The following is a 72,089-nucleotide window of genomic DNA, read 5'->3' as shown; positions in this document are numbered from 1 at the left end:
CTCAGCCCCCCCCCCCCCCCCCCCCCCCCCCCTGCATGGGCACCTCTGAAAGCCTGCCACCACCCCCCACACCTCCTTACTCAATCAGCAGGCCTGGAACCACAGAGCATCACAGGCTGTCTCCATGCCAACAGTTGGATACAAAAACAAGGTGCACTTGCTGGTGTGAGTGACTGGCTGTGTGTTTGTGTGTGTGTGTGTGTGGGTGTGTGTGTGTGTGTGTGTGTGTGTGTGTGTGTGTGTGTGTGCGTGCGTGCGTGCGTGCGTGCGTGTGCGTGTGTGTGTGTGACCCTGGCTGCGTGGGAGCGGACTGAAGAAGACCTAATTACTTAAGAGGACAGAGACGCTACTGAAGCAGCTGGGGAGAGAGAGAGAGAGAGAGAGAGAGAGATCATAGTGTGAGAGAGAGAGAGAGAGAGAGAGAGAGAGAGAGAATACACCAAGAGAGCATGTGAGAGATAGAGAGAGAGAATAGAACGAGACAGGATGGGAGAGTAACTGAACAAAGACAGAGGAGTGGGAGCGAGTGAGAGAAAAGAGTGTATTAGGAGGCAAGTGACAAAGTGATGAGAGCAAGAGAGAGACTAAGAGAATGAGAGAATGAGGAGAGAGGGAGCGAGAGAGAAAAAGGTCATAGAAAGAGCAGAGAGATAGAGTGAGAGAATGAGAGAGATAGGAACACAAAGGAAACGTGCACACAGCCTTCTTTCTCTTCCTGTGCTTTGACAGTGTGGTTAAGGCATAAGGCAAGTAGCATTAGGTGTGTCTTACAGGTACCTGAACATGCATTTAAGATACAACACTGATTAAAATAGTGGTTTAGGCATAAGGCAAGTAACATTAGGTGTGTCTTACAGGTACCTGAACATGCATTTAAGATACAACACTGATTAAAATAGTGGTTTAGGCATAAGGCAAGTAACATTAGGTGTGTCTTACAGGTACCTGAACATGCATTTAAGATACAACACTGGTTAAAATAATACCAGTATGATTATGCTGGTGCCATGGTTGCATAGGAACTGGCTGATGTACAAACATTATGGGATGGATGATTGTTATCGGTCTTTATCTTAAAGAGATGTGCTCTAGGGGTATGATGCATGTACTTGTACGCATAAGCCCACTCAGCATTGTACATGTGGTTGAGCAGGCCAGACTGCCTTTGCTGCCGTTAGCAAACACACAACTTTATACGATTCCTCCTTTAAAGTTACGGGTCATCCTATATAAATAAAGTTTTATTATTATTATTATTATTATTACTATTTTTATCCTCAAGCACTGGTACCCGATGATATTGCATCACAATATCAAATTAAATAATATGTTAATACAAAAGTTGACATGTGTAGAATGAACTGTATTGTACTGTTTTTATTGTATTGTACTGTTGTGTTGTATCTGAACTATGAAAAAAGATTATTCAATCATTATTATGAATGCTGCTATTGCAAAAAATACGCTGAAAGGTCATGCTATTATTTGACGGCCACTGCTAATGTGCACTGTATGACCAAATCCTCCCAGGGCTGGCAAAAATCTCTGGTAGTCCTTCAGGCAGGCATTCTTCAGGTTTTTGTTTCCCAAAAAGAATTAGACAAGCCAAAATAAAAAAGACAATTTCTTACGTCTTCCCCGGTGCTTTACCTCACCAGACTATTAGACATTCCTGAGAAGTAAAAAAAGAGGACTCGAGACATTTGTTGTTGTTTTGAGGCGCTTCAAATAGTTAGGTGTTTATTAAAGGTGGTTTGAGGACTATGCATTACGTGGCACCAAACATTTCACTTTTGAAATTTGAACTAGCAGTTTTTTGTGTGCAAAAGCTGAATACTGTTTCTAAAATAGTTTATCTCATGAAGTCACCTAGGACTTGTCTTTCCTTTTCACACATTACTTTTGTGACTGTAGTAACACATTTGTGTCCAGTGCTTCCTCATACTGTGTGCAGTGACAACAGTGACAATCTGTGAAAATCTCACTTCCTATCCTGTAAAATATAAGTAGGAAACCCTGCCTTGAGCTCTAGGTGTAGTTTTAGGGGTTTTACACAAGGCCAGGCAAAGCAACCTGTAAGGTTCCTATTCTCTTAGAATCTATTATTTATGGAATATAAAGCAGACATGCAGGTGGTGTAAAACACCACTTACCTTTAAGAAGCAAAACAGTCATTTATTTAGCTTTTGTTTCCTCTGCAGCTCTGGTTCTTTCCTCATCCAGTGCTCTATACTCAAGATCCAATTATCCAAAGATCCAAAGATCCAAAGACTCAAATATTCAATGATCCAAAGAGCCAAAGATTCAAAGATTCAATGACCAAAAGCACAGTTCAACAAGATTTTTACACTTTACAGTTCTCCCAATACAAAAACCAAATAAATAATAAATAAATAACCTCACAAACTCAAACCTGTCACAGGAGGTAGACGCAGCGAAGGGTTAAACCCTGCACTCCCTGGAGGGTAGAGTATACAGGGGGGGTGAGTTAGATATGGGTGAATGATTGCGTGAGCTCTCTGGGGGAAGAGGCACAGGAAGGGAGGGGGCACAGCGAATGAAAGAGGGGTCTGACGGAGTTTGATGTTTAACTGAAGGGGGCTGGTGGGGTGGTGGGGAGTTCTGTTTAAGTGTCTAGTGCCTCAGTTGCTAACCTCCTCCTATACGTTCCTAATAATTAACTCCCAAACCCTCTTAAGGGGATCCTACTCACTAATCTCCCCAACAAAAAGGAATTCCACACAGGGGTCAGAGCTAGGGCCCTCTGCAGAGACTGGCCTAAACTTCCACTGAGTCTACTGTCATTAAGACATTAAAGTTATATCATGGTCTCACACACACACACACACACACACACACACACACACACACACGCACGCACGCACACACGCACGCACGCACACAGACACAGACACACACACACACACACACACACACACACAAACACACAGACACACACACACACACGCAGCCAGAGTCACACACACACACACACACACACACACAAACACACAAACACACACACAGACATTCCCTCACCCTCTCTTTCTCTCCTCACAGATACACAAACACACACAATCTCTCTCTTTATGTCTCTCTCTCACACACACAGACACAGACACAGACACACACACACACACACACACACACACACACACACACACACACACACACACACACACACACACGGGAGTGCTAATACATCCGCAGCCAGGCAGGGCTTAAGGTTCACCTTTGCACAAGAAAGATGGCCAAGGCAGTTAGGTTTCAGTCCAACGCCTCCATTGTGAGCATGTTAAAGGGATGAGACTCAACGGAGGTGCCTGCTGCATTGAAAAGTAACCCAACACTGTTCAAAGCAAGTGTCCACATACCACCACTGTGATGACAACTGGGCCTTGAGCAGTGGCAGTGCTGACTTAAGGCCCACTTTGAAGATTAAATACGTCCTTCATATAGCTGGTATGGATTTGTAATGGATTGCCGTGTATTCACTCAGGGAAGTGTAATTTAGTGTATTCAAAGAATCGGTGAAAAAGGGGCATTTGTGCTATGCTAGGGCACTGAGTGAGTGTCATATCCCAGGATTCTGTCATTTAATTTCCACCTGAACCCCTTAAAAATTGGCAGATATGTGTGTTATTATTATGCAAGGGGTGACTGTATGTTGAATGTTGTTGGGTTGTGTGTGGATGTGCTGTGACACACAGTGAGTGGACTAAAACTCAACACATATAGGGCCAGACAGCACAGGAGTGTGGAGAGGAGGCAGATAACACCAGAGAGGAGAGGAGAAGAGAGAACAGGAGAGGAGAGGAGAAATAAGGTGAGGTGAAGAGAAGAGAGAGAACAGGAGAGGTGAGGAGAGGAGAGGATAAGTGAGGAGAGGTAAAGGGAGGAGAGGAGAGTACAGGACAGGAGAGGAGAGGATAAGTGAGGAGAGGTAAAGGGAGGAGAGGAAAGAGCAGGAGAGGTGAGGGAAAAGGAATAGTGTGGAGAGGAGAGGTGAAGAGAGGATGGAACAGGAGATTCGAGGAGAGAAGAGGAGAGGGGAGGTAAAGAGAAGAGAACATTTGGAGAGAGCAGGGGAGAAAAGAGAACAGGAGGAGAGAGGTGGTGAGAGGAGAGGATGAGAGGAGAAGATGAAAGACAAGAGGAGGGCAGAAGAGGAGAGAGGTGGAGAGAGGAGCGGATGAGAGGAGAAGATGAAAGACAAGAGGAGGAGAGCAGAAGAGGAGGAGAGAGGTGGAGAGAGGAGAGGATGAGAGGAGAAGATGAAAGACAAGAGGAGGAGAGCAGAAGAGGAGGAGAGAGGTGGAGAGAGGAGAGGATGAGAGGAGAAGATGAAAGACAAGAGGAGGAGAGCAGAAGAGGAGGAGAGAGGTGGAGAGAGGAGAGGATGAGAGGAGAAGATGAAAGACAAGAGGAGGAGAGCAGAAGAGGAGGAGAGAGGTGGAGAGAGGAGAGAATATGAAGACTAGCTAAGAAGATCCCTTCCTGCTGAGAGCGAAAGGGCCAAACGGCTCTTCCCTTTACTCTCGCTCACACACACATAAAAACCTATAAATACCCACGCACACACTTAAACACACACACACATACACACCCACCCATAACATGGCTAAGACTGTATCTGTCAATCAAGCTGCATTTCAGTGTTTTAAAATAAGAGGAAATTACCCCAGACCTTTTTAATGTCACTCCAACTAATAAACATAACAACCACAGCGCACCTGTGAAACCACTGAGAGAGTGTGCTTTGTCATCCAAGTAAAATGTACTTTTCAAAATACGCTCTTTATATAAATAACTATCAGCTGAATGAATGGTGAGTGTTTGTGATTTTAGGAGACATTTTAACTGTGGTATAGTTGGGTGCAATTTTCCAATCAATTAACTAATCAATCAATCGCTCAGTCAACCTATCAATCACACTTTGCCCATGGCTGACCGTAATAGGGCTGTAATGAGGGGTTGGACATGTCAGTAACTTTTCACTCTTGAAACTGACTTTGGTGTTGCAATGTTGGGTATTGCAATATACATACTGAGAATTTTTATTTCACAACCAGAATTAAAATAGGTACTTGGTACATCTAAATGTTGTAACACACTATTGCAACTCAATTTACACAGGAAGAACACAGCCTCATACAGATCAGTGTACTCTAGGCTAGACCCTAGACAACATATAGCCTCTTATAGATCAGTTTACCCTAAACTACACCCTTGACAACATATAGCCTCTTATAGATCAGTTTACCCTAAACTACACCCTTGACAACATATAGCCTCTTATAGATCAGTTTACCCTAAACTAGACCATAGACAACATATAGCCTCTTATAGATCGGTGTACTCTAAACTAGGTCCAAGAAGCACAGAGCCAAATTGCTCTGTGAGGGAGAGGACAATGCAAATAATCCTCAGGTCATGGGTCCAACCCCCTAGGAACTAACTGATAAACCCATGCTCTTAACACAATCAGCTGTTTCTGATAAAGGGAAATTGGCTTGAGTAAAAAATGCAAATGTTATGCTAGGCTAGGCTAGCCTTTGCGAAAGCACACACGTACACACACACACACACACGTGCATCATAACACAATCACAGATGCAGCGATACAGAGGACACATGCAAACACATTCACTGAAACACACACACAGACACACACACACACCAGAACTAGAGGAACAAACTTGGGCCAAAAGAAGCCTACATCTGCCTAAGAAAGAGAGAGAGAGAAGGAGAGAGAGAGAGAGAGAGAGAGAGAGGGTGGGAGGGTGACTCAGAAAGTCTCCACTACGAGCAGCGGCACAATGCTGAATCAATCATGGCTGACAGAGCTCTGTGTTCACACCAGCAATCCTATTTCACTCTGTAAACATGACCTGTCCCTCTTTCAGGGACACCAGAAGCACTTGTTTTCAGGGGGTGAGCTACCCACTCCCCCCCCAGGATAAATGGAAGCATCACAACTTTCAGTCCTGCCTCGCAACACGAGACACTAACACTACCTCTACACCGCGGAAGACAGCCTCTACCCAGTGTGTTTATCTGGACAGCTGAAGAGCCATTTAACAGATAAAGCCTGATCACTTTCAACCGAGGCAGTAAACTCAAGCTGCCTGATCTTTTCCAATTCTACAGGCCTTTTTGCAGGACTTCTTCCTTTACCCTTCGCTGAGCAAAACCTTCTTAATCTCTCTCCCCCGGCCTGGCAATAGCATTTTTAAAGTTGTGTCGATCAATAACAAATCCGCATGTGGATATGATTCTTACCCGAAGCTCCGCGTTGAACCTGTGAGTCCCCTAGCAAAGCCCCTGAAGCGTCCTCACACAAGGGTCCATAGAGAACGCAGGCAGGTAGGCTAGCTTCCCACACTTGGGACTGATGGCATGCTAGTTTAGAGCACACTGATTACTGAGGACTAAATATGGCTCTGACCAGGCAGAGACCAGGGAGAGAGATAAGAGATGATGTCATAGGAGAGAGGGAGGAGCTGGCTCTAGGGGTCAGGTGTCCAAGCGGAACACAACACAACAGTCTGGACACTGCCGCCTTCAGAACACAACGGAGCAGTCCAGTCACAAGTCCTTATAGAACACAGCACAACAATCCAAACCCTTGAGAATAGAGTACTCCAACCCCTAGACCTTCCAGAACACAACAAAACACAACACAACCCAGTCCACCAGTCCCTTCAGAACATAACACAACACAACCCAGCCCACCAGTCCCTGCACAACAGAGCAGTCAAGTTACACTAGTCCACTCTGGACAAACACAACACAGCCCATAGAACACAGCTAAACACAACAATCCACTCCAGGCACTAGATAATTCACAACACAAGGCAACACTCCAGCGAATAGTCCCAATATAACACTCCAAATGCTGTTGCTTCAGAACACCACCTACTATTTTCTTCAGTAGTTTTTCAGCGAATTAAAAAGGATGCATATCTACAGTCTCATTGCCATGGCGATTCCATATCCCCTATGTGCAAGGAAGTGTAATAAATCACAGACAAAACCCTCCTGACACCCTCATACATACATAAAGTACATAAAGTAAATAAAGTCAGGTACATAAAATATGTGTGCTTTGACAAACGGCCTTGACCTAATGTCCTAATATACATCATAGGAACAAAGCAAACCTTTAGATAACGGTGAGCAAGGAACTGAAACTTGCAGCTGTTGACGTGATGCCATCAAGAGCTTCTTTTGACTGATATAACCTATTTTCTGACTATCCTAAGCACTTATAGTTCCTTCAAAAGTTCATCAATTAGCGCTTCTCCATACAGATATCAAATGTACTTCTGTTGCTGGCCACTTGAGTTATTGTGTGTGGAAATATCAGCTCATAGTTAGCCTTTAGGACAATAGAGTACACTTCAGTTAATAAATCACAAAAATATGTCTCTGTCATTTTGGTTTGTAATGAACAAACAACCTATTCATGTAGCTAGCCGGCTACCAAACCAAAGACAACAACAAACCAAAATATAGTTTATCACATTTTGCACATTTATGTGACGTGTGAGTGTGCACTGCGTCCCTGCAGAGGAGATGATTGACTATGCATGTACTAATGGCAATAGAGATGTCTTTATCCATCGATATGTGTGTGTGTTCTTGCATAGTTTGTTCAACAGTTCACAATTTCCCGTCCACTGCTTCTAATCCCACACCTGATCCGAGCTGTTACTGTCAGTGATCATCTACTACTGCTGAGCAATCTCACTTCACATTTTCTTTGCGGAAAAGCACCAAAGCACCTCTACTTCATTTTATAGCTTTTAAAATGAATATCATAGATACTTTGTACACTACATGTGATACTATATTGTTATACTTCTATTGTTATACTACTACTTATGCTGTCATTCCAGTTCCCTTTTGTTACATTGATTGTTGTTTACATAAGCGAGGTTTGTAAATCCAAAGAGAGTGGACTCTGTCCCAAAGCAAGCAGGTTATTACAGGCCTTGCACTGCAGCAGTGTTTCCAAAACACCTTTAATTACAGCGAGGAGCCAGCAGTATGAAGGGACCCGTAGTGCAGAAGCTGGCCTAATAATTGGGTGATACAGGAGCCTCTCTGTCTGTCACTCGACATGCTTATCCTGAGGTGCCTCCATCCATTACACTTCATACTCCATGCACTCTGGTGGTGTCAGTGGTGTTCTTGTTAAGGTTTCATAATTGGTGTTACACTGCTATTCTATACGTTTTGGGCTATGCTATGTGATGTAATGTGCATGATGTTGTTCTGTGCAGTGTGATGTATGTCACATAATGTTATGCTGTGTTGTGCTGGGCAGTGTGATGAAATGCTCATAATGTAGTTGTGTACCCCACAGTAAATAGTGGGATTATGTCGGCTTTAATGTCGCACATTTAAACAGGCTAAAAGATTCTTAAAGAAACCAATTAGTGCTAAACCTCTTTACCCCAGTCCGTGGCCATGGAGATTTTACAAAATGTTGGTCAGCAAATTAAGTAAGAAAGCCGAAAAATCTCTGTAAATTTATATTAATATCAACACTTTGTTATTATTGGTGATGTCATTGTTGTTGTTTTGATTTTCAGTGTATCCTTTTTTTGTGTGCAATACAATACAACAGACCTCTGCCGGAGGTAAATTATTTAACTGTGTGAATTGTTTGTGAAACAGTGAAAGAAACCGGTAATCTGCCCGTGTCTTTCTTCGCCTGTGCGTTTGCTTGTTTGTTCTTTTGTGTGTTTGTTTGAGGAAAGCAAATTGGCAGGCACTGCCCCCATTACAGTGCCGGGAGCAGGGCAACAGGATTGCTGACACACTGAAGTTATTTGGACACAATAATGTGGGCTATTTAGCTGCTCAAAAATTCACACGCAACAACAGCCAGTAATTCGCTATACTGCATCCAAGTCCCTAGAGATGCCAAAGGCAGTCGAGAAGTACACATGTAGCAGAAAACATTAACCTACCGAGACAGTTTGGTCAAATGTGTCACACGTTGTCTGAAGTATTTCTTTTTGTAACCACTGCCTCAGGTACCACAGTAACAGTGACAGCATGTCACATAACATCCTCTCAGATATCGTTACTTTCTTGCTATTCTGTGACTAGCATATGTCGTCTCACGGCTCTTGTTCGTTGGCTCCCCTTACCTTGAACTTTGGAGCCCTCAAAGTGAGTGATTCCTTTGAAACATATCCGGCATCAATTCGTAACTTAACAGTGACCGTCTTCAATACAGACACAATTAGAGAAAAAAAAGTCGCATTCAGGTGCCGAACTAGGTGGTTGAGTCGAAGCTAGAATAACTTTGAATGGCCACCAGGAGAATGTTCTCAATAACCTGCCGAGAAAGAGCGTCAGCTTGCCTCTGGTTTCTACAGGCAACGTCGCGGTGGGCGGGAGCAATGGCTGCGGCTTCCCACAGAAAGTTGATGGCAGTTTAGAAAAAGGGAGGGGGACAGAACATTTCTCAGCGGGCCTACCCCGAAAGCAGCCAAAACTGTTGGCCACAAGTTTTTTTTGTATCAAGGCTATGGTGAACGCTGTCGCCTGTGTGTCGCCTTTAGCCTACAGCCTTTAAAATTATTTGAGAGAAAGATGATAATCTTTTCTCGCTCCACATTGATTCATCAATTCAACTAAATTGTGTGTGCAGCAAATGTCAAAGTAGAACGAAAATGGATGGCCGAATCTGTCAGTCATAGGCATATTCTGTTACTAAGATTTACAATCTCGCACATTTGTAGGACTAAGTCTACAAATACTAAAATAAATTGTTAGTCTTTTAATGAATTTACGACCAGATAAAACACGTCATTGATATGAGTGGACTACCTCACTTTGGTGGTATCTGTGGAACCCTAGTGGTAAAGGAGAGGAGTGCATATGATGGGCTTAGCAACAGGTGGAGAGCCGGTTATTAGTCACTTCTGAACTGGAGACGCGATGGGACACAATGACTGGATGAGTGGTTGAATGGATTACTTTACTGCCACGACTACTTCATTTTACGAAATAACAATTTTTATATTATAAGACACATTTTTTTTAATTACAAATGATCCGTTATGTGTTTTCATCCCCTGACAAAGCATATTGATGGAAATCCTGTTGTTAAGTCAAGTTCTTGTTTGTTTGTTGTTTTGATGTTGCTTTATAATTTCCTCTGTGCAGAGACAAAAATTCTGGCAAACGCCTGAAGGTCTGATTTTTTTTCTTCTGTCTCCAGTGCTGGAGTTAGATAGATAGGAAGAGAGGGAGAAAAGAGGCTGTGCTCTCTGTCACGCTGAACGGCACTTGAACACGTTTGTCACCGCCGGAGGAGGGGAGACGTGCGGGGAATCCTAACGTTATGCCCAGGGCTCGGCCATGGCACTCCACTGCCAAGAAAAGGAGAGAGGAAACAAGCATGACACAAAGAAGGACATTGCCGTCTTTGTCCCGTTACAACAGCCGTTTTGTAAGTTGAAGCACTTGCGTGGAGAAGAAGCCCTCTCCCGCGGGGAGTTGGCTACTGGCAAACAGAGCTGGCAAAGATCACAGAGAGAGACAAAAGCTAACAGTTATGCGCAAAAATAACTTCGGGGTGACTTATACCTGTTTTTTTTTTCCCCCACTGATATACTTGAAATGTATTTAAGCAATAGTTTATGTCGTTGTCAAAATGGGCTAGCCTCATTTTTTTAAAAAAAACAGAGGAAATATTCATGAAGACGTAGGCTATAGAGATTGTTTCACTGATGACCACCATGGTACACCAAAAAAGACATACCAGTATTCTAACATGGAACTGTGTCTCCGTAGGCTATATTAAACCACCACTAGATGGCACCGTTTTTCTATTTACAGAGCCAGTTGGTATTAAATCGTTGCATAGTATCCAGAATCCGTTAAAAACCTAAGAATTGATTAAGATCCCATAAATAGTTACTTACCAAAGTGCTGGTCCATATCAAATCACGCAATTGACACTTACACTGACTCGATGATATTCAACATGAAAAACATGTAGGAAAACATTCCCAAAATACATAACCATAGATATAACATGGTAATACAACATGGTCAAATTAAATTACGTAATAATAGAGCAATAATCACCTCTGTACTGTTTCCATCAAAACATCTCAGGGTTTTATTCCCTTCATTAAAATGTTTTAAATGGGTCTCTCAGATATCTAAGACATCTTTTGTCAACATAGCAGGCATGTGTGACACTTCAACCATGTTGTTTCAGTCTTTTCTGAACCCACTTTGTCCATTAAAACTGAAAATAACTTTTATTCTAAATCATTGATTTTCTGACAATGCATAAGGGCGTTGTGGAGCTGTATGGGTTGATGAGAAAGCTGTACAGGCAGGAAGTGAATAGGAGATGATAGAGCTAGAGGCAGTTTAATACAGATAGAGCTGGTCTCGTATTAATAGGATTATCTGTATTTCAATTCAGAATTGTGAAGGAAATGAATGAGAGAGAAGCGAGGCATTCACATACATTAGGTCTGCCGTCGGTCTTAAAACATCCTTTTAGCAAGAAGATCTTTGTTAATATTCAGTCCTTCTAGGCAGGGAGAATCCAGTGTGTCTTAATCAGTTCAGAGAATATGTTAGTCAGAGGATGAGTTAAAGGAAAGAGATCCCCACCCCAAGCTGGGAGACATTCAACAGGACAAGGATCAGTCTTTAAAGGTCCCTTAAATAGCTCTGTATGGGCAGGAGAGTGGGGATAAAGAGGCTCCTAATCAGGTAGGAAGGAAATGTAGTCAGAGGGCGAGCGAGTGGGAGAAAGGAGATAACCTCTATCAATTAGCTGCACAGTCGCTACGCTTGGATCATTCTTTTAGTGTCCTGTCACTGGTCTGCTGTAGCAGAGAGCGTGGCACATAATGACTGTCACTCAGATGAATCAAGTAAGGGCATATTTATTTATATAGCACGTTAAAAAATAATAACAGGTGTAGAAGGTTTCTGCTTCAGGTTTCTTCCTCATTTACAGAAAGTCTTCCTTGCCCCTTTCGCCGTTGTGCTCTAAGGGTGTTTCAGGCCTTGGCCTCAAATTTACTGTTTATTTGTTTATTGCACTATATAAATACAATCAATTTGATTTGAATTGAATTGAATTCCAATTCCAATGGTGTGAGCTGCCTGCATGTTTACTGTCAGTTGCGGTTAGCCAGGCCCCCCTCACACACACACACACACACACACACACACACACACACACACACACACACACAACCCCACCCAGGAGAAAATCTGTTATGGGGGATTTGATGAGGTCAGAGCAGCCCTGCCCCCCACCCCCTCTCTGTATACCATCCACCATCATTCATGCTGTCCCACAGGATTACACCTGCAGGCCTCCTGCTTTTCACTACTGCCACAGACAAGCTGACAAGAGGCCTGAGTGAGAACACTACAAGCCAGGGAACATCCGTTTTCCCATGGACTCATTCAGCTGTGAAATATCCAACTTACAATTAAACCAACAATAGATCTCAAACATGTCACTTACTCCACAACCAACCACAACATTAATAATAACTATCACATGCTTGTCTCAATCACACAGACACCATACAAATACCAAAGTGAACATCATAGCTGAGCAGTGGACACAGAGATTATCAAGAGATCAAAAATACAGTTCATAGAGCAAAGAACACAGACTGATACATAGTAGATAATACTGTATATGCATTAAGAGAGGGATGTTATTCTTTCCTCACTCAATTTTTGAAGCATCCATGTCTGTGTGTGCATTCTCACTCTTCGTCTCAGTTGGACCTGTCAATCACTCTCCTCAATGGCCCTTATCCATCTCTCTCCTGCCCACTCATGCGAGCCCTCAGCGGAGAGTGTAATCCCCTGGGGATGCAGGACGGGGCTACAGGAAGTGAAGGACAGAGGAATGAGGAACCGCAGACTCACGGAACACATAAACAAGGTACCGTGTTTCAGCAAGAGGTGTCTCAAATCAGTAGCCCCACTCGTTTCATGATGACATTCTCATCCAGCTGAGGTGTCATCACTGCATCAATAGGATACCCCCCCGACTTCCATTCAATATCAAATTACCATTTTGACAAAAGATTGACACTATGTACGATCGTGGTAGAAATTGAAAAATGTAAGGCTCAATGTACTCATAGTCACTAGTGATATGGTAGTTTGGGAATATGAAATAACAGCTGATGTTTTGGCATATTTTTTTGTTTATTCATATTAGCATATTCAACTACAGAAAACTACAGGTAGGAAGAGGATGAATGACATACAGTGCACACATCATGCTCTCCACACTGTCCAGATCAGCTTCCTTCTGTTCCTGTGAACCCAAACATTCAGTTTAATAATTCAAACATGACCAGTGATTGGTCAACTGGTGTGATGGACACTGGAGATGACCATTGATATGTTAATAGATTTGATGAACACAAGAGGTGGTCACTGGTTGGTTAATAGGCTTGATGCACAAGTGGGCAGAGAGAAAAGGGGAGGGTTTAAAAAATAGAGGAGGGGCATAGCAAATAGACAGAGAACATTTGATCTAAATTTAGCCAATGGCTCCTCTCGGGGCGGAGCTAATCCGCTTTGCGCCAGAATTATCTGGCCTGGGATTAAGCAGATTTACAATCTCTGCAAGACATCTACTCTACACAATGATGTTCCGCCGCAGAACAAACCAACTCAGTCTGATAGGGGGGACTGTGGAGGGTAGGACTACCCAGGATTTTATCACTCAGATCTCATAAGAGATGAGCTTTTAGAGCAATGCCCTATACACTGACAGGCAACCCGTTCCAGTTTATCTGTGGTTAAGAGGGACGTTTTATGATATGCATGGGATGTCAGTGATAACATATAAGGACTAGTCGTCATTAGAGAGAGAGTGCTCAGTGGATTAAGGAAACTGACAGTTTAGACTGATTTGTAGAGCTAGCATAATTGGCCTACTGTGCTAAAGGGGACACAGACATGGTCATTTGCAAGGTCTTACTTGGATAATATGGAAGGAATCAAAATTACGTATGCAAACACAGATCTGCACATATGTAGGCCTACGTACAGAACAGAAGTACAAGCCACACTCGCAATACTCATCTCAATAGACCCACCTAAACCTACACACAACACCCACAATGATGCCCCCCCCCCCCCCCCCACCCCACCCACCTTAGGTGTTTCCTGTTGCCAGAGCTGGCGTGTGTGCTGTAATCTGGCCTGGACTCTACCACTAGGCCAGTGAGTGGCAGGCGTGGGGGGGTCTAGTGGGGATGAGGGGAGGGATCGTGAGGTCGCCCTGTAATCCTGTGGTGTGCAGAGCCGACTGCTGCTAAGGTGACATGTAGGGCTTTCCTTCTGAAACAACCTTTACGTGGATCCTTACCTCTCCTCAACCACTTTTTCACTCATTCTAGCAAACTCACACACCAGCCTGTGCTAGGGGGAATGCCAGATCTGGTAAGCACTTTATCTACTAATTCATGTGTTGGTTTTAAAGAGTCAATCTATTACTCTTCGGCCATTTCTGTGTTACCTAGTTATCTAAAGTCTCCTATGACCAAAAACTATGGTAGCCAAGTCTCCATTTGCTCATCTTGATATTATATTGTAGCCCCATCCTGTTGATAGTTTGCACTGACTTGATGAAAAGCATAGCTTAGGACTTACCTTGCTCCAATTAGTTTTACTCTGTTGACATTCTCTTTTAAATTGAGAACGTTCTCAGAATGTGTTTGTGTGATATTTCACATGAGGTAATTCTTTAGATTTTTGATTTCCAGTTGAGACTCCTTGTGCCCTTCCTGTCACAACAGGTAGCAACCTACAGCTCAGTTCCCTGTCTTTGACTATGGAGTTAGGTTGGCAAAAACAATTTCATCTTTTATTGACTGAGCCAAAAACATCACTTTGTTGTTTGACAAGCCTGCCAGCTGCTGACAGATTCTTTTCAAAAAAGTCAAATCTCACTCTCTGCGGGGAGAGTTTTTCTCCATCCCACTGACGCTCCTCTCCTACCCCGCTGGACCTCTCCAAGGTCACTCAGACAGAGGGGAGAAGGGCTTAAGAGACTACAGTGTGTCAAAACCCATCAAAGGGCACTTTGGCAAACACTGCTAAGGGTGGCATCAAAGGATGGCATCGTAGGTAGGTACCCCATTCTGGGGTTGGTTCAGTGGCACGCTGAAACCAACATGCCCTTCAAGGGTGCCCTCTAGCAATTGGTCTTCTCCCTATGACATCACACCATTCTGTCCAATGGCGTGTGCACTTTCTCCCATCAACAGGGAAGTGATGGGACATCATATTTTGCCATCCTTATACATTTTATTGTCCCTTTCCTTGACAATTCATGGCTGTCGAGCAAGACATTTCTCTTCAGTGACTTAAACCTCGTCAGTCAGTCCGTTTTTCAACAGGCATCTCTGCCATGCTCAGTCTGGATAATGTGCAATGCAAGATTTCATTTTGTAAGACCTATTTTGTCAGCAAAAATGTTGTATATTAGGATAAAGAAAATGTAACTGGTGATCAGCAAGAACCCTTTTGTACATTGTGAGCGGGCCATGCATTTAAATTTAGCTCACCTTATGCTTCCTAAATGTAAATAAACATTATTTATTTATTTGAAGCCAAAGCTTTATTCATTATTACATAATTTGTTCTGTCAGGTCCTATTTTTATTTCAGGCAGTTTTGAAGAACGAAATAATCAGACAAGCCAAGGACAGAGTCGAGGTTATATAATCCCCAGCTGGTGCGGTGAGCAGGAAAATGGGAATAGAAAACAGAACAGAGAGAAAGAGAGAGAGAGAAAGAGAGAGAGAGAAACAGACAGACGGGCTTATTTATGTATGAGTGACGGAATGGTTTGAAAAAAAAGAAGATTAAAAATAAAGCCATTAGTCTGCATCAAGAGAATCCACATTTTAACAGAAACCTTTAAAACTGCAAGAAATGTGGGAATTGTGGGAATGTTGTGCTGGGTCAAGGGGCCTTCTAATACACCCAGAAAAGCACAAGAGACAAGAACTTCAAACACATCCCCCAATGTCTTATTTGTTACCACTTTGGGAGTGTGCAAACCTGACTTGCCTTCAATCACATCTGCTGCGCTTTCAACTCAACCTCTGTCTTGATATCTTTTGCCTATTGCTGCTCGAATTGAGACATCATATCTGTGATCTAGCAGTCACTTTACTCTCCCCAAATCTCCATTAAACGGTCAGACGAGTCATCATCGCCCGTGGCAACGCCTCGCTGCGTTCTGTCTGCGCTGAGAAGTGAGAGTAAGATCTTAAGCTGATTAGTGTGTTTCGACCACACATTTTCTGGGCAAAACCACCCAATTAACCTCTCCAGATAAACCAAGCGCTTGATTGATAAGGCGTAGATTCTGTGCGTGGATAAACCCAATGGTGGTATTATGATTGTGTCAATTTGATCCCTAATGTTGTGTTCTTAACATGGTTACACGTGTTGTGCTTGCGGTCAGAATTGAACTGGCCTGACATAAATGTTAATAATGCTTTTTATAAACATTTTATTTTGATATAGTTTAAATTTAAACCTTTCTAAAAATGCAAATAATTGTCTTTATGACTTTATGTTGTAACAGTTACATATCATTTCTATTTAATAAGCCTCTTTTTAATGGTTTTATTCAAAATTCACAAAATATACCTCTAACATCTCAGGATTATTAGTGTGGTGTGTATTGAACAATGTATTTAAGAATTAACAACACACATTTAAACTATTCATTAAAAATATGTAATAAAATGAACAACATAATAACAGGTGTCTTCGGTCAAAAATGACAGGTGTGATTTATAACGAAAATACACACCCATTCATATTAACAACCAGCTGACATTAAAAGTAACATCTTATAACTAAACCGTTCATTTCCACTCAAATTGGATGTATAAATATATCAATGAAAAAACTTTTAAAAATGTATTCTATCCATTCAAGTAGGTATGGTGAAGGATATTATGCATCCTTGTGAGTTTAAGACTGAAGTTTCTAAACAGTAACTTCTGTACGTTTTTGACCGGAACCCAGCATGAGGGTTAGCACGCAATGGTTGCGTGTCGCTCTACTTCAGCACAGATTATGTGACCCTCAGACCTCAGACAACCTCATCCCTCGCTGTAGTTCACGCCCCTTTAACATGTGTCTGTCGTGTGTTAATGTGCTTTCTTCACATTCAAGCTGTGTTATGATACTGAAAGTAATTTAATTGAAAATGAATTACACTGCAGCTCTTATCTGCATTGATAGCTGGCTCTGCTAGCCCTTCTCAGGCGCCTTTTTATGAGCATTGATAGCTGGCTCTAATAACCCTTCTCAGATGCCTTTTCATTAGCCTTGATAGCTGTCTCTGCTAACCCTTTTCAGCAGCCTTTTTATAAGCATTGATAGCTGGCTCTGCTTACCCTTCTCAGATGCATTTGTATTAGCATTTGCCGGTAATTATGTCTGTCTGTTTGACCAGTCTGACCAGCCTTAATGGCATACCTATCCTCAAATGCCCTTCTGACAGTCTGCCACCACACACAACGTAGCCACCCCTTGCTGTGTGTGCCTAATGGAGAATGCCAGGACTCCGGTTAACCCCATCAGCGTCGCCATGACAACGGGGTTAAGAGGGGAGAGTCGTCTTGGTGGCATAAGTGATAGAGAGAGATGTGCTGAACGCAGAGCATGCCTTAATGCTTTTCACCTATAGCACAGTGTTGCCATCACGCCTGACAGCTATTTCCATTAACATTTCTTTCTCGCTGCCTTCAGCCTTGGTACCAGCTGAGCTGTCAAAGAAAATTGTGTCTGTAAAGACTTACTTTGGCCAGTCATACACAAACGCACACACACACACACACACACACACACACACACAAGGGGGACCCTGATGATGGAAGATTGGTGTTGTTGTACTGAAAAGCATCATGATTTCCCAAATCTAATATAATAAGAAGAGTAAGAGAATGCATAGACATGGAGAGATTTTTCCTTCAGTTCTGAATACCATAATTGGTGTTATTTTAAAAGCTCTTTCAGCAATGTTTACAGTCCTCATAAGTCATTTCAGCTTCTCTTTCTCAGGCTTGTTCTCTCGTTTGCTCCCTGCTCCCCCTTTCTCTCCTCCTTCCTGGATGTGGAAAACGTGCAGGCCTAATAATCTGAGCTATGTGCTGCAGACTAAATTTGCCAGGCCTGGGAATGAAGGCTGTGTGTGCTTCCCACTCCCCTTTTCCATGTTTGCGCCTCAAACACACACACGTTCCCCTCGGTGGCACCGCTGATTGGCGGGGGTGTGGGGGGGGGGGGGTTTCCCAGGGAAACGACTCCACTGTTCACCAAACTTTGCCACAGAGGATCAAAATGGCATCCTCTGACGGGCAGCAGCGGCACGAGAGAGAGAGGGAGGGAGAGAGAGAGGAAGAGTGAGAGAGAGGGAGAGAGAGAGAGAAGGACAGAGAGAGAGATAGCGAGAGAAAGAAAGAGAGAAAGGCAGGACTTTGATTATCCTCTCAGGGCTGCCTATTCCTGGGGAGGGTAGCTCGCTCTACGTTAGCACACTTCAGGTAAACACTGAACTGTTCAATATAATGAACAAAACTCCACAAAAACAACACACTTGAACTTTTAAAACAACAACAATACTAATATCAATGATAGATAATATATGCTGATTGACCGACTGGTGAACACTGTTTCATGAGTTGCTTCAGCCTGGAAAGCCAGAGAAAACCTAAGGTACATTCTTATTGCCTATGGCATGGTTAAGGGGGATGATCATAATAATCAGTGGAAACAAAACTGAAAAAAAAAAAACCCTGTGTTCGGTTTGCTTTGGAGCGACAAATGCAATGACTCATGAGCTAATGAGAGATGGTAGTGTGTGTGTGTGTGTGAGAGAGAGAGAGAGAGAGAGAGAGAGAGAGAGAGGGAGTAGTATAGGTCCATTCCAGTAGTATAAATCACACATTATCCTAGAGCCCAGACTTCCTGGAAAGCAGCCATCATGGCGTTTGAATCCATGCTGTTATATAATCATCTGTATGAAGAACTAACAACATTATTATTATCATTATGTGTTTTCAACAGACTAGTTTGATTTGTGCTTGATGACTGTTCTTTTCATATGAGCCTCAGGGCCTGAATGAAAAATAGGGGTATACTGTAATGCACCCAAGATGAAGCATCACATGTAAACAACGAGGCTGATGTTTACACGACCGGCCTGCGAGACCGGGCAAAATGAATCACTGGGCAAAGTAGTTGGATCCTCTCTCAAATGATGTGGAAGCTAATGATTCATCAAGTTTTATTATTTTATTATATTTTGATTCCTTTTTTCACCACTTATTTTTTTCTATTCCTCTTTCATAGGTCCATGATGTGGCCTTGCCCAAAAGTGTACAAAGGACAGTGATAATCTGTGAAAAGCCAGAGACATTTCTCAGACTCTGAAAACCAGTCAATACTCTGTGGAGACGACACCTTGTGGAACCTAGCACTCGCGGCAGAGAGAGGAAGCAGGGCCTGAGAGACTGTAGAGGATTATGCTGATATAGCCCACGGTGTCCTGTGCTTAGTGCTGTCCCACGCTTCTAAACCTGCTCTTCCTGTGCTGAGCAAAGCATGGACGACCCGTACCAAAATAACGTGCCCCAACAGCAGGAGGGCGGCGCTGAGACCTACCCCAATTATGGCGAGGGCCAGGGCGAGGCCGACGGCTATGGCTACCAGGGGGACTACCCGCAGCAGGACGAGGACGCCCGCAGCGATGCCACCGAGGGCGGAGAAGGTGAGGAACAGATGTACGAGGGCGAGTACCAGAACGTGCCCCACCCGGACGAGATCAAGGCGGCGCGGCGGGCGGCACGGGCGGAGGCGAGGAGGAAGGCCAAGGAGGCAGACCTGGAGGGGGACGAGGAGGACCTGCCGGAGCAGTACGAGTGTATCATGGAGGACTGCGGCCACGGACGCTTCCAGTGGCAGCTCTTCACCGTGCTCGGCCTCGCACTCATGGGTGACGGCGTCGAGTGCTTTGTGGTCGGCTTCGTGCTGCCCAGCGCCGAGAAGGACATGTGCCTATCCAACGCGGAAAAGGGAATGCTGGGTAAGCATGGCACAGGTAGTTAGCTGCAAGTTAGCAGAGACAGAGGGCATGATGGGTAAGTGTGAAACAGGAAGTTAGCATTGGAGAGGGCATGCTGGGTAAGCGCGAAACAGGAAGTTAGCATTGAAGAGGGCATGCTGGGTAAGCGTGAAACAGGAAGTTAGAATTGGAGAGGGCATGCTGGGTAAGCGTGAAACAGGAAGTTAGCATTGAAGAGGGCAGGCTGGGTAAGCGTGAAACAGGAAGTTAGCATTGGAGAGGGCATGCTGGGTAAGCGTGAAACAGGAAGTTAGCATATTGCAAACTGGAGGGTCTACATTTTTCAACAGACAAAAATCTAATTTAGCCTCAGCCTGAAAGGTAACAACCAACCTGGTGGTACAGGTTCTGCATTATTACCAAAGTTACCCTTATCACCACTACATTAAATGAAATATAAATAAACTTTAAAAGCAAGCATATGCAAAACCTTTAACTGAATCTACTGCAAAACGAAAAACAAACAGAAGTTTTTTTTACAAAGCTTGGTCTAGTTTCATGAACCATAATAACATTTACTTTTAAAAAGTAATTCTAATCCAATTTGTTCAATGCATTCAATAGATTCGTACTAAAATGACCCTCTCAGGACACGTCAGTAAGCGTGCTGGTCTAATCTGTCGTGCTGAATTCCGTGTGGTCAGTTGCAAGGACACAAACATACATACATACACACACTCACACATATAGACACACGCACATTTACATATGAACGCATACACACTGACATACATACACAAACAGACACATGTATGGTATGTGAAAGGTTGTCACAGTAGAGCTTTTCCCATCATTAAAGCAGTACACTTCCTCTACCTCCACACACACACACACACACACACACACACACACACACAAACACACACACACACACACACACACACACACACACACACACACACACACACACACACACACACACACACAGAAACAGGAGATGGTAAATGCAGACATGGCCTCACACACTCACGTGTAATCAGCTTACTGGCCGGTGATTAGCTGTGCGTAGTAAAAGTAGTGGGAGGGGCCAGGGATGCTCCTTTACATGACAGACGGGCAGGATGGGCTTTACTGGAGCCAACTCTTCACACACTCACTCTCAAAACACCAGCAAGGTACTGTCTGAGTCTTTATGAACTTTGACCTCTCCATGCCTCCACTGTCTAAAGTGACTCTATGGGTTACTGAACATTGAACCTTTTGGTAATTCGTAGAATATTCCTGAGAAATACCTGGGAAGAAAAAGCTTAATTATGCATTGATTATCCAGTCACTTTTTAAGTCTGAACAAGTTTGTTATTTTTATAATTTGTATATTTAATTTTTTTGTGTTTGCTGGTGCTACAACATTAAATCAAGTGCTTAAATTGCACAGGTTTTGCCGTACGTCTTTGCTGTAAAAAGTTATGGCATAAACAAACCTGTAAAATATAATTCTATGAAGTTCAACAACTACTGAATGTCCTTGCTTTTCCCGCATACTTTCATCATCGGTTGCATCCTGTCAAGACAGTCTTTGTGTTTACATAATAGTTCTTTTTTTAACAAACCCCCCTTTGTCAGATTGAGGGGAGCGTGTTAAGCTTGACCAGGGTGCCCTCTAGTGGTCAGTATCAACAGTGCAATAGGGGGTTGACTGTCATGTAACAGGGATGAATGTAGTGCAGTGGCTTACTAAATGCAGTCACTGTAACCTAACCTAAATAACTTACTGTTATGCTGAAATAAGTTATTATTGGTTCAATTTGTTATTGGTAATATAAAAAGAAACGTTAGAGATCTTTGCCTACATTTTGAGCTACATTGGCAAGAATTGGATTGGTGTAGTGTGTAGGTGTGTCCAGACTTCACCTGTACTCTCAATGTTTCCTTATATCTGCATTATGTAAATGTCCATCTTGCTATCTGTCCCTGTTCGCCCCCACAGGTTTGTTAGTGTACTTCTCCATGATGGTGGGCGCGGTGGTATGGGGAGGCCTGGCGGATAAACTGGGCCGACGGCAGTGCCTAATTTATGCGCTGACAATCAACTGCATCTTCTCCTTCCTCTCCTCCTTCGCACAAGGATATGGCTTCTTCCTCTTCTTCAGGATCTGTGCCGGCATAGGGTGAGTCACCCTGTTAGTGAGAGAGAGAGAGAGAGTGAGAGAGAGAGAGAGAGAGAGAGAGAGAGAGAGAGAGAGAGATCCAAGCCCAGGCACGGAAGTGTATTTAAGTGTATACGTATCGTATACTCCTGTGTGCAAAGATAGAGCTCATTGTTATATCGTCAATAACTTCCATGCAGTTTAAAGTTTTATTGTATCACTTCTTAGTCATAAACACTGTTCTGTTGAATGCGTTTTCTTTTCTGTGCACAACTGACTCCTCTGTGTGAAGGAGGGGAGAGTTTCCAGGTGTTGAAACACAACTCCTCAGTTGTTGAATAATGATGGCTCCCATGCCGGTACTCAGTGAACATCTGCAGAAACCCTCCTCCAAAATAACCACGTCCACAGAAAAAGAAAACCTCCTGAGAGATCACTAGACACAGATTCTTTGTGTCGTAATGAGCCTCTCTCAGGTACGGTCTACTTCGTGTTCCGGAACTGTCAGATTAACTCCCCCACTTTCTCTCCCGCTCCGAACAGCATCGGGGGTTCGATTCCCATCGTGTACGCATACTTCTCGGAGTTCCTGCAGATGGACAAGCGCGGGGAGCACCTGAGCTGGCTCTGCATGTTCTGGATGTGCGGGGGCCTCTACGCCTCCTTCACCGCCTGGGGGATCATCCCTCACTACGGTACGCAGCGTACCATTCTCCTCCCTCAAACCTCCTAGTGTTGGCTTTCCTTTCATCCTTTGATTAGACTCTCCCATTGTGTTACCATCAGTGAACATGATGCTTCTAAAACACTGTGAAGTATCCATTTTGATTTCCTCTGAGCACTGCACCACCAACCACAGTTATATTGAAAAAATAATTGCAATACATTGTTAATGAAAATGCAGGAATTCATATGTGTTACAATGAGAGGCCCCTTCATTTAGAAACATAACCCCTTACCTATCCCTAATGATTTGGGACATGGTAGCAAACTCTTCCATTATCTCCAAATCAATAAACAAATATACTTAATATTTATTTTAAAACATTTTATAGTGCACTTGCTGTAATTACCAGCTCTGTAACTGGATGATGCACTGACAGGTGTGTACTTAAGGTGTGTTTATGTACTGTAAGTGTTTGTGTGAGTGTGAGTGTGAGTGTTAGTGTGAGTGTGTGTGTGTGAGTGTTTTTGTGTGTGCATGCGTACATGAAGTGTGTTTGTATGTGTGAGTAAGAGCGAGAGGCCTACCGCACTGAGCGCTGTGTATCTCCCCGCTGTGCTGCAGGCTGGGGCTTCAGCATTGGCACTGAGATCCAGTTCCACAGCTGGCGTGTCTATGTGCTCGTCACCCTGCTGCCCTCGCTCATTGCCCTGGTCGGAGTGTTCTTCATGCCCGAGAGCCCACGCTACCTCCTGGAGGTAAGGGTTAGTGTGTGTGTGTGTCTGTGTGTCTGTGTGTGTGTGTGTGTGTGTGTGTGTGTGTGTGTGTGTGTGTGTGTGTGTGTGTGTGTGTGTGTGTGTTTGTGTGTGCTGGTCACCGTCCTGCCCTGGCTTTCACTGCCCTGGCTGAATTTGTCATGTATATACATAGAACAAAAAGAATTGTTACAACAAAGAAATAATCTACCAAACACAAATTTCCGTACTTTTTGTTTTATGTTTATATATACACCTCTGCTGTACTGTAGCAAAAATTACGTTCAGTATGCCCACTCTATTCCACGTAATCAAATATACTCCCAAATACTGTATATCATGCTCTATAGTTGGGTCCACAGCTAGCCAGAGGACCAGATGGATTATTAAGACTTCCAATGATGCTCATATGTGTGTCATGTTCATATCTGATGTGTCATGACATCTGTTTCAGAACGGGCGTCACGACGAGGCCTGGATGATCCTGAGAAACATGCACGACACCAACTGGAGAGCCAAGGGCGAACCAGAGAGAGTCTTCACCGTGAGTTCACACGAAATAGAAATAACAAACTTCTCTCACATTCGGACAAACCACAGCAGTTTCTCTTAAACTAATCTCACAACACAAAAAAATGAACATACGTGCTGACATTAGAAGAACGCAGAGCATCCAGGATACCTCAGCTGACGAATTAACCACACGTATCTCATGCACATGAATTAATTTAGCTTGTATCCAAGGTGACAGACATCACAGAGACAGTGCGGTACCTGTGTTCTGTTCCCCCAGATTTCCCAGATCAAGACACCTGAGACGCAGGACGATGAGTTCATCGAGATCCAGAGTGCGACAGGCACGGCCTTCCAGAGGTTCACCGTCAGACATGTGACTCTCATCAAGCAGGTGAGGCTTGCTGGACGTTAATATGACCCTGACAAACCAATTGTTTGATTTGCTTGTTTTTTTCAGTTTTTTTGTATTGCATTTAGATTTCAATAAACCCTTTTAAAAGTATGTGTATGCTGGTGTAGTATTTGTCTTTGTGTCACTTTGATTTTTGATGATTGAAATATTTTGAATGGTGTTTGTGTGTGTGTATGTGTGTGTGTGTGTGTGTGTGTGTGTGTGTGTGTGTGTGTGTGTGTTTGTCTCCAGCAATACAATTCCAATAAGTGTGTATATTGCTGTATATGTTATAATTGTGATGTGTCTTGTCGAACAGGTGATGAAAAATGTTATGTCACTGACCTCTCCTGAGATGCGTCTGACCGCGCTGTTCTTGGCTATCATCTGGTTCACGATGTCCTTCAGGTGCACACAGTTCACAACCAATTTATCAGGTTTCAATCATTAGTATGCACTTATTACTACTGTTTCCTATTAGTAAATATACTCCGAGCCAGTATCCAAGCTATTTTGTGAAGTCAATTTAAAATTAGTTAAAATGATGACTATTTAGTTCGGGTGCTGTTGTAAGCCAATGCTGATGTGTGTGGGTTTGATGGTGAGCACTGAAAGATGTGTGTCTGATTGTGTGTTTGTGATTTTGTCGCGTCCACAGCTACACAGGGCTCTCAGTGTGGTTCCCTGACATGGTCAAGGACATGCAGTTTGAGGAGTATGAGTCCAAGACCAGGTTGTTCCACAGGGAGAAAGTGGAGCGCTTCCACTTCAACTTCACTCTGGCCAACCAGCTCCACAAGGAGGGAGAGTACATCAACGACCGGTACGTTTTCAACGTGACCTTTCACCTTTAACCCCCGATCCCACAGGCTTTAGTAGCTTCAACAAGTGGGATACAAGCCCTCTGCATTTCATTACGGCATGAAAAGTTGTTTTGTAAAAGAAACTTCATCTATGATGGGGTCAGTACTTCACAGCCTTCAATATCAAAAACAAGCAGACATTTAATGTTTTCTGGATCTCAGACAACAATTGACCGGTAACTCACCCAGTTGTGTTCAGATCTTCTTTGTGTCAACAGTGATCTGTTGATCCATTGATACACTCCTTCTGTCCGTTGCCTAGGTGATTGCTCTGAAAGGCTCAGGCCTCTGTAAAGTCCCTTAAGACAATGTCAAATGCTAACGACACTATGTAAATGAAAACGTTTAATTGAAATGAATACTGTGATTGATTCCTAGGTTTACCAATATCGAGATGAAGTCAGTGAAGTTTGAGGACTCCCTGTTTGAAAACTGTTATTTCGAAGACGTCAGATCTACTTCTACTTGGTTTGAGAACTGCACAATCAAGAATTCTGTCTTCTATAACACTGGTGAGATGGGGAAGTTACATAAATACAAGGAACTTTTAGTTTGCCTTGACTAGTTATTCATCTTTTCTCTTCCCTGTTCTGATTTCTACAGATTTGTGGAAAGAGAAGTTTATTGACTGCAAAATGCATAACAACACGTTCATGCATCCGAAGAAAGGGTGCCACCTGAACTTCGCGGAAGAGAATGACATCCTCATCTACATGGTCAGTTTCCTTGGCAGCTTGGCCACGTTGCCTGGCAACATCGTATCAGCACTCTTCATGGACAAGTTTGGGAGAATCAAAATTATAGGTGAGCTTTGAACATCCAGTACTTGGATACTCTACTAATGACAAAATAAAGGAACCAATACATTAAATTAATGTTTTAGTTTTGGATATATATGCATTAAAGGCTCACAAAGTTAAACTGAGGTCTGTTTAACTTTGTGAGCCTTTAATGCCTATAGTCATGTCAGTCATGCACATATTAGCAAGCTATGCTTACACCAGCTTTATGTGTATGTGTGTGTGTGTGTGTGTGTGTGTGTGTGTGTGTGTGTGTGTGTGTGTGTGTGTGTGTGTGTGTGTGTGTGTGTGTGTGTGTGTGTGTGCGTGTGTTCTCCTATAGGTGCCTCCATGCTGGCCTCGTCGATCTGTTCGTTCTTCCTGTTTGTGTGCTTCAACCAGGGATCGCTCATCTTCTTCCAGTGCCTCTTTTTCGCCATCAGTGTGGCTGCATGGAACGGGATAGAAGTCATCACAGTAGAGATCTTCCCATCAGCAAAGAGGTACACTACTAGTTCTACACACACACACACACACACACACACACACACACACACACACACACACACACACACACACCTTGAATGGGGTAGAAGTCATCACAGTAGAGCTCTTCCCATCAGCAAAGAGGTACACTACCTCAACTACACACACACACACACACACACACACACACACACACACACACACACACACACACACACACACACACACACACACACAAGCTTCAGGAAAGGGTTACCTGCTTGAATTAGAATGTAGCTTTAACCATTGTAAATTAATTGGGGGGCCTTATGAATGGCTCAGAATAAAGTTTCACTAATGGAGTCCAAAAAAACAGCCTTTTACCATGAACCATTACCAACATCCAACATCCAATACTACGCTTTTATTCATTTTTCTCTCCAAACTGATAACTCTCATATCTGGTCATATCTGGCCCTGTAGGGCTTGTCAGTCTAATCCCTCAAACTCAAACCATTCGTCCCAAAGGTCTGTTTATGGTAATTTATCTTTGAATTTGATCTGTGTTAATGCTGTTGTATCATATGCCTTTGGCATGGTTAATGGCATGTATTGCCAACTGACTCACTGAGGAATCAGTTTAATCAACTACACATGACTACAGAATTTTCTGTTATATCAATTGCATGAGATACTGGCAGAGAATACAGATTTTTTTTTTACTTTGCAGTCTATTGAGAATTAATAGGGAGGGAAAAGAAAAGTAAACAATTGAAGAAAAGGATCAGTTTTCCCATAATTGTCCTTCAATTAAATCCAGACAAAATAAAAACTAAGTGGGAGTTTTACTGAAGGATAGCTGTGCATTCACAGATTGATATTGCAGACCGAGCTTAATTTTATTTAACCTGCTCCCTTCATTCGAGATTAATGGTTTTTAGACATAGTCCTTGAAAGATTAACATAATAAAGACCTAATTTCAAAACAATAACAAAAAATTAGCTGTACAGCAATATGTATCCAGCCTAATACAGTAATGCTTCCACTTTTTCTTCATTCTATTCAATCAATGTTTTAAAATGGATTTCCCTCATATGTTTATGTGTGATTTGAAACAGAAAATAAAGATCTGGCATATGCATTGACACTCAAATATCCAATCTTCATTCCCCAGTAGATTTTAGTCAGTTGTTTGTGAGGACACATCATTTTAATCATAACTTTAATTCATTTTTAATCATTTCCCTGTTTTGTGTTTCAACTAGGGGCACGGCGTTTGGGGTGCTGAGTGCGATTAGTAAATTCGCCGCCATCCTCAGCAGCTTCATCTTTGGGAAGTTCGTGAACATCACACGGATCATTCCCATCATCCTCTCCTTCGCCTCCCTGGTGTGCGGCGGCCTGCTGTCTCAGAAGCTTCCGGAAACCCGGGAGTTGCTCCTTCAGTGAAACGCCAAAAAACCTCTCCAACATGAAGGCCTAGTTATGACAAAGTACTGAATGTCTGTGTCTGTGTATAGTTGTCTGCGTGTGTGTGTGTGTGTGTGTGTGTGTGTGTGTGTGTGTGTGTGTGTGTGTGTGTGTGTGTGTGTGTGTGTGTGTCTGTGTGTGTGTGTGTGTGTGTGTGTGTCTGTGTGTGTCTGTGTGTATGTGTATGTGTGTGTGTGCGCGTGTGTGGTTGTGTGTTCCTCTGGGCACGTGACTTCTGTGGCAGAGGCCTCTGTAACTGAAGGCTTGAAGTAAGAGGATGCACTGTGATATTTCTTATGGTGCCCTTGCTGCTGTCATGTGTGTCATTGTTCAAATGTCTGATTTGATGTACCAAGTGCATCCAAGGCTGATGGAGACCTAGAGAAGCTTGGAATCGGTTGGGCTTCTTGAATTTCAAAGCCTTGTTTGGGTTTGTAGCAGTCAGTAAAGCTGTGAAGTTTTTTTGAGGGCAAGGATCATGTGGCTGCAACTGCTGTGTATGACAGTCAATAAGATTTACAAATTCCACGCCTTCCATGGTAACAAAGTTTACTCTTCTGTAAAAAAAAAAAAAAATCATGGTCCTGGTATAGGTAGAACACAGGGCATTGGAACGGAAAGTACTGATATTTAAAAATAGATTTATATATGTACAGCTAGTGTCTATGTAGCTTTCATAAGGACATAAAGGTCACCAGGTCATGAAAGTCACTCTCCATCGCTCCTATCCTCTCTTTACTGTCTCCAGAAACCACTAGTACTCTCATGGGCTCCTCTGTAAGTGTGTTCAGTTCCTCTTCCTCATGTGGTGGGACGACAGTTTCCATCACAGCTCTGCAAGCTAGTGAGGTTTGTGTATAGTGTAAGTGTACCAGTGTTTCTGCTTTTGTCTTGTATTTGTTTGTTTGCAGTAGGTTATTTTACCACAAAGGAATACGTTTAACTTTTAGCACAATTATTTCTGATTTTGTAAATGTGTTTTTCTTTCTGTCTTTCTGTCTTTTCTTTCCTCTTTTTTTTCCACTTTCCGTCTTTTTTTTGCTCTATCCCCGTTTCTGTCTCAAACGAAACGTCTCATTTCAGGCAATTCACACATGGATTTAACTACATCAGTATCCAGGAACCATTTTTGTCAGAAACAAAAAACTTCCAAATGATTTAGCTTGAGTGGTTGTGTCTCTTGTTCTAAATAGGCCTGTGAGTTGTAGCTGTAACATAGCTGGCAGCCGAGGTGTTATTTGTATTAACACACTTTCTCAAAGGACCTCTGCTGTTGATCCAACGAGCAGAGCAGACTCTTTCTCTCCTTCACCATGTTTTCATCAAGTGTTTATATTACAAATACTGAGTCCTACACGTGTACAATTATTCTCGACAATCCATTTCGTTTTGTTTCTTTTTGTTTTAGCATAAGGAGCCAAAATCAACAGCAATCATTCTCTTTTTGGCACAGTTTATAAAAAAGAAAACTGGAGTTTAGCCTGGCCTTAGTGGGACAACACAGGCAGTTATTTCAAGCGAAACTATACCCAAACTATCTTTAGGACTCCATACGTCAGTCGTTACGTCAGTTTATGTATGTTTTTTGGCCTGCTGTTCGTGTCTAAACAAAAAGTTAGGAAATATGTGTGGTTCAAAAGCTTGTTTTGAGACAATGTTTTTTTATATATATATACTATATTTGTTGTTCAAAATGAGAGGTTACAGGAGACAAAAACAAGCAAGTTTTATTTTGTTTTGTTTTGTGATGGTTAAAGAATTAAAAAAAACAAAATCAATATACTTGCGATGTATTGTTTTTATCTCAATCTTTCTTTCTGTCTTTCTTTTTTTCTTCCTTTCTTTCTGTCTCTCTTGTATTGACATAATAAAGACAATACTTCAATCCTTCATCATCATATGTGTGTATGCATGCCTGAATGCATGCATGTATGTGTGTGTATGTATGTCATTGCGTGTGTGCATGTGTGTGGGTGTATATGTGCATACTGTACATGTGTATGTGTGTGTGTTTGTGTGTATGGGTTGCTTTTCCGTGTAGAGTATATGTGCATACATGTATATATGAGTGTCTGTGTGGGTGTATGTGTGCGTGTTCGTGTCCATGTACAGTATATGTGCATACATGAATATATGCGTGGGTGTCTGTGTGGGTGTATGTGTGCGTGTCCGTTTACAGTATATTTGTATACATTTATATATGCGTGTGTGGGTGTATGTGTGCATGTCCGTGTCCGTGTACAGTATATGTGCATATATTTATATACTGTTTGCGTGTGTCTGTGTGTGTGCATGTGTGCGTGTCTGTGTACAGTATATGTGCATACATGCATACGTGTGTCTGTGTGTGGTTATGGCCTGTGTGTTGTGTCCCTGCTGATGGCTGTGTTCCCATTGCCTTGGTGAGCTCCTGCAGCACAGGGGTGGCACTTGCAAAAACAAGTCCTCAGACACGTGTGAAGGGGCGACACCAGTGGGTGGGCGGGAGGCTGCTGGGCTGTTTATCTTACACAGGTGTGAAAACTGCCCCAGGAAAATGCCCCACGCAGCAGCACTGCAGACTGTGTGAAATAGCAGAGTGCAGGAGCGCAGGGGCAAACATCATTTCTCAACTTTATTTTGAGAACAATGGTGCAGTGTGAGGGCTTTAAACAAACAGAGAGAAACACTAAAAACAACCCTCAGGGCCTGGGCTGCCATACAGTCACATGCGCTGTGTGAATTATCCTCAAATGCCTCCAGGAGTTCCTTAAGTTCTCGTATCAGATTGCGCTGTTCTCAGAACACATATTTCTTTTTTATTATTCCTTTCTTCATGGTTTAATCCAACATCCATCATAAACCAATGTGCGTGAATGTAAGAGGATCATGCTGCTTTTTCAGCCTCATTCCGTGAATGTGGCCATATCATATTTTGGCAGTGTCGTAGTCTTCAATAATGCGGAAGGGGCTTTCATTTCATTGCCATTCCTTGTCTCTCTTTTATCATATCTGGCTGTGATGTGGCCTGGATCTGACCCGATTACACTGGAGTTAGGTAAAGAGTGATTCGGTGATTAAAAGCTATTTATAGCCTCTCTGCCCTTCCCCTCACCCTGCAGTATCCTCCAGCTGATCGTGAATCAGGGCTCTCATTGTTTGCCTTCTCTCCTCCAAGGTTAAGAATTCTGTGCGACACCTTTCCGCTTGTTTCCCACAGCGATGGAACAGGGGCCTGGGGGTCACGAACCCCTGACCTCAAATCAGAGCAGCATCACGGAGGTCAGACACTGCCTTAGTAATAATGGCAGGAATGAGCCAAATTTAGGATCAGTCCAGCAGTGATATGAACACAATCCACCAGAAGCTGAGCCATCATCAAACATCAGGCGGAGCTCATCCAAATAGAAATAGAATAGAAATAGTTAAAATCATTAGTTGACAGTATGCACAACAAGTTATACATGGTGCTGATGAAAACCGGAAACACAAAATAGATTTGGATGCCTATTCATTATTTTGTATAACAAATTTAAGAATTGTTCAAGTTGAACAATGGATTGATAACCTAACCTTTTTCCCCTGCTTAAATATACAGTGTGAATGCATCTATAATAGTTGGGGTTAATGGTCAAAATATTTAATATTATATACAATAAGATACATTATTTATTAATGTGAGATCTATATGTATGTGCAAACATGAGATGTTAATCCCAAAAGCACGGCTGATCGTCTGGGTTGGGCAGAGTTCGCGAGGCCAGGCTACGGGAGCTGACCTGAGTCGAGGAGAGGGCACAGGCAAAGGTGCCAACGCAGGTGCCAGCTGCTCCTCTCCCACTACTGCTACGAACGAGAGGTGCCAAACCCAGGGGTGGGTCAGGAGAGGGGGGGCCGAGGGGTGGGAGAGGGGGGTCAGAAGGGGTTTGCCATCCCAGAGGACGTGAGTCAGCCAACAGCCCTGACCACAGGAGACGCCAGACTAGACTGTCTGCTAAAATACTCACACTGGACACACATATATATACATTATTCATCATTCTTCTCGACAATAAATCAACTCAGAGACAGCACAAATATTATGAAATGTAAAATACATTACAGTCTTATCATAACACTAATATTTACATTACATATGTTACACATTTTGACATTTTCTGCAGAAATCCTAGAACGAGAATTTAATGATAGTTGGTATCTACACATGCATATCATATAGCATAGATATTGTGATATAGATATTGTGATGTAGATATTGTGCTATAGATATTGTGATGTAGATATTGTGATATAGATATTGTGATATAGATATTGTGATGTAGATATTGTGGTATAGATATTGTGATGTAGATATTGTGATATAGATATTGTGATGTTGATATTGTGGTATAGATATTGTGAAGTAGATATTGTGATGTAGATATTGTGATATAGATATTTTGAAATAGATATTGTGATGTATATATTGTGATGTAGATATTGTGAAATAGATATTGTGATATGGATATTGTGAAATAGATATTGTGATGTAGATATTGTGATGTAGATACTGTGATATAGATATTGTAATGTAGATATTGTAAAATAGATATTGTGATATTGATTGTGATGTAGATATTGTGATATGGATATTGTGATGTAGATATTATGATGTAGATATTGTGATGAGATATTATGATGTAGATATTGTGATGTAGATATTGTGATGTAGATATTGTGATGTAGATATTATGATGTAGATATTGTGGTATAGATATTGTTATGTAGATATTGTGATATAAATATTGTGATGTAGATATTGTGATGTAGATATTGTTATATGGATATTGATGTAGATATTGTGATTTAGATATTGTGATATGGATATTGTGACGTCGATATTGTGATGAGATATTGTGATATAGATATTGTGATGTAGATATTGTAATTTAGATATTGTGATATGGATATTGTGATGTAGATATTGTGATGAGATATTGTGATGTAGACATTGTGATATGGATATTGTGATGAGATATTGTGATGTAGATATTGTGATATGGATATTGTGATGTAGACATTGTGATATGGATATTGTGATGAGATATTGTGATGAGATATTGTGATGTAGATATTGTGATGAGATATTGTGATGTAGACATTGTGATATGGATATTGTGATGAGATATTGTGATGTAGATATTGTGATATGGATATTGTGATGAGATATTGTGATGTAGATATTGTGATGTAGATATTGTGATGAGATATTGTGATGTAGATATTGTGAAATGAATATTTTGATGTAGATATTGTGATGTAGATATTGTGATGAGATATTGTGATGTAGATATTGTGATATTGATATTGTGTTGAGATATTGTGATGTAGATATTGTGATGAGATATTGTGATGAGATATTGTGATGTAGATATTGTGATATGGATATTGTGTTGAGATATTGTGATGTAGATATTGTGATGAGATATTGTGATGTAGATATTGTGATATGGATATTGTGATGTAGATATTGTGATGAAATATTGTGATTTAGATATTGTGATATGGATATTGTGATGTCGATATTGTGATGAGATATTGTGATATAGATATTGTGATGTAGATATTGTAATTTAGATATTGTGATATGGATATTGTGATGTAGATATTGTGATGAGATATTGTGATGTAGACATTGTGATATGGATATTGTGATGAGATATTGTGATGTAGATATTGTGATATGGATATTGTGATGAGATATTGTGATGTAGATATTGTGATGTAGATATTGTGATGAGATATTGTGATGTAGATATTGTGAAATGAATATTTTGATGTAGATATTGTGATGTAGATATTGTGATGAGATATTGTGATGTAGATATTGTGATATTGATATTGTGTTGAGATATTGTGATGTAGATATTGTGATGAGATATTGTGATGAGATATTGTGATGTAGATATTGTGATATGGATATTGTGTTGAGATATTGTGATGTAGATATTGTGATGATATATTGTGATGTAGATATTGTGATATGGATATTGTGATGTAGATATTGTGATGAAATATTGTGATGTAGATATTGTGATGTAGATATTGTGATGTAGAAATTGTGTCAGGCCCTACTCTGTCTCCCCAATAGCAGCTGCTCTGCTCCGGAGCTGAGTTATTGAGGGCTCGGCTGCTCTGTGGGGGGTCTCATTTTGTTTAGGTCTCCTGACCCAAAGTAGGGTGCAATCTAGCTTCCCTCTCCCAGCCGAGGTGTGACCTTATCCCTGCACTGCCCTGAGAGGCTGGGTCCCAAGTCCATGGTGCACACGCTTCACTGGGAATCTCACACCTCACGTGCAATCACTTAATGGACACTATTAAGACATATTAACCTCTAACAAGGCTCTCAGGAATAGGACTACGAGCTCAGAAGCTCAAGGCTGTTTAGATCAATCAGTCACTCTCGACAGTCATTCTGATATACTGTGAGAGAAAACGTGGTTAATCGTTAATCAGGGCTGTTGAAGGGCTCTCTTAAGTCTTCTTGGATGAAAGTGACTGTAAAACAAAAAGAGAAAAATGCTAATTGACAAACTATGACATGTTCTTAAACAGAATTAATAGGCAGAGTAACTTGAACTGTTTCGATTAGTTTAGCTTTTTCTGCCTCGGAGGGCTTTAACCGCTATAAAGTTAAAAACAAAAATGATGATAAAAAAAATCTTCTACAAATGTCTTACGTAGCCTGCAGTGTTCTTCTGCTATATCACATTAGTGGGTAGAATAACTTAAACAGGAGTTTGGTTTTGTTCCGTTTTTTTCTGGCCCCTGTTTGGCAGAGGGGTAAAAAGTCACACCTCAGTCTGGGAGCAGTAGCCCTTTCCCAGCCTGCGTGTGGACTGAATCAGGAGCAGGGGAGGCCTGTGGCTACTGCTGAGACACCGATGTCCGGAGAGGAGAGGGCCTGTAGAGGTGCCACTTCACACCTCCGGCCTCGGCATATAACCAGCCCTCCGGATGACACAGCGCTCAGACTCTCAGTCCGCTCCTGACCACCACGCTCAACACTATAGAAGACCAACCGAGAACACACACACACACACAACTCCAAGACTCAGTGTAGTTTTGACAGACAAGCTCAGCACAACCGTGAAACACAACCACAAGGACTATGGATGCATCTGCTTCTCTCCTCGGATACGAGAGTTCCCTTTGCCCCTGGAGTTGCCCAAGTTCTGATTCGGAGTTCTACAGCATGTCGTCCCCGGACACCGTATCTCCGGAAACCATCTCCCCTGCTCCATCAATGGATCTTGTCTTCTCGCCGCCGTCAAAGCGGTCCAACTCGGTCAAGCTGGGTGAGTTCGCCTGCTCGGAGACCCACAAGTCCGCGGCCCGCTCCCCTATGGAACCAGGGAGGCCCATCCGGACCAGACCCCGCTGCAAGAACCCGACCAAACAGCGCCAGAGCGCCAGCGAGAAAGAGAAGCTGCGCATGCGGGACCTGACCAAAGCCCTGCACCATCTCCGCACCTACCTGCCCGCCACGGTGGCGCCCCCGGGCCAAACCCTCACCAAGATCGAGACGCTGCGCCACACCATCCACTACATCTCCCACCTGTCTGCCCAGCTGGGCCTCAGCGAGGAGGCGCTCTTCAAGAGGAAGGAGACCCTCAGGGCTGCATGCCAGGGGCCACAGGAGATCCACGGCTACTTCCAGTGCGCATCCACAACGGGACAGTGGGGTACAGACCAGGACCACAGGGGCTCTCCGCTCAGCACCCAGCAGTACCAGAATGGAATCACCGGTGCGCACACAACACAGGGCACACAGTGCGAGCCGTCCGTGGAGATGCCTGTCCAGAATGATGCCTTCAACAGTGGTGTGGGAATTGATTATTTGTTCCAGACCACTCAGTCTATGCAGACAACTCAGTCCTGCCAGGTATGCTTAATTCCTATTTCTAAAAGATGACAAAGAAATGTTTTCAAAATGGCTAGCATTACTAGCAATATGTTGGTTTGGAACAAGCAGATTGTAGTAGGTTTGAGATTAATACACATTTTTGGTTTTCATTTACTGTAACCTTCAAATGTTAAAGTATCTAAAATATCTAAACTGCTTGTACAGCTTTTTAGACTTACAGTATATTAACCAGCACAGACAACGCAACATTCAATCCTGAGCTTCTATCTAAATGTGGCATTCCTTCTCTTTTCTAGATGTACAACAGAGACTTTGGCTGTCAGTTGGTTCCTCAAGAGTACTGGTGCTGAAATCCTCCCACGCCACAGAACCACAGAACCACAGACCCGTCCAGCGAGGGCCTCCCCTCTCACACAACACTGGACTGGACATCTGTGGACTCTATTGCCCTGAACATGAATTACTGCCTGTCTCAACAATATAATTTATTTAATTTGAAGTAATATATTCTGTTTCACTTTATCTCTATGTATATATGGTTTATATATTTAATATGTTAATTTATACATTTATAATAAATTGTTATTTAAAAGAAATATTACTAAAGTTTGTTTCTCAATTATTTGAAATAAGAATGTGTTTCTGGATTACTATCTGCTTCTTCCGGAATCAGTCTGACATGCAGTATGATATACAGTATGAGACCCACATACCTACATTCATACACAAATCCTTACTCTATATCAGTATTGGTCCTTGTTTCCTGTTCCCAAAAAATATTCAGAGCATTAGGGTGGAGGTAGATGGTTTGTCTTTGAGTCCTCCGTCTGCTGCACGGTCACACACAGAGACAAATCAATCTGCCAAGTCTCTCTAGCCTCAGCTAAACACTGCACCGAATGAGTGCAGTGCTCTGCATCTGAAAGTCAACTCTGCTGCATATCAGGGAACTGTTTCTGAAGCAGAGGAATGAATCAGCATGAAACCATCAACAGAAATTACTTCAGTAGGCTGACAGTTCAGGGATTTGAACTGTATAAAGACATGATTGGGGTTTGACAAGTTACTTCCTCATTCTAATATACTGCAGTCAGTGTGTCACTCCATCCACGTTACAAGAAATTGTGCTTTTTTTTGTGGACGAGCCAATACTACATTAAATATTTAAAATCAATAAATCATTGCAAAAACACAGCTCTGGCCTAGGTAAGTGATGAAAAAACATATTCCAGTACACTGCAGGATGCAATCTGCATTCTAAATATTATCCCACGTTTAAATAAATACATGTGGATGGGAATGGGATATATATCAAACGGAAGATTGTTGCTGTTCCTGGGAACAAAGTATTAATTACGCGAATACTGATTTTTCAAAGGAGGCATGCACGTTCCTGCAGAGATCTTAAGGCCAAATGTGTATTTAACCAACACAAACAACCGCGCATCTCATTGACATTAATGACACGTACATTAAGGCGAAGGACTCATTCACGCCAGTATGTCTAGACAAAACCGCGGTCCGACGGATTCCCGCTTCACCTCTCCGGTTCATAATGAACCTCTAATTCGAGGGGACGGACTTTAAATGCATAGAACGAGTAGGTGATAAATGTGTAGGAGCGCAAGTCGTTTTCTTTACTACGGAGACAGAAGCCATTGAAATGGTAACGATATTTGTAATACACACTTCACGGCCTTTCATCTTCGGGCTCTAATATGCAATTAAAGACGACTTAATTGCACTGATGTGATAATTAGTCTCTAATCACATGCGGGTAAACATCGAACTTTCCTTTTCACACTGTCATACTTTCTACCATTTGAAATTGGTTTTAGTTCTTGTCATTACCAGATCTCATGTAGAACATTTGAAGATATAAGTCATATAAAAAGACTTTGGATAGAAGCCATATAAAAAAATCTATTATAAGACACAAAAGTTATTGCATTATGTTTTTTTTTTTTTTTACCTCTGCATAGGCATTTGCAGTGACTTTCAATCACAGGACATGGTTGATGGGAAAAGTTGTAGGCTAATGTATTATCAGGAGCAGTTGTGGGTGCTGTCACCTCTCACCTGTTAGACTAAGAGGTGTGACTTTACAGCCATCCCAGGGATTAAACACAGGAAACCGTCATCTGGGAATAACTAACATTAACCAGGAGGATCGATGCAGTCAAGAATGAAAACAATAACATTCTATTTAGATAACCTTTTTGTATAGTTGTAGTGCTATTTGGTACAAATAACAGCATACCGCAAAGACTGAACATTGCACATTGTTGTGTGTGTGTGTGTGTGTGTGTGTGTGTGTGTATGTATTTGTATATGTGTGTGTGTGTGTGTGTGTGTGTGTGTGTGTGTGTGTGTGTGTGTGTGTGTGTGTGTGCGTGTGTGTGTGTGTGTGTGTTCCATGCAGGGGTAAAATGTAACACTTGTGCCTGTGGGAACATGAAGCAGAGCTCATGGACATGCTTAAACTCAGGGCCAGTAACCCACACCATAGCCACCACAGAGAGGGGGACCTCCAGAGGTGTCACTTCACACCAGCAAGGTGCTGAGAGAGTGAGAGAGAGAAGGAGAGAGAGAGAGAGAGGAGGGAAGAATTATATTGATTTTACATGATTTGATTGGACAAATTTAACATTCGTGCCGGTCTAATGACAAAAAATGTTTTATCTGTTTGTTTGAATTGTTCTTCATCACTGCAGTAGAAACTGATGGAATTAATATCCAACACACATGTGACCAGCAGGTTTGAAATAATGAAACTGACTTTTTAAATCAGAAATCAGTGGGAATTAGCTGGATGATTTGCAAATGGCAGTTTATGGGAAATAATCGATTTGGTCACGTTTCTATGTGTGTATCTGTCTGTGGTCATGTGTGTAGATCTGTCTGTGGTCACGTGTGTGTATCTGTCTGTGGTCATGTGTGTGGATCTGTTTGTCGTCATGTGTGTGGATCTGTCTGTGGTCACGTGTGTGTGGATCTGTCTGTGGTCACGTGTGTGGATCTGTTTGTGGTCACGTGTGTGTATATGTCTGTGGTCACATGTGTGTATCTGTTTGTGGTCACGTGTGTGCTGTCTGCCTGGGTTGCAATCATGTCTTATACAAAGTCAAGGGTGTTTTTTATAATGCAAACCCAGGGATATATGTGTTGAAAATGATTGTTCAAAAATGTATCTATTAAACTTGAGTTGCCAACTGTAAACAAATATCTGAGGTTACAACTACGGAACACTATTAAAGAAAAAAATCATAATGGATGAAACTATATTAAATGGCATGGTTTACTTCATATTCACATTCTGTGCAGAAAATCTCCAGACACAGACATGGCAACAGACCCCAAACATTGAAAGGGCCTATAAAGAGAATTGGCTCCTAGCAGCCGGATTACTTTATGCCCTAATATTCTCCAAAATGAAGAAAAAAAAGAAAAAAACACCAGGCACCATCTCTCCTTATTTGGCATACTACCAATGCCATGTCCAGTAAATGACAAACATATTGGAAAATGGGAACTGATTTTGACCTCAAACATGACCCGTTCCCCTAGCGCTCACCCCTTCCAGGAGTGGTGTTGTGAGCATTGCTAGATGATTCCACAGTAATTTTCTCATGGTCACGGCTGTGTGTCCCCAATCGCCACCTCTCACTCTGTCCTGGTTCCCACAGACCCCTGTCAATCGCATCACCTCTGCCGTGGGACTTTTTGAAGTTCTGAAGAGCAACCCCCGCCCCCACCTACACCACCACCACCCTCAGAAGGTGCCACTTTCACACCCCAGGAAGGATATATGCAGCAGTGGAGCCCAGACTCCTCCAGTACCCCTCTCTGCCACAGACAGACTATTAGCAGATGCAGCATTGCCTAGCACACCTCAGCACTACCCAGTTCAGTTCAGCCCAGCTCAGAACAGCCTTGCTCAGGCCAAACCAGCTTCTCTGCTCTTTTGCCTCTGGGATCCGACTCCACAGCTTCCAGAGATGGACATGGACATGCTTATCCCTGCTCTCCAGCTGGACTGCCATTCCCTGCTGCTGGACCAGGGCTCAGACGCTGGCTACTTCAGCGCCTGCAGCAACAGCAGCCTCTCCCCAGCCCCCTCCGTGGACTCCTGCTGCCTCTCTCCACCCGTGCCCCTCTTCGGAGCTTATGGAGGGGTCCCAGGAACCCCTGAGTGTTTCACGTTCCTGGGAGGACCTGTGTCATCTTTGGCAATGCCAGCACCAGGAGCCGAGGAGACCATGCCGGTGAAGCGTGGCAGGAAGTCCCGGTCGAAGTACCCGGGGAAGAAGCGCCAAAGCGCCAGCGATCGGGAGAAGATGCGCATGCGGGACCTGACCAAAGAATTGCAGCACCTCCGCACATACCTGCCCGCCTCGGTGGCGCCCGCGGGCCAAACCCTCACCAAGATTGAGACGCTGCGTCTCACCATCCTCTACATCTCCCACCTGTCGGCCCAGCTGGACCTGAGTGAGGAGGTGCTGGCCGAGAGCAGCCCCAGCGACCAGCTCCAGGCCCCCAGCCCGATGCTCCACTCATCCACCCAGCAGCCCCACGCCTACAACCCTGAGTTCAGCCCCTCCACTCCCCTGCACCTTCAGGCTTCCTCCCAGAGCAGCCCCAGCGACCGGCTCCAGGCCCCCAGCCAGATGCTCCACTCATCCACCCCCCACGCCTACAACCCTCAGTTCAGCCCCTCCACTCCCCTGCACCATCAGGCTTCCTCCCAGCAGCAGCTCCAGGCTCCTGGCCTTCAGCCCCACGCCTACAGCCCTGCCTTGGAGGCTCTCCCCGCTCATGTCTCGCTCCAGAGTGGATCTCCTATGGACTGCTTCTCCATGCAGCACCACCCTGAGCATATACACGCCTCCTATCAGGTATGTCAGTTCTTCTTCGCTTCATTTATTTCACTCTACCAGCTACTTGTAGTTAAGTTTAACTCTTATTTCGGGAGGAAAACATTTATTTTGTTTGTTTTCCTTTTAGTATGTTATGTTCATTGGCACAGTCATTTTCAAGTATACATGGCAAACTTCTTACCATTTTCTCTTTGTTCTTCACAGAGCTCAAGTGACATCCCTTATGCACAAGATGTCGGTTTCGTATCACAAGGATTTTGGGTTCCACCACAGCAGAACATGTTCTATGGACTTTCCTAAAACTCAAGGCTCACAAAATGTAGCTTTTTTTTCCATTTAAAGACACTGTGATTTCTTCTATTGAAAAGGAGGGATGAGATTATGTAAAATTAACCTCTGTATTTATTGTTGTTTGTACAATATGTTATTTGTGTAAATAAGAAGTATATTTATTGATTCTACTGAATGGAAAGAATAAAATGTCTACACTACATGCAATTATTTTAGTACTGAGTATCTGTTTGAATCTCCAGAATACTGAGGAGGTCAGTGTTGTATTAGCATTATAAGTATTAAGGGCATTGGTTGGATTCCTATGGAGGATATAATATAATATAATGCAACGGTTGCTGGTCGGTCTGGAAAAGGACTGTGTGTCTCGTAAATAAAATGCCAAAAAGTGTAAAAGGGTATCTTAACTCTACCAGTCACATTCAATCTGTAGAGGCAGCAAGGACAAGGTCAGGTTTCCCAGTTGTAATCTACAGACACACACAAGAGAGAATTAAAGAGTTAGAATGGACAGGAATTTGGGATTTTTTTCCCCCCATGCCTTAAGAATGGTGTCACTGCAGTCATTTTAGAGGCGTTGTCATTTTCTGATATCATCACTGCATACTGCTCTTGTCAGTTGCCTTACCTTCCTGTCTTCAGTTATTCCATACCAACTTAAAACAAACATCGTCCCTGTCACGTCACACCACAGACGTGTGAGGGGAGGAAATGTTGTTGCTCTGTCACTAACAGCCCCAGGAAGCCCCCCTGCGGTGTCAGAGGCCAGGTGGGTAGGCATTAAACTAATTAGGCCCCCTATTAGCCTTTCATTTCCTCTGCTCAGTCAACAACCTGGGATGGGTAACTCCTGGAGGTGGCTAGATACACACACACACACACACACACACACACACCTACACACATACACACACGCACACACCTACACATACACACACACACACACACACACACACACACACACACACACACACACACAGACCCGGGATGGGTAACTCCTGGGGGTGACTAGATACACACACAGCAGCAGCTGCTCTCACCAGAGGTCCAGACTAGAACTTGTTTCTTCAGATAGTTACACCGTAGCGTAGCTATGTCAGTTATCAGGCAGTTTGTTAAAAACCGGCCATTCTGTTAAACGATCGATATGCTAAGTTTAATAATAGATTACCATGACAACGCGAACGTAGCCAATAAATCACGCATGCCTGTATTTAACCCCGCTTCGATAACGCATCTACAAATACTGCGTTGCACAAACACATATAGATCACAGTTTTATTCTCATACTTTATGAACATTATTGTTGTTTGCACTATCACACACACACTTGCACCTTGTGTTTATTGTTTGTCATTTATATAATATGTACAGTGCTGTGAAAAAAGTATTTGCCCACTACCCGATTTGTTCTATTTTTGCTTATTTGTCACATTTAAATGTTTCAGATCATCCAACTGATTTGAATATAAACAAACAACATGAGTAAACGCATATACAGCTTTTAAAGGATCATTTAATTTAAATAAGTCTTTTAAATTGTGGTGGAGGGATTCTGGCCCACTCTTCTTTGTAGAATTGTTTTAATTCAGCCACATTGGAGTGTTTTCGAGCCATTCAGAGGTGAACTTTCTTGTGTGCTTTGGATCATTTGCTTTGTGTGCTTTGTCTGAGCATGACCCAACTGCACCTGAGCTTTAGGTCACAAACTGATGGCCAGACATTCTCCTTCAGGATTTTCTGGGAGACAGCAGAATTCATGGTTCCATCGATTATGGCAAGTCGCCCAGGTCCTGAAGCAGCGAAGCAGCCACAGACTGTAGGTGTTTGACTGTAGGTATGAGCTTCTTATTGTGGAATGCTGTTTTAGCTTTACACCAGATAAACCAGGGCCCATGTATTCCAAAAAGTTCTACTTTTGACTCATCAGTCCACAGAATCTTATCCCCAAAGTCTTGTGGGGTCATCAAGATGTTTTTTTGACAAATGTGTGATGAGCCTTGGTGGTTATTTTTGGTCAGCAGAGATGTTTGCCTTGCAGCTCCCCCTCGGATGCCATTTTTGCCCAGTCTTTTTCTTTTTATGAACATTGGGCCTCATTCTCGACAGCAGTTGGGAAGACTTTCCGAAGGATTTCAGAAGGAACTCCACTTCGGAAACATTTATGAAAACATTTGCATTCTCGTTATTTTTTTCTTCTGTGCTTTCTTCTGAACTTCAGACAACTTTCAGAACTCGAAATAGCAGTCGAAACTCTACCAGACGGACTATAATTTATACTCGTACTTGGGACCGGTCTTCACACCTATGGTGCCTATTTTTCGATTTAAAAAAAAAAAGTGACTACTTAAAAGTGTTTTACGGACTTCGGACGTTCAACGTTATACAATATCTCCACCTTATTAATGAACACCTGTTACGAGGTGGATTCGGGAGATTGCGACAGCACACGTTTCTAAAATTGCGTCTCCTAATAAGGAGCTGGCAGGGCGTGTATGTATGCAAATCCACTTTCACGAGAACGCGCATCAATCTAAGAAGCTAATCGGAAGGAACCCAGCTGAGAAGACTTCGGCTGCTTATGAACACATTTTCAAGCGTGCGGGAATGCAGCGGAAGCGTTTCTCTTACGTTGTTTTTGCGAAGTCGTGTAAGAAACATTTCTGAAGAATTACAGAAAAAGGTCGAGAATGAGGCCCATTGACCTTAACTGAGGCAAGTGAGGCCTGCATTTCTTTAGATGTTAGTCTGGGCTCTTTTGTGAGCCAAAAACACGTTGCAAATTGCATTATTTTAATATTTTTTTTGCAGCAGTTATTATGTAAGGGATAAGGTATAGTCCGCCAGTCAGTATAAGAAAATAAATCTCGACGGGACGGACAGGACCTCGAAGCGCAACAGAGGGACTACACATTATCCCTTACATATAAATACATCAGTTTACAGGACAATGAGCCGAAGACAAAAGCAAGATGACCAAATGAAATGAAAGAAATATACTTGATTTAAACCATGTAGGGCAGGTTGTCTCTTCTAGGATGATGGTTTAGAGTAAGAAATGTTAATATTATAGTGTGGATGAAAAGAAGCAGATAGGTGTTGTTTGAGTGTTTATATATTGGGGGATGGGAGGTATGTCGTATGTGTGTCTGTGTTAAGGGCCTTATATAGTACACAAAACGGTCGTGTCGGATGGTTGGACAGTGGGCGGGCGGCCGGATAGTACGTACTAGTTAGCATTTGTGTCCCTTTATAGTACTCCAACGGCTGTGGGTGCTGAAAACAATTCTCTTCCACAACAGTAGGGGGAGTAACGGTTTAAGTCCCGAAAGACAAGCTACCCCATGACGTCTTTGTGCGATGGAAATCGTTAGTTGGCTTTACCTCTCCTCCACAACAGTCAATTTCTACTCTCCCACCAGCTGCCACTACTCAAATGCAACAGGTGTCAGCAGATACACAATATTGTGACTGTGTCTAATGCTATATATACACCTGATAGGGCAAACTTATCTTTATCATGGGAGAATGCGGGGGAGTAAAATGCTCCCGAAGTAGATTACATGTTTTTAACTTCGGGGTTAATTCCCTTTCGTCTACTGCTGGCTAGTTAATACATAGCCTACAGACAGCCGGAAAGGTTAATAAACAGAATGAAATAGCTACACATTACACACTATGTTTTAATAAAACCCATGTTACTCACATACTGGTTAACACTGTTTGTTACAGCACATAAACGTTTGTCGCTACATCCAAACTGCGTCACCGTTGTCCCTCCCTGTATCTGCTCCAGCCGCACCATTTTGTGAATCATTGCCATTTGTTGCACCTTAATCATTGCCATTTGTTGCACCTAAATCATTTTCTACAAACATGATATGCGGTGTAGTAAACTGAGACTCTATTCACTACTGCACAAAAACTAGACACGTTTGCAACGTTTGAAATGAAGTAGGTAAAACAACTTTCGCCAATATCTCCGTAAGGGAGATGGGTTGTGTGCTCAAATTTCCTGCGATCAAAGAAATTCATGTATTCATGTGCAGACTAAAAATCACGTCTCAGGATTTCTGCGCATGCACGTTATTTCGGGTGTCTCAACTGTAACTAATACCACTGTCATATAATTATGAGTTCAGTAAAATACGGAGCAAACACAGTTTTCTACCGTTGTTGAAACACATCTTTAATTGCCGTCGCTCATGCTGGTTCTCTGGCAGTAGGCTACTTGGGCCGGCTCATGTATTGTGATATACAGGGAATAGTTTTCAAGGAAAGGATCTGCGCCTTTGACAGTGGCTGTTATGCATATATGGATATAAAGGTAATGAAACAGGAAACGCTAGGTCCAGAAATGTTAGTTTCCGGAGTTGATGTCGTATGGAAATGAGGTTTTAGTGTGCCAATCACGGCCAAGGAGTATCCGTCGCCATGAGCGGACCGACAGAAATTTTTGCGGGGAGAGCTGTCCGACGTCTCTGGAGAGCACGGAGAGGGCGTTTCAGCTACCGGAGAAGGCGTTTCACTTACCTGAAGGCGTTCCTATGTGCCCAAAAACGTGTCGTACGGAGTAGCATAAAAATGCCTTTAGAGAGTAATAGGTGCATTATCTGCGTCATCTAGGAAATGGCCACTGAGGTAATAATTCTACAGCTGAACCACATCGTTCTCTCTCTCTCTTTCTCTCTCTCTCTCTCTCTCTGTATGTTTAAGGAAGGTCCTGTTGTGTAGACTTATTCAGCTGGTTTGTCAGTCGGACACTTATCATGGCACACACTCTTTCTGTCTCTGTCAGTCTGTGTGTTTGAATGCATGCGTATGTGCGCTGCATTTTTTTTTAATATCTTGACTCTACCTAAAATATGGATTATAAACAACCATAACAAATACCTTCTTTTCTGAATAACAGAACCAAATCTACTTACAGTATGAACTGCGTTTTATTGATTTTATTAATTCAGGCAGTACTATTATGCTCTGAACTTGGTCTGGAAATAAATCACAATAAACTCCAATGTTTTTATGTACTTTTGGCTTTTTGTTCACTGTTGTCTGGCTGCTGAGGTTAACCACTGGAACAGCCTCTCTTGGTTCTCCTCAGTCCACTCCACATTGGCTTTGGTCCGCTCAACGGCCTGATCCAGAGCTTTGGCCACTGAGCCTGTTGCGGCGTGTGCTGCTTTGAAGTCGAGGAGCTGTGTTTCGAAGGCACAGAAACAAGTGAAAACCCAAGACAAGAAGATGCAGTTATAAATAAATGAATGATGAGGTGATAAACAATGACAAAGGTTAACCTGCACTACACTAAGTAAATACTTCAGTCCCCCAAGGCACAAGGTTATCTACCAACTTGTAAGGTCAAGGACAAAAAACATCAACCGAGATCACGAGATCTGTCTGAAATGTCCACAAATTTGAGTTTTGTGCAAAGAATCTTATGAAATAATATGATTTGGTGCAAAATAATTATTTAGAAAAGAATTTTTGTTTTAATTAATTCCATAGAATTGTGTTTTTTTGATTCTGGATTTAGAACGCGCTTTTTTCTCACAAGTGCACTTGGACGCTGGATCTTGTTAGTTCTCAGTTGATAAAAAGAACATCATTCCAGGCGGCCCGCCAACACATCCATGGTCATTCTCCGAAGCTTATTATCGCTCCTACTCTCCAAAACACAGCCCAAAAACACAGGCCTCCCACCCAGTTTGACTGACAGCATTTCAAAACTTTTCCATGACAAGGACCTTTAATTAAGATTTCATGACCTTTCACAACCTTCAAGCACACCATATTGCTAACTTTACTCTTTTAGTTGATGAAAATTAAACAACAACCTTTTCCATTCCTTTTCTAATATACTAGTTAGGCTATGTCAAGTCAAGTGGAAACTGTGTGAAAACAACACATTATAAACGGAAGAGTACATAACATAATTCATTTCAACAACAGAACTAAATCTAAATTCATGTTTTCAGAACTTTTAATGAATTTACTGAATGCCAGGGTCATGGACGACATTCCAGCATGGCCCCTATTATCTCCAACTCCCTCCCTATACTGTAGTCTAGTGGGAGAGCATCTGACATACAGCACCTGTTTGAGGTCAAACTCAGTGGAGAGTCCTTCAGTCACCATGGTGATCAGCCTGGAGAGGATCCCACTGTCATCACTGAAGAACACACACACACACACACACACACACACACACACACACACACACACACACACACACACACACACACACACACACACACACACACACACACACACACACACACACACACACACACAGCATTGTAAACCACCTAAATCATTAAATAACCATAACAAATTCCAAATTCCAAAGACACTAACAAACAAACAACAATAAACTCAAGCCACAGTAGGACAACAGCAGGTCTCGTACTCACTTCAAAACGGACCAGTTGTCTCTGATGTAGTTCCACAACAGGGGCTTGAAATTGTCAATGGAAGCAGTGTCCATGATGAGACGTTCAAGGGAAATGTTCCAGAGGGTAGAATTAAGAAGGTACTCCAGACCCCTTCAAATCAACTGTTGAAAATTATCATTGTCAAACATCATTGTCAAACAGTGCCGTGGTGGTCATAGAGCAGAATTGCAGCTACAATTGTCATTAGGCCCGTGCGCAGGGATGGGTATCATGTAAGGTCAGGCCGTCAGTAAAGTCTGACTGTTGAAGAGATAGTAAAGTCTATCTGTGATCAATTATTTTGTACCAGTAAAGTCTGGCCGTCAGTAAAGTCTGACTGTTGAAGAGATAGTAAAGTCTATCTGTGATCAATTATTTTGTACCAGTAAAGTCTGGCCGTCAGTAAAGTCTGACTGTTGAAAAGATAGTAAAGTCTATCTGTGATCAATTATTTTGTGCCAGTAAAGTCTGGCCGTCAGTAAAGTCTGACTGTTGAAGAGATAGTAAAGTCTATCTGTGATCAATTATTTTGTGCCAGTAAAGTCTGGCCGTCAGTAAAGTCTGACTGTTGAAGAGATAGTAAAGTCTATCTGTGATCAATTATTTTGTGCCAGTAAAGTCTGGCCGTCAGTAAAGTCTGACTGTTGAAGAGATAGTAAAGTCTACCTGCGGTCCTACTTGTTGCGTTAGAAAAATCTGACTCAAGTGATCTAAATTAATAGCACTATATCATTGCATTTGTTACAAACAGTTGGAGACGTCTAACTGAGTTGTAAGAAATGCCTGATATTTCTAAGCGGTGACAACCATTTGTGTGTGTTTTAAAAATTAAAAAAAACGAATCAAAGGGTTCGTCTGCATATCTTGTTGATGGAGGAGCGATCGGTGAATCATTTCCAAGACAACCAGTGGAGAATGGTTATAAGCAATGGCCGTCTAGTAAAATTAAAATAAAATGTCAAATGAAACTGGTATTAGTGTGCTATATTTCAAGCAAAAGTCGGGCAATTATTAGCCAGCGGTGGGTATTTATCCCCAGTGACAGCAATGTGGTCGGAGAAAGATTAGAGTTCGAAAATTCAGCTAAGGATTGTGTACTAATTGCACTGTGAAGAAGAACATAAGTCATAAAAAAAGCAAGTAATTTGAGAAGGAAACTGGATACTGACAATTATTATAAATACGGGCAGTCACACCCAAAATCATCCAAAATCAGCGCATTAGTGTATTGTCACAGCATCTGTATGAGTGTGTTTGAATGGTGAAAGCAACGAGAAACCACGGAACGTCAGAGTTAAGTGGAGAATAAAGAAAAGGCATGAATGAGTGTGACAGAGTTAAATAAGTGTCTGAGAAAGCATAAGGCGCTGGAGGGCAACTAATAAAGACTCCCCGATAATTATTCCAGCAAGCCTAATAAAGGGTACATGAGTCGCGGTATGAGGCATTAGTAAAACTCCGGTAAAAAAATCTGTGCGAACTATAAGAAGTTCTTGAAGGATGCGCAACAGGTGCATTATTCAGAAATTCTAGTCAAAATAAGTACCCTTAGTCAAAGTATTGTGTGTGTGATGTTGAAATAAAGAGAAAAACTGAGAAAACTGTGAAACAGAAATTATATTTTCCCGAGTGATAGAGTATTTCAGAGTAAGACACATGCATTTAAACTGATACACACAAATCAAACACGGTCAATGGACGGGGCATTGTTGAACAATTAGGCTGTCGTTTTCTGGTTGAATGCAAGTTTTCGAATTTATGGGTGAATCTTCTCGAAACTTTAGAAGTGGTAAAATACGCATGCCAATGCTACAAATGATGTTGCGAGAATAGAAAAATACATCGGTAAAGAGTTTTTAATGCAATGCTGTGAATATTGGTGGTTTTGGAATTGAAACAGCGTTTGACTGCCCGCGTTGCGTGAATAGAAAGAACAGTATACATCGGTAAAGAGTTTTTGATGCAATGCTGTGAATATTGGTGGTTTTAACATTGAAACATAGGGCTCGACCTTCCGTATGCTTTAGATCCTTGCGAGGAGTTGTTTGTGAAAGCGGTTAAATCAACGAAGATAAAAATACATGTGTTGCAGGCGATTTTATGAAAGATAGCCTATTGCAATGCTTTGCTGGAAACATCAGATGTATTAAGAAATCATATGTTTTGACCACAGTTTCATGTGTGGAGTGATTAAAGTGAGTAAAACTGATAAACCATTTATTTGTTGCGGACGATGTTGTAACGTCAAGATGCATTAGCAAATGAAGTACATATTGCATTCAACATTGTAGGCGCCATTGGGAGTGTGGGTGTGTCTACCGCGTGGATGTGTCAGAGCAGATTCTCCGAGTTTTGATGAGATAGTTGAGGAAGGGCCATTTGTTGACTGGAATACAGTATTAAAAGAACTTTTGACTATTGAATCTCTTAGTGACCCAGTACAGTGGGAATTTTCTAATATATATGTGGTATTTCCATATCGTAAATCACACATTACATGTCCGATTGACACAAGTTTGCTCACGTGGACACAGAGTAACCCAAGGAGAGTACAGCAACAGTTACAGGCGCTTACGAACGACTTGTGTGCGAGTGAGATCAGTCCCAGTACAAGAGCACGATTGATTACGCTGTGAGGGCATAGGTGAGAGGGGAGTTAAGATTCTTAACCCACAAATAATTATACGAGCAGTGCCACGAGAAGTGTATCAGTGTGTGAACACTGCAGCAAGTAACTGTTAAAAGTACTTTTTTGTATTAATTTTGAAAAACATAATACACTGCATAGTGATTTTGAGTTTGTAGAGTAAAGTGTGTTTCTGAACATGGCAGCAGCTGAGTTGGGAACAGGAAAACAGCCCCCTTTAGAAGCGGTGTGTGGTAAATACCCAATGCAGGCAGACAAGATTAAAAGCCACTGCTTAAAATGGCATGACAGAACCAAGGGTGACACAAATCCGTGGCCTCAACAAGGCTCATATGATTCTAAATTATTAATACAAACAGAAGGAAAAATACAGGATCATAAACGGAAAGACAAGAGTAAAGCACGAAAAAAGAAAAGACAGGAGTTAGAAACACGAAGAAAATGTATGGGAATAATCAAGGACAAGGTAGAAGGGAAAGAAACAGCAATACCATCACAACAGCCTGGGGTGGGAGAGGAAAAGGGAGTATGCACATCAGAAGCTCCAGAGGGAGTGCAGAGTAGCCCACCCCCGTACACTCCGCCTGTGAGAGCACAGAAGAAGCTATACCCACAGCTGCATGAGGTGGCACAATGCCCACTAGTACAATTCGCTGGTACAGCAGAAGTAAGCGAAGACAACAAAGTGAAGTATATGATAGAAGAAGTAATACAACGAATAACCAGATTAGAACATGTCACCAGCTCATTACAAGATAATGAGTGCATCAGGCACTCATCTCCAGTCACTGCTGACAAACACAAAACACACAATGTGGGAGAGGACGCTCAGGGTTTTCCGTTGCATTTGAGAAAAGAGCCTGAGAGAGCCGTTGATGACACAATACTACCCGAGCGCACATATGAGCTGTCTCCATTTGATTATCCTTACTTTACAGAACCAGAACAGAAGAGAATGGAGAAGAAGCATTCGCAAGAGCAGAGTAGGAGACAGGCAAGGCAAAATATATTGCTTTCACATGAGGAGGAGGAATGTGAAATGCTACAGGCCCATGAGAACAGAGGGGCAGGAGTGGGAGAGAGAGAGCTGACTGAGATAAGAGAGCTAAGGATGACATTGGCTAAAGAAGCGCAGCAACTAAGTGAGACACTCACTCATGGGTTAAGCCCCAAAGTAGCAGTAAATAAGAGGGAGATGCATGCAATTGAGGAGTTTTGGAAAAAGAGAGAGCAGATGTGGCTGCGGCTGTGTGGGGACCAACCACTCTGGGTCCAGGATGGAAAAGGGCTAGAGGAAGCCCGCCACTTACTGGGTGAAATAGACAAAGAAATTGCATTAATTAAGCAAACAAAAAGTACTCATGCACAAACCAACAAGGGGTTAAAGATAGAAGATGGAGAATTAAGAGCTCTGCAGAAATTGGAAAATATAATAGCTAAAGAGGTCAGAGCCAATAAGGCCAGAGAGAAAACTAGTTGTAAGAGCACTAGGAGACCAATGTGTATTAACATAACAGCAGGCCATATGGAGGGGAGCTTGGAGGATATAGAGACAGTACCTGAGGAGGTGAGAGAAAGAAGTGACACAGATAATGAAGAGGGCAGTAGTGATGCAGAGGAAGTGGCCACAGAATCGCCAGTGCTTTCGTTCATGATCACAGCTGCAAAAAAGAAGGCAGCAAGCAGTCACTTGGGGCAGAAAATGAAGAGAAAAATGACAAAGGTCAAGCATTGGGGGCAGGTGGAAGAACACTCTGACTCAGATGCAGATGATGAGGAGGACACAGAGCCCAAAGGCCAATGTCCAATAACAATCCTCACAAAGAAAGAGGTGATGAAAGAGTTAGATAAAATGTCTAAGGAACTAAAAAAAGTGAAGGGTCGAGTAAAGCAGCTAGAACAATTTCTAATGCAAAAAGAGAAAGAGAAAGAGAAGGAGAAAGAAGAAGAGAGGGCTCCAGTGAAAAGAGGTAGCAAGATGTTGCCTTTAATCACTAAAGGTCCCGTGCAGCATTACCAGCCCTGGGGTCATACAGATGTGGTTGGGTTAATCTCTAGACTTCCTTTCCTCCAAGATTCTGCGGACGTGTGGGTGACGCAGATTGAAAATGAAACTCATGGAATAACTCTATGTTTGGGGGACATTAAAGTGCTTCTGAGTCAAATTCTGACAAGAGAGACTGCCAGGACGATCTTTGACAAAGCCGACATGGAAGGAGTGATGGGAAACCCAATGATAGATGATGTGCCATTCAATGAATACAGAAGCAAGGTGTGGCACGCATTAAGGGAAACTTACCCAAACGTATTCTCTCTCACAAGCATGGCCGTAGATACGTTGAAAACAGATGAAAACCCTGCTGCGCTTGTGCAAAGAACAAAGGCAAACTGGCGAATGAAGATGGAGTCAAATCCAGAGAGCAATCTGATGACGAGACATTTGATGAAGAAATCGATCTTTGATGCCCTCCCGCCTCCAGTACAGACTGAACTGGACAAAGACCACCACATTGGAATAATGCCACGTAGTGAGTACAGGGATGCTGTGAATCATTTTGGCAACTTCAATAAGGGAGCAGAAGAAAATATGCGTAAACAAGGCACTGAAAGACAGAAGAAGCTGGTGCAAACGCAGTTGGAGAATGCTAAAGGGCAGAAAAAGATAGTCCAAGAGCCTGTCATTGAGGCACCATTTCAAAGCAACCCAGCGCCAGCACCGGCACCAACAGCCTCTCCAGTAACATCTGCACCTACACGAGCTGCACCCCGAGCACCACAGCCGACACGGCCTGAATATGCCTACAGACCTCCACAACCACCGCAGCCATACTGGGTACAGCTATATCCCCAGTGGCAGCAACCACCACAACCGTGGGAGGCACAACCACAAGTGTACAGAAGCCAAGGTGGTGGCAGAGACCGAGGCAGGGGAGGCAACAATAGTGCCCGTGGCAATACGAATGGACCAGTCATATGCTGGGCCTGTCAGCAAGAAGGACACATGTCCAGAGAATGCACCCAACAGGAGAGGACGGGAGGACAGGGAGACACCCAGCCACCGACGGAAAATCCCAGTGGTCCGGTTTCCCCGTATGGGGGTGCTTACTCTCGAAGGGGCGTAGAGAATCTTAGTGAGGAGTGTCAGTTTGTAATGTTATCTAGCAAAGCTGATAAAGAACATACGCTGCAGGTTAATATAGAGGGTAAAATGGTCACATTGATGGTTGATACTGGAGCAAAATACAGCTGTGTAGCCACAGCTGATGCCCAACACCTCCCTAGGTCTAACAGTGGTAGAGTAGCAAAGACCATTGGAGTCTCAGGACAAGTGCAGCTAATACCATTTTCTGCTCCGGTGACAGTAGAATTAGATGGAAAACAAATTAAAATGCCAATTTTAATTTCAGATCACACTCCCATCAATTTAATGGGGCGAGATATACTCTGCCGGATGGGAGTCCAAATTGAATACACTCCGAATGGACTCTCTCTGATCAGCCAAGAACCCTGCCATGCCATGGCCCCTCAGATTCCAATTAGTAAAACAATCTATTGGATAACATTACTCAAAGTAGGCTGGGTTGAAAGAATTTGGAAGTTTTGGAAACCTCTGATAAATGCAAACTATCCCTTGTTGAGGGATCCAAGATGCCCAGCACACTGCACCATAATGATGGAAGACAGCCCCAGTGCGGAAAAACATGAAGAGTGGAAAAAGGTGGTTTCTGCTCGAAAACCATGTGAGATGAGGGCCCAATATGTAATCATAGGGCCAGAGGGAATGGGAGTACAAGTTGAATTAAAAGAGTCAGCATTAACCAGAATGTATAATATTCCAGACTCCATGCCGCATATAACCCTCAAGGTAGGCCTAGGGTTTCGAGCAAGGCATGTGGGGTCCATGATGAAAAGAGCACAACAGGTTGAGTGGATGCAACCACCGACCATTAATGACAACAGAGTAAAACTGTCTACTGACAAAACTCTGACACGACTTGATTTTATGTGCAGGATTACAGGGCTTCCTCAGATAGTCGACGTCCAGGATGACATTGGGGGGCCAGAGGTTGGGGTGTCCGAGCAGCTTCAGCCACAACATGCATACTAGATAAGTGATTTCAAAGAGCCAGTAGATGACTAATATTAAAGATGGAATGTGGACAATTGTAATTTTAAGTCGCCTGCCTAAGAGCAGGCGTCCAAGATGCTTTCCTCATTGTTCTCTTGGGTTTGACTTAGCTCCAAACCAGGATAGTGCAAAGCAGTGTTTCTCCCTATGTCATAATAGGTCCAGCAGGGGCAGCAATTAGGATAGGACAGATAACGAAAAACCCTGAGTTTTAAACAAGTGCTGACAAAACATACACTTTGACTCTATCCCACACACACATTGCATGGACAACCACTGATAACTGATACACCACGCACAGTACATGTTAGACTACATGACCCTATGTATTCAAGAAATTGCCCAGTGAGAAGTCCTTGCTGTCTGTATAGTGTTTACCCGGGAGGGGGATACAGATGCTGGGATGGTGAAGGTCACAAGCCCCTCACTGCAGAAGAAGAGCCGATGTGCGAAGAACAGGTAAAAGTTAAAAAGTGGAGAATAATTATCCTAGCAGAAGACACAGGGAAACAAGTTTTGTAACAAGTACCAGTTCAGGGGTGGGTAAAGGATTTTGACATAGTGCAAGCAGTCAGGCCTATGGAGTTTAAATGTAAAACCTGATTTCGAGTTGCTTTTCCAGAAGCAGCATCCTATTTTTCACCAGCAGCAGCAGAGGGAATCAAAAGTACTGTAGAGAGAGCAGGCAGGTGTTTAAGAAAAGTGCTATGTGCAAAGAAAGAGCAGGCGTCAGTGCCACACAGCTGCAAGCCACCGTGATAGCCCTTCTTTGACATCACATGTCCCGATATGAGTCTGTGGGGGAAAGTTAAGTGGTTTCCTTTTGTTTTATAAGGGTATGAAGTTCAGAAAATAAACATACATAGCTGAAAAGTCCTTTACAAGACCTATGTGACAAAGTTTGACGGAAGTTTCTATGTTTGTGGTTTGGGCTAAATTAATATGCAATTAGTATAAAATAAGACGGGTACAGAAGCCTTGGAGTAGCAGCGCAGTGTGTAAATTGCATACACTCTAACTTTTTTGTTGTGTCGAAGGGGGGACTGCCCCAGTGTTTTGACAAACCCTATGAACCATGCATGGTCTAGTTATTACGTTACAGCCAAAGTTGGTCATCAATGATATAATTCTGCTCCACAATATGGGAAAAAGCTAAAATGATTTAAAAAGGAGGATAAAACGGGCCACGATAAGGTGTGGAGATGCCAGAGTGGCCACATGGCAGCTCCACACAAACTCTTTGGCCTGTTAATGACTGATGCGCATGATTTAAATGCGCAAAGGGGGGAGGTATGACATAACATTTTAGATAAGGGGTTCTAGTAATTTTTTATAAGAGATCATTGATGACAGACTGGCAGTGTGAGACTTGTAGTACAAGGAATTGCAGCAGAGCCTAAGGGGTGTATTCCAATACCTGAAGGCCCATTTAAACATGTAGTAATTTGATAGTATAGATATGGGAAGAAAACAATACAAAATATATCAAGAAATATAGGTATGTACCAGTAGCAGTTGAAACTTTTTCACAATGGGTTGAGGCATGCCCTAGTCCGGATCCAGATGTTAAAAATAGCGAAAATATGTAAATTGTCAAATTTTAGTTGGCTCGATGCAATGTCCATTGCCCTGATGCACATGAGATCACAGAGAAATCACACTACACATATCACACCTCATGAAGTGCCCACGAAAAGGGCTATGCCCATATCCAGTATTCAAGGGGATGGCAAGGGTCCACCCCTGAAGCATCTCCAGCGAGAAATCAGAAATTATGTGCAACAGTTGTTTTTAATCCATAAGATTATTTATTTACAGATGATGAACCAAGAATTAATAAGCAACCCACAGGTGGACATTTGTGGCCTGGCTCAGCCTGGAAACTGGGTGTATAAAGATTTTCAGGCGAACGAGTATCCAACCCGGGAGAGAGGGACCATAAAGAGTGACACAGGCCACTCCAACAGAGGTAAGAGTACAAGGGTTAAGTGTATGGTATCATCTCAATTTGTGTTACAGAACTCCAGTCCCACCAATGCAACAGAGACAAAATGGAGAGCTATCCAATGCAGAGAGGGAACCCTGGGAGAATGGTGCAGGTCAAAATAAGCATGGACCAGGACACCAACGACAGGAGAGGCAGGAAAAGGACCCAAGCGACAACATACACAGTCTTGGTGACGGCATACTACCATGACTTCAGCAGTCTGGAGGCGGATTACTTCGTGAGCACCTTTGTGGGCCCGGAGAAGGAGTAATAGGAGAGATGTGTTGATCCCTGTGCAAAAGGTCTGACCCAACAACTGCCTGATGTCCCCAGCCAGTGAAGGACACCCCAGGAACCTACCCGTTTTCCATTGTCCATTTTCCCTTTTCCTGGAATAAATCATTGCCCTGCAATAGGTGAAGAGGATCAACGATCGTTTCCCTCACTGTTAGAAGGTGTTGAGGATCACAATGCGTTCACATGGCATACATACACACTGAAACATAAATGGACGGTTGCACACTACATGAAGGGGATGAAGAATTTAGAGGAGCCTAGTTGAATTCACAAGGGTAGTCATCACTGCCCTCTTACTCTGCATTTCACTTCCCCCACGTGTCTGGGAGCCAAGAGTGTTCTGGACACATTACATATAGGGTGACTTACACAACAAAGAATTTGCTCTCGTTTTAGGCGGTCGACGCACCACAACGTTTTTGTCACATCTCAAACCTACACAACAAATTGCTCAAACAAAATAAAGATGAGGCATGAACATCACCGTCGTATTTAGAACGTTTAAGTATTATGAGTAATCATTGCAGATTATTATATGTCTCTAAGGTTAAACTTAAGTGACAGAAGTTTAGGTGCTAGCTTAACGTGATACAGTGCCTTATAGTCTGGGGTTTAAAGGGAAGTGGTAACTCACCTCACTGAAAAAGAGCACGAATGTTTTCAATTTTTTCTATACTCTGTTTCACTAATGTAACTATAGTTTTTTATATGCATGCAAGTTAAATCTCCCTAAGGGGTAGCCTGGGGAGAAGATACTTGAGCTTTGCTGATATGATGTACCTCATATTATGGTACTATAATCTGTGTTCACCTATCAAATGTATTGGACCTTTTCTAAGAGTATACTGCATCTATTCTTTCTATTCTAATTTTATATCCTGTGTGAATTGATGGTTATAGTAATAATTAAGTAGTAACTCACTTGTGATTGATCTGGTGGGTCGTATCATTTTTTTTAAATAAGTGTGTGTAGTTGCTTATCATCGCTGTATAGTTTAGTATAGTTTAGTAAATTATAATCATATTAATGCCAATGCATGCTGTACTAGTAATGAAGTAAGATAAACTGAACTATATCCATCGTATTGTGTGTCAAAATTGACACAAAGGGGCGTTTATGTTGAAAATTATCATTGTCAAACATCATTGTCAAACAGTGCCGTGGTGGTCATAGAGCAGAATTGCAGCTACAATTGTCATTAGGCCCGTGCGCAGGGATGGGTATCATGTAAGGTCAAGCATGAAAACCAGAGTGCAGGTGCAGGGCAGTGGAAAGTTACAGAGCAGTCAGGAGGGGGTCACCCATTTACACCCACACTCACACACACTTATACATACACACATACAGAGATACACTTACACATACACACACAGGCATATGTACACTTCTATATAAACACATACACACATACACACTTACACGCACATACACATATACACATACACACATTCAAACAAACACTCAATTACACATACACATACACACACACACAGATTCACACACACCTACACACATGGATACACAATCACACATATACACGCATACGCACACAACCATACTAATGCACACAAATGATGAGGCCTCTCAAGGCCAACATGGCCTTTCATCATGTGATAACCAAGAAAATTGGCAGGAGGATCTTTTCTCCCCAAAGCAAAAGTTCCCTCGCAACAGGTGAGCGAGAATATTCTGAGTGGCTAATAATGAGTATAAAAAGTGTGAAAGTATAAGGGAATATTCTGATTGGGTCATTTTTAGATAAGGTGATGACCATGATGCATAAACTGACGAATTATGAGTATAAAAGACAATGCATTGGGTCTTAGAATTCAGAGTTTGCCCGGGGACCCCCACTCTCATATTTGGATGATCTGTCTGCAGGATTGAATAAAACTTCAGTTTATCGGACTCCGGACTTCTGACTCTGATTGAATATTATCTTTAAGTTTTTGGAAACAGTTGTAAATTCGCTACAACACAACCAATCAAAATGAATCGCTGATGCCCGTTTAACACTTTCTATCAGAGACAATTATTAACACACTGTAGACACACAATGGCAAGAACCCACCCTTTAGGCAACGTCTTTAGACAAGGTTTGGGTGATCCGTCTCATCAGTATGATTGATTATTGCTATGTTGATTATTATGATTAGATACCGGTAGACATTATATCAAAGTTGTAGGCTATCCCTTAGCATGTGGTACCACTCCTCCCATCTTTGGTCTGTTTGCATTTGGTCACATTACAGAAAACACACACACACACACACACACACACACACACACACACCTCTTGAGCAGCGTGGGGTCTTTAGTGCAGGAGAGGGCATAACTTAAGTTATCGTCAGTGGCATTCTTAATCATCTGCCGGACAAAGTCCCACTCCTGTACCCCTCCAGTAGCGACAGCGCAACAGTAAACTGCATGCCTCAGGTTGGGAAGGATCCTGAAGTAAACAAACAAATTACAAACATGTAAGATACAGTACCGTAAACAAAAAACACAGTATCTGCTTGCTTAAAATGTGTTCTCTGGACACAGTAGGCCTACAGAGAGAACATCACACTCACACGTTGTCTTGTGGATTGTTCATCCACGAACGGAACCAGTCCTGGGAGAGATCCATACAGCTGTCCACTTCTGTTCCACAGGCAAAGACGAATGCTGTTATGTAGAATCTGTACAAAAGCATGATGAGTGCACAATTGTGAATACAATTATTGTTTAGTTTACACACTGAAAGGCCAACATAACAGAGCACGCTAAACAGATTAGTTGTGCCATTGCAAAGTAGGCGAACTGTCTTTCTGTATGAAACCTAAAAACAATATAAGGCAATGCTATCAATCATTAGTGTCAATACAGATGACTTAAATAACTTGAGCATGTTCAGATGAAACCCTGCTGTAAATATGTGTTGTATGATATTGAGATAACAAAGTGCAAAGCTTTACCGGTCATAGTCTCCATCTTGAATTTTGGTCCAGTTCGCAGTAATATTCTTTAAGTGCAAAAACAGAGGCTCAACTTGCTTCCTGAGGTATCTCTGAAACAAATATGATAAGATAATTTGTCCTTTACGCATAAACACGCATCAGAAGTCATTTTGAATATTACAGAAAAACACCTTTGTTCAGGTTATCACTTTATGCTAACGTGGGCACTTCCAAAGAGACTTAAATAAAAAAACATCTGTAGTTAAGACGAATGCTAAATGCTTGATTTTAAAATACATCACGCAAAGTTGTATTTAGTTTGAACAATGTTATGATATAAGTTAAACTCATCAATACCACTTTCCACATGACATCAATACCACATTACTCTGACTAACAACAATTACAGTGTTTAGTATTCATGTTGCATTAAATGCATAATATTACTTGAATTTTGTTCAAATTGCTTTACAATGGTCTTTAAAGGTAGAGTCCTTGATTCTAATCCATTACACTTTTTATCAAATTCAGCAAATTGGTCGTCATGATTCACTAGCTATATTATGTGTGTGCGCTCCAGCTTGTCAGAATCACTGACTGTAACCCACCTATAATTCTTGAGATTCTTGAATAAACCAAGCAATAAACCTACATTAGTTAACGCAAAGTTATAGCATTTTTAGTTCAGTTTAGTGATATGAATAAATGTAATAGGAAATGACTTTAATTTGTTTATGCTAATCGAAGCAATGGATAATGTTGTTCTTCCTGGGCTAACACTATGCTAGAGTAAGCTAGGCTAGAACTATGCTAGAGTATGCTAGGCTACTGCTTGGATTTGCCAGCAGCAGGATGTCCTTGTCTGGGCCTTTAGCCTTTTGGTTAATTCAAGTCTATTTTGTGGTCAATTCTTGAGATGATTCATTTAATCCAAACACTAACCTGCAGGGCCCCATACACTTTTGTTTGGCGAAACATTTTGAAATAGTGTTTCAGATGGTTGATAGCCAGGTCCCACGGCGTGTGTTCTGTCTCTCTTGACAGGTACTGAGTTGTTTTCAGAGCCAGGACCGTGTCGATAATATTTTCCCTAAAAAAAAAAACATAGTTGCATCAGTGACTGATTTGTTGTATGTTGCAGACTATTTTTTATTTAAAAATGCAAAAACGTACTTGGCAAAGCTAAATACATCATCCACAATCTGAGCTCTGTTGAGGGGTGGGATTGCCTAGACAAAGGAGCACAGCATGTGTGAGTATAGGAGGATATTATCTGTAGTACACAAAAAAAAATTCTATCACAATTATAATTGGGCACTGTCACTGTGAATTTTGGAAGACCATCTTGAAGAAAAACCCCACCATCCTATATCTCTTCATATCTAAGCACTATTTGCGACCTGAAAACGGGTATCTGACCCTGGGCTCTTTTACGGATTCCGTTATGGATTCTATTTGGGCTGAAATGTTCTCTGTTTGGTGTTCCAAAAGAGATGAACACACAGTTGGGGCTACTTCCATAATGTTGTTATTCTATTTGATAAATTTGCTTTGCCTTAGAGTTCATCCTGCACTGAGGTAACAGTAATCATGTTATTTTTTCTCTGTCTCTCTTTTACTCAATTTACTCATGATCATTTTTCCCCCCTTAATTTCTGCCATTGACAATTCCACCAAATCTATCTATCTAGTTTGTGTACCTTGTGGTCTCGGATAAGCTGTGCAGAGAGGCGTTCCCAATTGCCCTGGTCATAGTTGACTCTATAGAATCCAACTATGTTGAGGTTTGCTAGGATCCATTCTGTCGTCTTCATTGGCTCGTGCACATCTGAAATTTCACGAACATCTATGTGTAAAACAGTCTTACAGAAATAATTTATAGACAACGTGCAAATTTAAATGTGTTATTGAGCAGCAAACTACTATGAATCACGTCAATGTTGGTGTTGATGCTGACAAAATTACCATTTTATGGGTTGACATTTTTTTTCTCAACATGCCATCTACTGTTTAAAATCACCCAAGGCCAATTCTGAGGTAGAGTCAACCGGTTAGGGACATTTAGGATCTAAATTATGAAATTTATATCGAAAAAAATATCATATTTATTGAAATTGATTGACATTTAAAAAAAATATTATAATATAAAGATGAACCCCTTGTCCACTTTTTATCATTTTCTAAATGATGCAGTGGGTGGAGTTAGGCTCAGAACTGGGGGTGAACTTACACTTTAATGCATGTGTGATTCAATTATTTTTGTTGAGCATTGTCAGAATAACCTGTTTGAAAATATGAAGATAGCACAGTTGAAGGAGAACTAAGTACCCACTGGCCTGAGTGTACCTGGGGTATACTAACCCTAACCCTAACCCTTCAGGCAAACACACAATTCATTACCTGACTTGGAGATAAGCCATTTACGGTCTTGTGGTACACCATGTTTGGTCCATGTTATGGGAACAAACCACTCATAACTGAAATCAGAAAAGAGCCCTGCTGTGTCAGTGGCATATGGACTTGGAGTTGGATAAAAACTCAAATAAATAAGGGCACCATGAGTTTGCTTACCTGCGTGGTCTAAAGTTAATATGTTATTGAAAATATATCAGCTGAACTCACACAAGGGTCCTTTAAAGCATCTGAGCAAAAGTCAATGTAATACTACTGTATAATGATACATATACTTTCCAAAGAGAAGAATGTTACATGTTTTAACTTCCTGATTAAGTTGGAAAATGATCCAAACCTTAATAGTTTGCGATGTAGCCTGCTAAAGGGTTACGATGACGCAAAGCATTAAAAAGTGACTATTTTGTTTTACATATGCATTTATAGGTGTGCCCTTCTTTAAATTGCAAAAATCTGGGTGGGCTAACGGCTGAATTATATTTATTGAACTGGATGGTAAATCATGTAGAAGGATATTTATTAAACTTGATGGTAAATCACAATGTGTTTAAATTTAGCATCTGTGAAGCATGTCTTCATCTTAGAGAAGACATCAGAGGTACAGAGACAATTGTCTTTACATCTTTTAATTTATGATGCCCCATTACAAACATTTCTGAGAACGTATTGCCTGTCAAGCAGTGTCATTCTGAACACATTTAATGAAATAGAAAATATAAGAGCTTTGTGATTCCATAAGGCAACTCCCCCCTTTATTTCTACCTCTCTACCCTGCTGGGCCTATGCAAATTGTCCCCCATATGAGCTGGGTTCTGCTCAAGGCTTCGTCCTGTTAAAAGGGCGTTTTTTCCCTTGTCACAGTAACCTTTGTGCTTGCTCAAAGGGGGTTCTGGCTCTGGGCTATGTAAAGCGCCTTGAAACCATTTAACTTGTTATAGGAACTATATAAAGAAATAAATGTGAATTAAAATTGAAAATTGAACAGTGAACTCTATGAACTTTATGTTACCCATGTCTTAAAATAAATGATAGCTTGGTAATCTCCCAAAAGGCAGGTTATCCAGGTTTGAAGTGAACTATATTTGTGAATGACTAAATAATCAGTCAACAAGCCTTACTTGTAAATGGAAGGCATGTCCACCACTGACTCAGGGTCTGACAGGAAGTGCTTTTGGCTGAGGGTTCCTGTTGTGGTATCTATGGTGATGATGGGGAAACCCATCTGGAGGATCCAGCGGCCCATGATTCCCTCAATGGTGCTTGGGAGTTGTAGTGTGGGAGTCCTGTCCACCTCCTTTTGGAATCAGTGAGGAAACTGGTTTCAGTGAAGTTCCTTGTATTTTTGCACAAATATGAATATTTCAATGGATGTTAACTTACAGCTTGAAGATGTTTCCAAAGGTCTGTGGGCACTGTGTTTTTGTAAGCAAACTCATTCAAGTAGTTCTGTTGGGAGAGAATTTTTAATTCAGTTTTTCTTTTTTATTGAGGTAGCATCACATGCCCCTCCAAAACGAGTCCATACAGGTAAACACATCTGAAATATATATATTATTATTTTATATGTTTAGACACAAGGTTTCACAAAATGAACTTAGCATAAATTTCAGGATAGCCTTTACTTTGGGCACCAGAGACTGAAAGATGTCATCGTGTTCAGTAGGCTTTAAGGTCACACTTGAGTTGTTGTCATAGTATAGGTATGTAAATAAAATTTAACTTATTGGTTTTGCATGGCTTTAATAAGTTATTTTTCATTCCTTATCAACATATTCTAGGCATGATGCAAAGCGCCAGAAGCCTATCAGGGAAATATTCAGATGTTAATGTGAACTGAAACTGAACATCTTCTTCAAACTTACAGTCAGGCCCTTGGAAAAGACTGGCTCTGTCAGGAACTCTGAAAGCATCCTCAGCACGGCAGCACCCTGCCACACAGACACGAACTTGTTAGATCAGGTTATACAGACCAAGCCATAACATAAACTATTACAATTCAGATCCAAAAGCATCCTGTAGGTGATGCAGTCAGTGACCTACATTACTGTAGGTGATGGAGTCAGTGACCTACCTTACTGTAGGTGATGGAGTCAGTGGTCTACCTTACTGTAGGTGATGCAGTCAGTGACCTACCTTACTGTAGGTGATGCAGTCAGTGACCTACCTTACTGTAGGGGATGGAGTCAGTGGTCTACCTTACTCTAGGTGATGGAGTCAGTGGTCTACCTTACTGTAGGTGATGGAGTCAGTGGTCTACCTTACTGTAGGGGATGGAGTCAGTGGTCTACCTTACTGTAGGTGATGGAGTCAGTGGTCTACCTTACTGTAGGTGATGGCGTCAAAAGCCCTCTTGATCTCAGCTGGAGTGTTTATGTTTTCCTCAGGGAAAGAAAGAGGGTGTGAGTGGACCACAGCATCCACCCTAAATGCCGTCCTGATGTCATTCCAGACAATTTGGTTTGTCTATAGAGTATTGACAAGAAAACAACATAAATAAGAAAATAACAACAGCATTCAGGACAATCAGGTCTTACTGTAGAGTATCAACATACATACTTAACTATCCTTGATAGCATTCAGGAAGGTAAGGTTGCATTTTTCCAGTTTATATGTAGCTTACGTTATGTTAGAGCAGGGGTGTCAAACACAAATACATAGAGGGCCGAAATAAAAAAAATGGTTCAAAGTCGAGGGCCGGACAGTGGGCCAAGCACTTGCGCTTGCAGGCCTAAATTGACGTATGCTACCAACTCTCAGCTATATCAGATAGATAGACTAATAGGAGATAGATGGATACTTTATTAAGCCTTAGGGGAAATTAAAGGCACCCAGTGCAACTTTATGTAAACATTCAATGAAAAATAAACATTCAATTTCTAGTCTTTTTTACACGTAGTAAGTTTCAATAACTCCATACCATTACATATCGACATTCAAGGAGCAAAGATGATACGTCGTTGTGTGGTGAACAACAACAATCGGCGGTGGGGAGAAGCCATTTTTCCATTGACTGGAAGCCTGCATTACTTATTGTAGGTTACAAAAAATAAAGAAAATGGCGGCGATTGTTGTTGTTATCGATTTTCTATCAGTTCTCACCACACAACGACGTCTCATCTTTGCTGATTGAATGTTGGTATGTAATGGTATGGAGTTATTGAAACTTACTACGTGTAAAAAAGACTAGAAATTGAATGTTTATTTTTAAGCCTCGAAAGTTGCACTGGGTGCCTTTAAGCGAGGCAAATTTAATTTCACCGTTGCTCATTCAAATCAATGGAACTTTTTGCAACATTCTGAGGAGCTGGCGGGCCAGATGAAATGGCTTGTCGGGCCTGATCAGGCCCGCGGGCCTTGAGTTTGACACATGTGTGTTAGAGGCTGAATATTGTCAAATCAATGTTTGTAGAATTAATAGTTGACAAGCATGTAGGTGATAGAGGCCAGATCAAAGGTGCTTTGTATGACCACAAATAGACGAAGGGACATCAAGTAAGACTGTGAACTGCTTAAAAGTTTACGGACTGCAGTATAAATCAGAATGGATTTCTATACGTAGATTGAAGGTCTGTACTTAAAGGCACAGTCTGTAGGATTTAGATCTGTACTTAAGGGCACAGTCTATAGGATTTAGTGTCATCTGGTGCTGAGACTGCCAAACTGAATACTTCCCCCTTTCCAAGAGTGTAGGAGAAGCTATGATGATTGTCAGGTGCCACGAAAAAACAAAAGGCCCTCTCTAGGGCCAGTCTTTTGGTTTGTCCGTTCTGGGCTACCGTAGGAACATGGTGAACCCCATCGATGAGGACTATGCACCATATGCAGATACGAAAGCAAAGTATTTCTCCCAAAATAAGAAAGTACTAGGAATGCTCCAGGAAAGCAGATCCAAATAAATAACTTTATTATATGCCTCTTCAGAATGTTCCAAAAAGTACCGTTGATTTGAATGGGCCATCCCAATGTTTGCCGGTGAATATTTCCTGATACACCGCTGCGAAAAGATATTGACCGCTGTCATTGGCAAAGGGTTTTGTGCATCTTATTCACATCTTTCATATCATTCTTCAAGAAGTCCGGTCATATAACGTCACAGATTCATTGTTATTTGAAGTCAGCAAGTAATGGGTTGAAACTTAAAAGTTCTATTTGCGTGAAGAACTATTTATTTCTAAACAGAATCACAAAACGGCAACTAAATCATTAAAAAGAGGTATGTTGGAGGACTGTCTTCTATCGTTTTTGGCTACTAACTGTATAATAAGCGGGATAATGTATTGTCCGTCTGTCATTATCCAAAAATAAATCCCGACGGGGCGAACAGCACCCCGACGCGCAGCGGATGATGTATGTCCGGAATGACCTCCGGACAATACATTATCCCTTACATGTTACAGTATTAAAACAATCAGATCAGAATCAGACAATCATGGTAGAAAAAAGACGAAACATCAATGTATCTATTATAAACAGTAATTAGGTGATCCGCTGTTCCATCAGTTAACACAAAAGTAGGACGAAACTAACTATATTACTATTCATCATGGGCAGCACTCAAGACAACAGGGTTATTGACAACTGACAGTGGAAAAGTTTTCACGTCCTTATTGTTCTTATTAAGACAATCAAGGTGAGAGCACACAGACTTACCAGTTTCTCATCTGGTTCAACTGCTGCAAGGCCCAGATTGGAGAAGTAGGTGGCAAATCCCTCGTTCAGCCAGATGTTATTCCACCATTTCATCGTCACCAGGTTTCCAAACCACTGCAAACACACGATGCAAATACATCGTCATTAATGTACACACTCGCATGTGTCTGGATATGACTGAACACAAGTAGTTGCTGAGCAGTTACCTAGAGACACCTCAAGGCAACAAGAAGAACAAGAGAAAAAAGGAAAGAAAGAGAGGAGAAAAAGGGGAGGGGAAAGAGAGGGAGAACGAGTGAAAGAAGAAAAAAATCTCTTCCTGCTGATGCTGACTACATCAGACATTTATGGATACATGGCAGCAATTACAGAGGGAGGTTGGAGTGTGGAGGTAAAGTAAATGTGTGTATTGAAGAGGATGTGTGTGTGTGTGTGTGTGTGTGTGTGTGTGTGTGTGTGTGTGTGTGTGTGTGTGTGTGCGTGTGCGTGTGCGTGTGCGTGTGTGTGGGTTAATCAGCCCGCAGTCAATGCATGACCACTACACTGACAATAGAGGGCGCTGAGGGTTGTCACAGCATGATGACAAACACTAACCCTACACAGATTCTTGCCTACCCCTACACAAACATTGATGGACACCCATTCCTGCCATCCCCTATTCGAATTGTTGACTTCTACTTATGAAATGAAGCCACATTTGCCTGGCATTGCATTACATGTGGCATCAAATAGATCTGCCCCCCAGGGTCTTGCTCCTGTCTAGTTGTTTTGCCATCAGAGTCCATAGTGAGGAGTCTCCCAGTTCCTGAGATACGACTACGGTCACCCATATCTTACCATGTGAGCCACCTCATGGGCTATGAGTCTGGCAGAGCTATATCTTCCTTCTTCTGTTTTATTCTGGTGACAAAGAAGGCGCGTCTGTCTGTAGGTTATCAGCCCCCAATTCTCCATTGCCAAAGCCCACATGGCAGGCACAGCTATATGATCTGTGAGAGGGCAGACAGACATGGAGAATGAGTGAGAGAGAAAGAAAGACAGACAGACATAGAGAATGAGACAGAGAGAGAGAGTATGCAGATGACACTGTTCTTTATACACATGCAAAAACCAGAACAGGCTGCCACTAAACTAACTGCAGCATTGGTCCGACTGTCTCCGACTGGCTAAAAACATCATCCCTACACTTGAACACAAATAAAACAGTCTGTATGTTCTTCTCCAAGTAATCATCAAATTCATAGCCCCCTGATGTCTTTATTGAAGGAGTAAAGCTCACAGCTGTATCTGTTTTTGGATTGTTTATTCATTTTGGATTGCAATTTAACATTTAAAATACATGTTGTGGTGGAAATTATGTAAATGAAAACTCACTCATCTGTGTGTGTACCATTAACCAACAGTATAATCACCAGTGTGTGTATGATCTTAGTAATTAGAATAATCACAAGGATATTCATGATAGTAAGATGTTAAAATTACAACCACAGCATGAGCAACACCAATTATATAGATTTCAGTAGTTCTACACACACACACTAGGTAGGGAATTTCCCTAAAGGCTGTCTCCCAATCCCCTGGATCATTGCCAACACCAACTCCAAACCGAGGTTGAGTTAATGCGCATGTGTCAACCAGTGTCAAGTAGAGTTGAAGACACACACACACACACACACACACACACATACACACACACACACATATTTCAGTCCCTGTCCCCTCGACGGCTCATCAGCATGTTCTGAAATGAACATTCCTGTCCTGCAGCATACATCACTTGTTGAGTTAAAATCTCACCTAATTTCGTGAGGGGATATGTGACATTCAAGTATCTCTCCAAGTACTCCAGAATGGACCCTGACTTCTGCAGAGCAAAATCACCTTGACCTTCCGCGATGGCCTGCCGGCGTCCCCACACACGGACCTACAAGTGAAGCACATACAGTGATGATGCTTTCGAAAATTCACATGAATACACATGACGGCATGATGCAGAAGGAAAAAAATAACTTTACTATTTTTAACTGCTATTTTTAACTGTGCTATTTTAACCATAATTTCCCATGTTTTTGGGTCCACATTTTTACTTGGGGCAGAAACGATCAAAATCTTTCCAGTATTGAGTTAGAACGCTATAATCAGCAACCGCAAGCAATCCGTGTCAAAGTAAACAAATGACAGGCTCAATACTGGAACTCAATACAGTAACTGTAAAAATCAGTTTGGTCTGGTGTTTGAAGAACTGTGAGAGGGTGAATTCTCCCCCTCCTCACTGTGGCAAAAAAAGGGATGGTGCCTTTAAGACTTTTGGACTCCACCCCCATAATAATAAGACAAGCAGGTCCCCAGGGTGCAGAGTACTGCAGTACCTGTGAGTACAGCCGGTATTTGTTTGTTTGTTTTATTTCATGGGCACCCACCCTCTCCTGCACGGTTCTTCCACACTTCACCACCCAGTCCAGTCGCCACATCCCCAAACAACGTTGGGTGACCGTCTGGTCCCTCGCAAGAGCTAATCAGTTTTTTACAACTATTGACCCAGAGTTATTCAGTTACTGGACCCAAAAAGAAGGGAAAATAAAGCACAGGTTAAAAAATTCTACCTCTTTTAAAAAATTGCCCCGTACTTTCTCTCCTATGAGGCATCTATCCACTAAAGAATGGTATAGTGTCAAATGGTTCCCCAAAATGTCTAGTTTTCTTGCATTGACACCTATTTGATAATGTTAAAGGTGATAGTTATGTAACTATAAGAACTACAAGTTTGTGAACAGAATAAGAATAAGGGATGGGACTGCAGGAGTTTACCAGTAATTAAACTGCAGTATCTTTGGAAATGGATAGGGGGCAGCAATGAGCTACTGTGGACCCCAGAGAGAGGGCATGTGTGCCCAAGGATGGCAGGGAGTTAGAGGAGGCGAGATTACCAGGACTTTTGCCCCTTCTGGTGACCTGATGTAGTCAAAGTCACAAACAACTAAAGCCACCAGGTAGGTGGACATTATTGGCGTTGGTTCAAAGGTGGTTATGGACACCTTCACCCCTTCCATTGTGGTGTTGACAGTCCCTAATAAAGGACAGATTAAAGGGGACCACATGTCAAAAGTATAGACCAAAAATGCATCTTATTGGAAAATGAGGGCAAACCAACATTTGTTTTCACAGCTGAATCACAATGCAAATAGGCACGTAACAGAAACATGGCCAGACACTGAAACATTACTGTATCATATAGCTGTTGGCATTTTTTTTTTTTATAAAGGTTTGTTTCAAGTTTCAGTAAAAAACTATTTTGAAACCTGCAAGTTAACCTTTATGGTCTAACAGTTACATACCATTAAAAATTGCAGGCCTAAAAATAAAATACAATAAAAGTGTCTACGACTGTCACAGGCTCTGTAACCAGCAACTTTATGTCCGATATGGTATGGTTGCTTTCGCCAATCAGGTAACTTCATATAAACAGGGACCTTGCCTCCATAATTATTTTGCATGCACACCCCACTAAGAAGTTGGGAGGATATCTCCTACAGTAACAGTAGAAGTCAGGAAATGTTAACATTAGTTTACTGTAGATTTAACAATTCAATTCATTTTTATTTGTAAAGCGCCAAATCATTACAGTTGTCTAAAGGCACTTTACAGTGCCCAGTGCCTGAACACCGCTTACACACAGCTATGGTGAGCCAAACTCAGCAATATTATATTTAACACACAGCTATAGCGTGCCAAGCTCACCAACAGTAGATTCAACACACAGCTATGGTGTGCCAAACTCACCAGTCTCCATGCCATTGGCAAGGGCTACAGTGTTGTGATTGTGGATGAGAGTCATGTGAAAGATAGCCTTCAGGGCTGGCTCGTCAAAGCAGGGGAAAGCCTTCCTAGCATCTGTAGGTTCCATTTGGGTTGTGGCAAGAGCTCTGAAACCCATATTCATTCATTTCATTTCATATCTATTTTTGCATTCTCTCTCTCTTGAAATTACTTCTTGGTCATTTCAGAGGTCAACTCTAATAGCACTTTAAAAGTGGATTGTGAAACTGATGCCACTCTACTCTACTAGTAGTCTAAGTAATATAGCTTGACTTACTTTAGTTACTTTGAACTCTGATCCCTCCTAGTATCCATTCCAGTCAAATCCTCTCAGGTCTTTAGCTAGTTCACCAGTCAAGCTTGTGTAGAAAAGTTTAAATGAGGTTGATAAACAAGTTCATAATTGTTTTCTTACTTTGTCTCTGCACCCTCAGTGTAGTGGCTTCTGTAAAACCCAGCCATGTCTTCAGCCAGCTCTCCCTGGAATCTGGTGTAGAGTTGGTAGGATTTTCCTTGGACTAGTTTGCCGTTGAGCTGGATGACCAGATACTGTGTCTTCTGTTGAAGCCATGTTGTCTTAATAGCTGGTGCAGCTGCACCATCCAGTCCAGTCAGGGTTGCGTGATGCCCGTTGAACTTGGTGAGGTTGAGCTTGTTGGAGTGAATGAGGATCAGGTCTGTCGTCTTCACACACTCAAAGTCCACAGTAGAGTGGCCTGTGAAGATGTACATGCCGTGTTCATCCTTCTCCAGACGAGGCCACAGAGTCAAATTGTATTGGGATGGCTTGAGAGTGTCAGGCAGCCGGTAGTTGTTCCAGGGCTCATTTGATGGTGTTGGTGTGGTAGTGAGGATGGCCACAGACAGGATGACGGTGATGGCGATGATGGTGACTAGAAGAAGCCCCACCACTTTCACACGCTTGCTGGCATGGGAGTAGTATGCCCTCATTGTTGTCAGGAGCTAGAGTGATTCAGACCACTGGCAGACTGCTGTCTTTTAAACGTCCTGTTTCATACAGGAAAGATTTTGACAAATTCCCTGAATTGATTACGCCCTGATCTTTGCAATCATGGACGGGAACAGTTGACACAACCTGGAGTGGGCTGTCTATCTCAATATCTGTCTACCTCATGGACTATGATGATATGGAGTTGGCTTTGTCATGTTGGAAATGAGGAAATGAGCCCTAGTGACTAGGTTTATGGCAGAGATAGTGACACACACACACTCTGAATTCTATCTCTGCATTTAACCCATCCAGGGTAGTGATACACACAGTGAAGCACACAGTGAAGCACACAGTGAAGCACACAGTGAAGCACACTAACCCAGAGCAGTGAGCTGCCTTTGGCGGCGCCCGGGGAGCAGTGATCGGGTTAGGTGCATTGCTCAAGGGCCCTTCAGCCGTGGATGTGGGCATGGGAGAACAGTGGTCTACCACTTCCCCCGCCCACATTTTTCCTACTGGTCGGGCAAATCTCTTTGAATTTTAATCTGAAAATTATTAAACATTACTGTTTGTTAAATATGTAGTCTGTTGTGA

General features: G+C 42.2%; 2 protein-coding genes across 2 annotated transcripts; one reads left to right on the top strand and one right to left on the bottom strand.

Annotated features, from left to right (window-relative positions):
- Nucleotides 1–19,667: 19,667 nt before the first annotated feature.
- sv2ba (synaptic vesicle glycoprotein 2Ba) lies at nt 19,668–28,157 on the top strand (the record flags this gene model as incomplete). The annotated part of the gene is made up of 12 exons (XM_080841353.1): nt 19,668–20,148; nt 22,115–22,295; nt 22,818–22,969; nt 23,563–23,696; nt 24,148–24,237; nt 24,487–24,600; nt 24,920–25,008; nt 25,259–25,423; nt 25,842–25,975; nt 26,067–26,267; nt 26,586–26,745; nt 27,974–28,157. The coding sequence occupies 12 exons, from the start codon at nt 19,668–19,670 to the stop codon at nt 28,155–28,157; spliced, it is 2,085 nt and encodes a 694-aa protein (XP_080697479.1).
- An 18,119-nt stretch (nt 28,158–46,276) lies between these two features.
- Nucleotides 46,277–71,494, bottom strand: LOC308366747 (aminopeptidase Ey-like; the record flags this gene model as incomplete). The annotated part of the gene is made up of 20 exons (XM_080840490.1): nt 46,277–46,429; nt 47,328–47,403; nt 47,645–47,776; nt 59,020–59,175; nt 59,300–59,407; nt 59,684–59,775; nt 60,608–60,755; nt 60,839–60,894; nt 61,366–61,493; nt 62,066–62,142; nt 63,196–63,371; nt 63,458–63,523; nt 63,940–64,005; nt 64,397–64,540; nt 66,728–66,841; nt 67,565–67,716; nt 68,525–68,651; nt 69,655–69,794; nt 70,508–70,650; nt 70,959–71,494. 20 exons carry the CDS (start codon nt 71,492–71,494, stop codon nt 46,277–46,279), a joined length of 2,790 nt encoding a protein of 929 aa, XP_080696616.1.
- Between the last annotated feature and the right edge of the window lie 595 nt (nt 71,495–72,089).

The sequence above is a fragment of the Sprattus sprattus genome (assembly GCF_963457725.1).
Source record: "Sprattus sprattus genome assembly, chromosome: 6".
Taxonomy (NCBI): domain Eukaryota; kingdom Metazoa; phylum Chordata; class Actinopteri; order Clupeiformes; family Clupeidae; genus Sprattus; species Sprattus sprattus.
This window is presented reverse-complemented; position numbering and strand designations above follow the sequence as displayed.